Below are 70,778 nucleotides of genomic sequence, written 5' to 3'. Positions count from 1 at the left end.
TTTAGCAGCGGGCCCACGCCTTGTTTGAGTTATTCCCTCCGCTCCATCAAGAGGTTTCAGGATGAAGTCACTGGCACGGGGCAAAACAACTCACACTTTCTGTCTCAGCGGATCGCTCGTCTCTATATGGTGAGAGCAATCAAGTGGAGCGTTTTGTTTTTATCCGGGATTATCGGAGGAAGTGCTTCAATGTGATTTTCAAAAGTTATTCTGGTTTCATGTTCACTTTATTGTAACTTTTTATTTTAATCTCACCGACAGTGTTTTAGGAGGCATTTGGACTTTCAAAATAAATGCCTGTTGCTTCATTATTTTGAAATGTAACTTTTTTTTTGTAATTTATTGATTTCTTAACTGCAAATAAAAAAATAAAAAAATAAAACTTGTGTCAAAATGTCTGCATTTAATGGCTCAAAAATGAGAATCCATTTTTTGGATTTTTTTGGCAAACAAAATGTTTGTTTAGGACTGAAAAAAACTTTATTGAAACAAATTGGTGAAAGAACTAACAAGCCACGTGTGCGTTTTCTTTTTCTCTTTTATAGAATATTATTAGTGCATTTTCTTTCTTTACTAATTCAAAAGAGTACTAAACTCGGACACAATGTTTCTGTTCAGCAAATTTAATAAAGTCGCTTCACTATGACAGTTTAACCAGAGCAATGTATGACTGAAAAGCACAGACAGAGAGAGAAAAAAAGAGGACAAAGTAAGACTCATGTTGTTGCCTCCATGTGAAGAACCTTCATGGACTCTGAGATCATTGAACTGGTATCGATCTGTCCGTAGATTCCCACCAGAAAGGCCTTGTGGAGCAGGATGTTGGCGTGTTCTGCAGGGAAAAGCATTAGCATTTACTCATCTCTTTCTAGTGTTTTCATTACCGATTGTTATATTTTTTTAGCAGCTAAACTCGGAGGGTGTTTTCTTACCCTGGCAGAGAAGAACGTATTCTGGAAGGTTCCTCAAAGCAGTCTGCACCACGTCAAAGTTCCCGCTGCCCATGCAGTACATGAACGTTGGCAGGAAGTCTGTTGCTAGACTAAAGCAGAATGAGGAGAGATGTACGGTCAAAAAGGAGTGAACCCTTTCGTTACAGCTTGTCTTCAGGCTGAACTAACCAGGGGTTGTTCTGAATGCAGCGCAGGGCCAGACTGAAGGCCATGTTCCGACACAGCTCCTCCGACGAAGTCATGAGTCTCTGCAGCTCGCTCTGCAAACAGCAGCACCAGATGTTGACCATCCTGATAATCTACAACTTTGACCACGTGTCTGTAGTTTCTGACTCACAGTGAAGTACTGGATGATTTCAGGGTTTCTCCTGGATTTCTCATCCACTTCTGTCAACACCTCCAACACATCTGCAGCAGGGAGAGAAGCGGCCTGTTAGTCACTGCAGCAGAAAGCGGTTCAGACTCAGGTGAAGCTGCTGCAAGCACTGAATAGGGAAATGACATGTTTCTGTCTCTTAACAATGATCTGATCAAATAATTGGCCCATAAATATCCTGCAGGATTTTTTAAAGTTAACCTTTTGTGGTATAAAGAGATAAATGAATCATAAAAATATTCTCATGTAACTGTGCCACCTGGTGCTATAAAATGGGAACTACAACAATTAACCTTCAGCACCACTGACACATGATAAAGTTCCACTATGATCATCTTTTGATCTGTTGTAAAGGCGTTCCCAGTGGTTTTATAATTATGATTATGCCATTTTCGGCTATAATAAAAAATAAATAAAAAAGTGTTGAATTCTAGGACATAATTTCTGCAGAGTGGCATAAAAACCTCGCCTCTTACTTGTGAACAGGACTGTTGGATTCCCGATTTAAGTAAATAAATACTCAGAAATGTAAATTCAAGCTTATTTTTCTCTGTACATGTCCTCCATCATCAGAAAAGGCCACAAGAACACGTTAAAACACCAGGGAACACATTTGAGATTTATTTGTAAGCCTAAAAATATTGGGAAAAACTAATTATTAATCACTAATAACAGCATTTGTTTTGTTTTTGTTCCGTGTTGATTTATTGGAGTGACTGACAGAATCAATCAGATAAAAATTGATGAGAGTATCTTGTAAAAACTATTTTTTACCTATTTACTGTTTTTAAATAAGTTTTACTAAAACCAAAAGTCAATGTATTTAATTTACAAATTTTTATTGTTAATAAAACTTTGAACTCAATGAGTGTCCTCACATATTTATTATTTATTTACTAAAAACAGGAAGTTTTCCTTTGTGAGAAATTAACGCATTCGTTCATTTGCTGTTGTGTTTTCACTTGTAAGATGAAATAAAGTTTAAAGATTTTAGCTCCAGTTCAGAAATGATGTGTTCTGGCTCTCCTGTTTTTACCCTCCACTGCTTCTCCTTTAGACATCTTCTTCGTGTACATGGTCATGTCTGCAGCGCTCAGAGAAAACGCAGCCGAAATGCTGACCAGCGGCAGCGATCCAGTGGACAAGTCATCTGCAAAAAACACACCAAAGCTCCGTGTGAACGATTACTTTAAAAACAATCATGCTCCAAAGGTGTAGCTCTCAAACCCTAAAATGCATTTCGACTTTTAGTACTGAGAAACAGATTTATTTACTTCATTTGAAAAGTTAAGCATTTCCTGTGTTAAGATTTTGAAGCGTACCATCTCTGTCTTCTGCTGCAACCTCTGCAGAGGAGCTTTTCAATGGTAATGTCAGTCCAGCTAGCAGGGATTTCAGCTGCACAAGGTCTGGATTTTCTGCACACAAACTCCTGAAATGACAAAAATAAACCTTTAATTTAAAAAAAATGTTTTACTTTCTGGTATAAAAATATAAAAAACCTAATCCTGACTTACTGTAAGACAGCTGAGTGTTTCTGCAGGAAGGGAATGGCTGCTGCTGCGTCGTGGGTTATGTAGTTTTGTGTGAACTGAAGAAATTTGTTAATGAAGACCAAAGGAGAACGAGTCCTCTGAAAGTTCTAAAAAAACAAAAACATGAAACATGAGGAGCTTCTCTTTGAATGTGACAACAAATCATTTAGCAACTAAGTTTTAGAAATGTGGAGCTGCTTACCTGCAGGACCCTCATGAAAGACAGGAGACAGTCCTGAAGCGCCCTCTGGTGGTCACTGTGAAAAACAAGCGGCTGCAGCAGCTTCAGGATGTCGAGCACGTTGCAGAAGAACGTCATGTGGTTCTGCTGGCGAAACTCATGCACGTTCAGGTGAACACGCCCGTGCAAAAGTCCTGCGATCATGGGAAGGTGTCTGGGAATTGAGGGGGGGGGGTTGATAAGGATAAAAAATTTCTTTGTATTAGATGATCTTTAACTCGCGGAAGAAGAAAAAACATAAAATCCTTACCTGAGTAAAAGAACAGGGTGTGAAACAGCCAGTTTCCTGCAGGCAAGGTTAGCGTCAGACACACGGTTCTCTGCAGACTTGGAGTCTCCCACATCTGCCAGCAGTGAGACCAGGCGGTGGACCAGGACGTCAAGCTACGGAACATTAAATGACATTAGAAAGAACAAGTGTACCCAACAGAGTACCCACATCGAGTACGGAACACTTTCTTTCAATTAAATCCAATTTTATTTATATAGCCCAAAATTACAACACTAGTCTCTCAATGGGCTTCATATTGGTTATTGTGTAAGAACATCAAATCAGTCATAAAATACAATAGGTAATTGCTAAACTACATTACACAGACCACGCTGAACTGGGCATCCCGGCCCTTAGACCCTCCTCCTCTTTACCTTGCAGCTGCTGCCATCTGCAGCCCCCCCACTGCTGAAAGTGTCCTCGGGCAGGGAAACATGCTGGATGACCTCTGGAAAGTGCAGGTAGATCTGCAGCAGCAGGTTCTGGCAGCGTTTACTCATTGCGCTGTGGACACAAAAAGAAAAAATCAAGACACAAAGCGGCGTGTTCGGTGCAGTTTGGGGACAAATAAATGAGCCAGCTGCTCTTTAAAACTTTTCTGAGGACACTTGAGGCGTCCATCTTAAAGCCAGCAGCCAAATAAAATAATAATGCAGACCATAATCCCTGATGTTATTAAGTTGTGTAGCTGGAAGCCGTTTCATTGACACCGGCTGATTGAACAATTTCCTGTTGCCATGGAAACCATGCCAAGTCTGATAACTCAAGTGAGCTCTGCTATGTTTTTACACCGAAAAGTAGCTTTACGAATAAAAAAAAATTGTTTTGAAGGAGCTTTGGAACAGTGATCACAATAAAGCTGTTACTCGATTGTTTCTGTCGGCAAAGAAACAACACTTAACGTTCATCAAGGCAAACGGAAAACATGAGTAGCTTCATGTAATTCAGGCGCGTTTGCCTTCAAGTCACTGCAGCTTGATGAAATCCTCTTAGCGGCCGCGGCTTTTGTCAGACTCATGATTCACCCACTGCTAAATGAAGAGTCTTTTACAGCTCAGCTTCCAGTGAATCAAAGCGACCTTGAACAAGACTAAAGAGTTTGCTGGTTTTTTTTTTAGTAGTTTGTCTGTAATTGGAATAAAGCCCCTCTTATGACAGGCCGCTCTGAAGCCGATTACTTCATGTATAATCAAATGTTTACTCAACACGGGCCAAAACCCTTAACTCTAGCTTGTTTTCATGCCACCGCAGTTAGACTGGCAACACTTTCAAACAGAAAGCTTTAGCGCCGCTCAAACAGTCATTGTGAAGCTCCTCTTTCTTGACCTTGGCCAAAGTTTCCTCATTAGAGAGGTTTAATAAGCAGAGATGCTCAGGGAGGGAGGGGCTTGCCTCCACAAAGAGTTGCACCCTGATCTGCGACAGTCGAGTCAGAACCGGAATTCACAACACAGTCAAGTTTAGAGCTCCAGCCTTAATCCTCTTGCCTTCATTATAATACACTGAGCTTTTAAAGAGATCACAGCACAGACGACATCTGCTGCTATTAATTTCACACCAATAGATCTAATTATCGAGCTTTCCTTGCTCCGCGGCGTCGTGGCTGACAGGAGAAAAGAAAAGAAAAAAGTCTAAAAAGTTCATCTTCACTGAGAAGGAAAATCTTGGGTGAGTTAGCCAAAGCCTGCGAGCGCGGTAACAGGAGAAAATAAATGACTTTACACGTTTGGGCTAATTAGGAAGAAACTAGCAAACCTGGTGTAGCATCCTGTAAGCAGGCTTAATGGCCCTAATTTGTTGGCACGGCATGTTAAGGTTTTTTTTAATTTGTTCTATTGCATTTTTTGATCACCTTTTCTCCCGCTTCTTGCAGCAGCTGATGAGGTACTCGGACACTTTCTTGATGTTTTCTATTGCTCCGTTGCAGTAGGAGTGAAGGAGCGGCAGTCTGGACTGGATGAGGGAGCAGGACGTCAGGTCCAGAGGGCTTTTTCCGTGCTGGGGGGCGTCACAGGTGTCGAGGTCAGACTCAGACAAGATCAGGTCCACCAAGCTGATGAGCTCCTCTGAGCTGAGCTGAAGCACAAACTTTTCTGTTTTCTTCTGCACACACAAGCAGAAAATAAACATTAGTGTTAAGTCTCTTTAAAGACCCATTTGGATAAAAATTGTGTGTTTTGACATGTTGTTGTAGGATTTTTCTGTTTATGGAGGACATTTATAAAGAAAACTGCATTTCTGAGTATTTCTTTATTCAAATCGTTGTGAATTAGGGGCAGATCATTTAAAAAAAGGACGTAGGAAAATACACTGGGCAGGCCATAAGCTCCCTGCTCCAAGCTCTTGGCAACAGGGAGGGGAAAGGGGGCGGGATTGCTCCACGCTAAGACTCCTGTCCCCACCTTAGAGGCAAATTTTGAATGAACTACTTACTGCCAGAAACTATTTCCTGGAAAATGATTGTTAGGAATAGATCAAATGATTTTTAGGAAGCAAGAGGTTGGCTTTACCTGGGGGATCTTCTGGTCACGGCCTTGCCAGATGCGTGGAATGTGGCTGCACGCCCACAGAAAGTCCAGGGCTGAGGACGGATCCAGCCTGTGAGAAACAGCAGGAACTAAGGTTCTACATTCACTGACGGATGTATTAAATCTACACTAGAGCTGCAGCCGAGGTGTTCCAGCTGTGGCACAGCGATTGCTTACTCTTACTCTCACTTCTGTAGCTTATTTAGAATTTTGAACAGAAACACTGAGAAAACCTGCACATGCATGGCAAAATTAAACTATGTTTGCCTTAGATCACTAAAACTCATCCATAACAAGATATATTTGGAAGAAGTGGTGTACTTGTGGTCTCTGTGTTTGCTGAGAAGAGCACTGATGCACTGCAGCAGTGTGGACCAGTTTGACTGATGGGTTAGCAGAGCTAGCAGATAAGGTCTGTAGGCTGGAGAGCCTCGGGCCTGAAACAGATGAACAGTAAGAAGGGAGAATCAGAAATGCCACTCGCTGTGCGAGAAAACGATAAGAGGAAAAAGAAAAGCTTATCTTACCTTGTTGAGAGCAAACAGCAGTTTCTGCTGAAGGTCGGGGCACACGGAAGTAACCTCAGGGTCAAGGTGCTCGAGCCAATCAACCAGCAGCCCGGAGCTCAGTCCCGCCTTTATTACCTCAAGGCCACTGGCAAACGACAGACTCAAGTGTTACTGATGTGCAAATCTGTTGACTTCAAACTGCTTTCAGTAAGACTTCCTTTTGCTCTTTTTGATTTCCAATTTCTATAAAATTAATTGAAACTAGTGTCGCTGTGTTTCATCCAGGCTTCTTAAACTTTCTCAGATGTTGAAGGGGAAATGGAGCTGGAGTGCTCACCTCTTCAAATCCACTTCCTTTTTTACGGCTCGCTCCTCGCTTTCCTGTAGAAGCAAGGATATCACCATGGCAACAGGGCCAGCAGTCCCAGTCTGCGTACCGACAGTCATTAACAGGGACAGCAGCTCCTCCAGGTACGGGGACTTCACCTCCATCAGCCCCTGTAGCACTGAGAGAGAGCTAAATGTTACAACTTTCAAATCTTTAGATCAGCTTAAGGACATTTATAATGAAAAATTAAGCACAAAATTTCATTTCTTTATCCAAATTGTTGTGAATCAGAAAAAGACGAAAAAATATCTTTCCAAAAAGAGCCCATTTGTTAAATAGGGCTAGCCACAAGCTCCCTCCACAACGGGGAGGGCAAGGGGCGGGATTGCTCTGTACCAACAGTCAAGAGGCAGATTTCTAATGAACTACTACCACTTTGCAGAAACTATGTCCTAGAAAATGACACAGTGTTTTTGATTTTGGCTAAAAAATGGCCTAATCATAATTAAAAGACCACTGGAAATGCTTTTAGAATAGCTCCAAAGAGGATCAGAGTGGGTCTGTAACTCTTCAGAACGGCTTTAATACCTTTACCAACGAGCTCAGCTTCTGCGTTGCATCTCTCTCCTGCTTTCAGCATGACTATGACGGCTCTCAGAGGAACTTCGGCGTCTCTCCGATACGCAAGAGCTTCAGCCAGGTGGAGGAAACCTGTGCGCACTGCAGAGCAAATTCCTGTGTCTCAGCCAGAAACAAGCAATGATCCAAATATTAAAAGTCCGGGTGCTCACCATCGTTAAGCCTGTGTGTGTGAGAGCTCTGGCTGACAAAAGACTTGAGCAGACTCTTCAGAGGGCCTGGCTCTACTGTGGGATTGTCTAACCAGATCAACATCTCCACAGTGACTTTGAGGAACAGCGAAGAGAAAGCAATGTCCTGAGACACCAGGCGCTAAAATCCAAGCACAACCATAAGGTGACATTTAAGAAAGACCTATGAGGCAGCAGAGAGACTCGTGCTTCTAATATGCTTCACCTGGTAGAGGTGAAGTTGGCGCATCAGTGGGCAGGACAGGGCGTGGCTGTGGTGCATTGACATGACGATGGGTGCGGCGTGGGCGGACGTGAGCAGCGCCGCGATGGCCTGCAGCAGACGGAAAACCAGCCCACCCTGCTGGACATGGCCTTGCTTGGCTCGCATCAGCTCTTTCGCCAAAGCTTGCTGCAGAGCCAGGGAGAGCTGACTGGCAGGAGGGCCGAGCCAGCGAGGGTCCACCTTTATGGGGAAAATCTAGGGACGAAAAAAAAAAGACATTTTGACAGAAGCCTGAACTAGTAAAACCTTTTTGTAGGATTTTAACAAAGAGAAAAAGAAAAAAAAACACAAAAAATTACCTGAAGCAACAATCCAGTAAGATCATCATCAGGTCCGACTATAGGAAGCTGACTGGCAGCCCTCATCTTCACAGAGCTGTGGGGGGTTTCCACTGTAATTTTAGCCTTATTGGTGTCAGAGGAATCTGTATTTGAACAGAAATAGTTAATTAGGTGAATAAAAAAATCACAGTATTATGAGATTTTGGCTTAATAAAGGCTCAAACTGCAAATAAAAAGCATTTAATGGGCTGACCTCTGCGAGCAGGAAGAGAAGAACTCAGCAAATGATGGAAAGTGTGCCCCCCTGTGGCGCCTCGCTCATGTTGCACCTCAACCAAATGAGCCATATAATCTGTTAGGAGGAAAAACCCCGAACGGTCAAGAATAAAAATTTTAAATAGATTCCATAGAAAGTTTTTGCAGGGAAATTGTACGTTTGTCCATGATGTTCTGCTCCAGCGACTGTGGATCGTGAGAAACAGCCTGATCCAGGTACTGCAGGAGTTTACTCATGCTGGAGACCGGGATGCCAAACGACTGAACAAACAGAAGCAGCTGCTGAGGCTCCAGGTCTTGCAAAGCTACAAAACAAGACGATAAAAAGCATTAGGATTTGTTTTATTCTAGCTAATACTTTAATCTGAATGAAGCTGTACCGGCATCAACCAGACGAGAAACTTCTGAACGGATCATCCTCAGTTTCAACCAGTCAGGTAGAAGAAGGGCCTCTTCTGAGGTGTCGACCAGGAAAGCAGTGGGCAGCGGTTTTTTATCAGGAAACCAAATGTCCAAAAGAGAGTGGAAGTCACTTTCGCCTGTTAGAAAAGAAAAAAACCCTTAACATGTTTCTATGGCTCCTTTAATACTATCTGATGGTTAGTAGAGCTACCTTTAGGTGGTCCTAGAGTCAATAGGATGACCATGGCATGGACAACAAGAATGTGCATGGTGGCAGTCTCTCCTGTAGTCCAGCGCAGAAACACTTGGTCCTGAGACTCTGACTGAAAAAAGTTTAAAATACAGTAATTCATTGCTATGCAAAACAAAAACAGCCTCTGTTCTGTTCTGTGTCCAGTGCTCACCCAGCTGTACAGATCCTCGCCCTCTTTGGTTTTCCTCATCCTCCTGATGTAGGCAGAAAAGATGTTGAGGAACGCAGACAGGACGGCATCCGCCTCCGGTCTGCCTAAGTGTTTGGGAAACAGGCTGTTCATGATGGTGGATCGCTCCACTATGAGCCGAGCGATGTCCTACAGCCAGACAAGAAGATGAACACTGTGAACAAAGCTGGTTACACAAACAAAAACTGAAAAGATGAGCAAAATTACCAGCGCCAGGTCATTATGAGCAGCCTGCTCCTCCACTGGTGCATTCTGGGAGAGGTAGATGAGGTAGGCACTGATTGTCAGTGGATCTGTTTCCATGTGGATAGCCTTTAACAGAGCAAGCAGACATTTAATTATAGCAGCTTGAGATGCACATGTCACTGATGAGGTGAGCTAACCTGCTGCAGGGCAGTGGACGTCATGCCTCTGACGCTGTCAAATAAAGGCAGCTTTGGGAGGTCCTGCAGGAGCCACTGGTATCCTGGTAAAAGTTCTGCATCTGCGGAATCTTCCTCCATGGGCTGATCTCTCTCCTCGCCATCTTTCAAGCCACCTTCGCTCAAAACCAAAGCCAAACCCTACAGAAAAAAAAAAAAATAAAATAAAAAAAAAAAAAAAAAATCACAAAAACTTGTATGTGCCGCCAAAACAAAATGATTTTGCTGTTGCTTTTAATGCATTACCTTCATCGCAAGAACCCTTGAAGCCACCTGAGAAGAACTGAGGCGGCGCAGGAAGTAATCCAGAACTTCGCATGTCGTCTGCTCATCTGCCTTTGACCCCAACAGAAGATCCTGCAGCCGTCCAAGGAGCTGCCTTTGCTTCTGTTGTCTCTATCAGAAACGCACACGACAAAACAGGATTACATGTGGACATGAGCAACCTCCGGCTTGAACTCTGAACTTTTTTTAACACACCTGTCTTTTTTTGGCCTTTTGCTCCTTGCTCTCGCCTTCCTCATCGTCTTCTGGAAAGCCGTCGTCTGCGGCATCGTGGAGCAGAAACTCACACAGGCACTGCACTGGCAGCACATCCAGGGACCCCTCACTGGACTGCACCAAGTCAGCCAGCCACGGCATGGACTGAGAAGAGGCCTGTCAAAATAAAAGTAGGATTTCAGACAAACAGAGAAATGAACAGATTCTTTTTTAAGACTTGTAGCTTACAATGTGAGGATTCCTCAAGAATTTTAAAGTAAGCTCAGTAAATATATATTTTTTAAGTAGAAAAAAAACATGCAACAAACATGTACGTGTCCATTTTTATGACATTATGTTTTTAACAGAATTTTTCTGATGAAGGACATATATTAAGAATGTTTTAAAATGCCACAGAGATAAACGGAAACAGCCCTATTTCTATTTATAAATTTGAGTTTTTTTCATGTCATTTCATGTCTCTTTATGTGGGGTGAGTGGTGGGGGGTTGAGGCCATTCTGTGTATTTTATCATTTCATTTTAGAATTGTGTTAAGCCAGTGAAGCACTGTGCGTTACATTTGTATGAAAAGTGTTTCGTAAATAAAGTTTGATTTGATTGAAGCGTCTGTGAAACGGTGAAAGTGATGCGTTCAAGGCCATCACCTGTCTCTGAATGATGTTAAGGAGAAAGTCGGGGTTGCGACTGCGGCAAAGGAGGTGACCCAGACGCAAAGACTGGTTCAGGCTTTTGACCTGCTCCTGGATCTGAGGAGGAGGCCGACGAGGAGGACCCCTGGACGAAAACAAAACTTTAAATAAGCAAAACAAAACAGGGAGAGAGTGTATTTAGTTTTATCTTGTGTTTACGTCTCCCTGCGTCTTACTGTGGATCCAGACTGGTCAGCTGAGACAGCAGCAGACTGTTGCTCTCCGTGATGGTCTGTTTGGTAGAAGCAGCTGCCAAGTGGCTCTCAAAAGCCAAAATCTCTTGTTTCTCTCTCTGGGAAATCTGCAGCTCCCTGTTGATCATCTCTGTCTTGGTATCTTCATCAGTAATGGTGCAAGGAGGGTATGTATAGTTACTAAGAAGACAAGAAAACATCTGTTTCCGTAGGCGTTAACATTCTAAAACTACACTTCCCTTTCAATCATCAGCTTACTTTGTCATAACCATTTCCATCAGCATTTTTAAAGTAGGATAACCATCCCAGGCAGCCAAACCTTGAAGAAAAGAAGGTTAAAACATGACAAATAATAGATGATAAAGTTTCTGTGAGAACAAACGTGAAGTGTACCTATTTTCTGAGGATTAAAGGCAGCAACCACAAGCAAAAGGAGCCATGCTTTCCAGTAGAGGGTGGATATGGCCAAGTTAGGTGGTTGGTACCTTAAACAATATGAGCCATTTGTTATTTCTGTCTGTATGACCAATCAGCTTGTTTGAAAAGCAGGAAAGGCCGCTAACATACCCCACTGGAAGCTGAATGTTCTCTGGGTGGTGGTATGTACACAGATTAAGCACCGCATCAATGAGCTGGATCCTCTCCACTCTCAGGACCTCGAGATCTGTTTAATGGGAAACCAGACAAACCATATTTCATTTCCAACCACTTTCCCGGCATCGCTTCACTAGCATGCCCAGATAAAACGCTAATAAGCACCGTCTCTCGACAGATCATTACACTGAAGCGTGGATGTTTATGAAACGTCCAAACTATCAGAGGGTTGAATAAATATTTTGAAAGCTGCGATAGTGACCGGTAACAGCTAAAGGGGATCTGAATGCACCGTCAGAGTGGACTCCGGCGGCTCTCTTGACCAGGTGATCCGCCAGCTCCATGGCATCCGCCGGGCCCAGGGGCAAATCCCGAGAGAGCCCGATGACCAGGATGCGCATCAGCGTGTCCTCCAGCAGAGGAACCTCGGAGCAGAGGCGGAGGAAGAAACTGAAGCAGAAAAAGCTTTTGATCCACTAACAGAAATAAACAACAGGTAAATATTTGAAGGAGACTCACTTTCTGTCACTCTCTGGAGGCCAGTTGTCCCACTTATAGTACGTCTCAGGCTGCTCAGTGAAGAGGACTTTATGAAGGCTGTGAAAAAGAAGCTATTAAAATGACAAAGACTTGTGAGGGTAAATGCATAAGACACTGAGCACTCACCAGTGAATGTAGTCTTTAGGGCTGACTTTGCTGATGGTAGGAACCACCGTGTGAAGCCACCACACAGCATCTCTCTGGATGGCAGCAATCTGATTTTGGAAAGACCTCAGTACTTCCAGATCTGCGACAAACCACACACCTTTAACCAATCCAAAGAAACACGGAGAAAACTTTTATATTTGGAGTAAACACGTACTCTTTTTCTCTCCTTTGTCCCACGCAATGCCCGCTTCCTTGACTTGAGCAGTGATGCCCAACATCATGGAGACGGTGAGTAAATCTGTCACCTGGATCACAAAGCGCTCCTAAAAGAAAACGTAATGTAAAGCAGCTTAAACTAAAAACCCATTAAAGGTGTTAGGACTTAAGACGTTTCCCTGATTTACTTTAAATTCCATGTCAGCATAGCTGGGCTCTTTTCTCTCCTGCATCAAACCAAAACAGAACGACTGGAAGTTGATCTCATGCTTGGTCTGCTTGATGATCTCTCTCAACAAAGCTCTGGAAGCTCGGAGGTAATCATCCTTATTAGTCAGCAAATCCTGGAAAACCATGGCCAGGAACTGCAGATGCAACAATATAGAAGTAAAGATGTTATGTGGGGTAAAAAAGAAAGTGTAAACAACACATCAGCTACATTCAGGGTTGAGTCTGACCTTTGGTGCCTGCTCTGGGCTGTGCTGCAGCACGGTGTGCAGGACCTGCATGTTGTTGGGATTCCTGGCGTTAGACAGCTCATTAAATATCACCAGCTTCACCATGGTGGCCAGGTTGTCTCTGTGAGCATTCAGCAGCTCCCTGGAGAATAACATTAGAACACATGAGTCAGTGGCTGAACAAGACAGAGGAACAAACAAACAAACACAGAAAGCGGACTCCACAAACCTGACACACAGCATGTAGTGGTTGAGGAGGACTTTAGGTTTAAGTCTGATCTTGATTAGGTTAGAGATCACCTCCATGTCATCTGCTCCGTGGGTGTTGCAGTTCATGCACAAGGACATGAGGAGGTCCTGAGCAGGTCGAGTGAGCTGTGCGCACACAAAATGACAAAATCAGAAATTGTTTCAAAAATCGATTCATTTTTTATTTGTTGAGCCCATATAGACTATGTACACTTTATCTTCTACTTGCATGTTTTAGGTATAGATTATCAGTTACTATTGTTCGTATTAAATCAGATACAGTTTTATGTGCTGCTTTTATCCCGTTCTTCATCAAAACTCTCACCTTTGGGTTCTGGAGCCACATCTCCAGCCTCTGCACTGCCATGAGTCGGGTCTCTTTGTAGCCGCATGCGGCTGTGAGAAGCCGCAGCAGATTTCGGGAAACGTTGTCCATCGGCTGTCGGCGGTTCAACTGATCCCTCAGGACGTCAAGGACATAATCCTCCACACTTTCTGACAGTTCTTCATATCTACAAGGTTACAAAAAAAAACCACAAAATTTCCCACCAATTATTTTTAGTACAAAGAATCCTTTAACATAATTTACCCCAGTTAACGAAAGTAAAAATCTATCTACTCATACCTTGGCATAATTTGTCCCTCATCTTCAGGACTGAGCTTCTCTTCTGCTATTAGCAACTCAGTCTGACTGTCATCTTCGTCTGGGGTGGACGGATGAGGGCTGCTACCTAGAACAGCCACAATAAATCCATAAATAAAAATGTGCTTTTTGGCATCCAAACTCTCAAGGAATTAGCAACCTTTTCAACTCTACCTGCACTGAGATCCCCCGCTGTGCGGCCGGTATCAGCCTGCAGCAGCATACTCTTTGGAGGCATCTTGGTGCCAAAAGCAGTCTGGATGTTGTCGACAAAATTCTTACAGTGAGAGCTATCGACCCAGATTCGTTCCCCCAGTGAGTCCTCAATGTAAACCTAAAAAAAAAAAAAATCACATTTAAATTTAGAACAAAACAAAAAAAAAAATCATAAATGACAGAAAAAAAAGCTTGAAGAATGAAATATGAATAGTCAGGCTGCCCTGCATTAACATTCTCACTTTGACAAAGATCTCTGGCCAGTTTTCATCTTCCTCATATGCTGCCATGAGCAGATTGCAAGCTAACACAGAAACCAGGCTGTTGCCTTTTGCCTTGAAATTGATTGAAGCGTCCCGACGCAGGAGGCTGCACAAAGCCTAAAGCCGAAAGGAACAGGTTAGACAAAAGCATTTAATGACAACATTTGTGTAGGTGTTAAACATGCATCTGAGAGTCTTACCTCAATGATCCCTTCGGTGGCAAAGACATTTGGCTTGATTTTAGCCAGAAACATCAAACTGAGGTACAGCGTTGTGTCAGGTTTGGCTCTGTTCAACTTTAGCTGTTTCACTGCTCCACAAAGTAACCCCTCAATGCGATCGTCATTTCCTTCAGACTCTGAAGCTTCAATCTCATCCAGAAGAAGAGCTGGGGACACTGTCCAAACAAAGAGAGGTTATTATACTTTTACATCTGCCATTAACTGTTTTATTGACAGTTTGCATGTCATAAAGACCCACTCCGATCATCTTTTAAGCTATTTTAAAAGCGTTCCCAGGAGCTCAGGAGCTTATTAGAAATTCACCTATGAGTGGTGGGTGGGACCGTTGGCGTTAAGTAACCTGCCTCCTCTTCCCTTCTTCGTTACTGACAGCTCTCTGTTTACACGTTCGCTTGCTAGCTTACAGCCCCTCACACCCCCAACCTCACATTACTGGTGCAACAAAAATGATGAGCAATCTTGCAGCTATCCTGCTGCACAGTTTTGAGCCAGATGCCAGCTCAGAGGAGAAAAACGAACGTACGTGGATCTAGTTGTGTATGACTGGATAAGTCAGAATGGCAAGTGGCCAGTGTACCTTCTGTCAGAAATAAGCTCTCTTTCGAGCAGCATTTTTCATCTACTCTTGATTCACAACATTTTGAGTACAGAAATACTCAGAAATGCAATTTTGAGCTTTCTTTTTTAATATATGTCCTCCATCATCAGAAAATCACCACAAGATCATGATAAAAACAGCAAAAACATCATTGGAGTGGGTTTTCAAAACATCTTTCAGTACCATAAAGTAAATGGTTAATTTACCTTCAATTGGTACCACTGATGGCTCTTTTATTGAAGGCGATATAGCCCTCTTGTCTACCGCAGCCACATCAGCAAAGCGGCTAAGTGCACTCACAGGAGGGGTGGTGGACAATTTGGGTCGTTTGGTGAGGGTGGACAGACCCGAGGAAGAGGGTAAGGTGGAGGCGGCTTCTCTCTTCCGGTCTGTAGGTATTCCTGATGAAGCTGGCTTCAGGAGAACAGCGGGGGCTTTGGGCTCAACACCTTGGCTCTTTGAGCCCAAAGCAATAAAATCTCCAGGTGGAGGATGACCTGAGACAGTCAAATGTCACATTTTAGCTATATAGATGCTACGTTACAAAAACAATACTTCGTGTTTTCCCGCTGATCATACCCGATGATTTGGCAGCGCTTGGGCGCCGCAGAGTTGTTGGTTTTGGGCGATTCATCTTCTCTGATCAAAATCATCAAGTTATCCACGACAGGATGAACAGATTATCATTCTTTCTTTGGCAAAAAAAAAATAATCCTGCAAATAAAGCAAATTATGCATTGTTTGGCATATTAAATGTGGCAGTAGCATAGACATACTCCGTTTTTTTAGTTCAAAAAATGCTGCTTGTTACATCCGTACTACTAGTACACAGTACACCAAACGCGAGCGGCTAATCAAAACAAGGCTAGTAGAGTGTGTAGCTTATAACAGCTTTAGCTACATTTACCCGTTTAGAATGTGGCAAAAAACGTGACTGGTGTTAACTTTTGTCTTATCGAAAGGTTATATAAATATAATCCTGTTTATTGAAACGAATTATCACTAACCTGAACAAAGCTCTTTACATAAAACTTAACAATAATCGTCTCAACCGGAGACGGAATAAACTGGGGAGCGAGCAGCGGTAACTTCTTCTGCTTTCATTAAAGTCACCGTTCACCAATAAAAATGCAAGTAGCGCCATCTAGCGGCGGGAAGTTTGTACTGACTACCGACCATCAAACAAGTGTACTTCCAGTGGCACACAACATCAGAGCAGAGGCAGTTTATAAAAATGCTTTGAACAAATAATAAAAAATGATCAAACTTGTAATTCATGATATTCACCATAACAAAAAATTTGACCACATTTTAATAATAAATTAAATAGTCAGTTTTGTGACTTTTTGTCTATTGACTTATTGAGTTGTTAATGATGTTTATGCAGTCAATTTACAATAAAGTTATTTTTATAGTGATTATCTCCAATCATTTTTATAGCTATTTTTTCCCAGTAGTTATAGTTAATAAGAAATCCCCTTTATAAAATATTTGGCACATAAATTAGACATGATTTGAGCTTTGTTTCTTTCCCAAAGATCTTGCACCACAATTTTATTCTATTTTTAACATTTTTATCTTAATGCTGCTAATTCTCTTCACAACTGATGTATTTATTTTCTTAATGTTAATTTAAAATAGCCCAAAACTTTCTGTCTTCCTGTGTGAAACACTTCATTTATGAAAGGTACGGAAAACTGTCTTGTGCTGATTAGTCGGTTCCAGGAAGAAAATAAATATTTTACAGAGGGTACATTGCTAAAATAGAGGTACTGAACCATTGATGTGTTTTGACATTAGTCCTCTTTCCCTGGGTTAATATCAGTCAGAAAATGTCTCTTCGTATTTTTGCCCTAACAGGACACTGTAGAAAGCGGATACTGCTTAAACAACTGCGATTACCTCTTGTATGATGGTTGCACTTTGTTCATAAGCAGCTTTGTTTCATTTTCAGGCGTTGTGATGCTTGACTCACAACACTTCGTTTTAGGATAAATCTACACTGGGATTCATATCTTTTAGTACAATAAGTGTGTATATGTAGTTTTAATATCAGTCTGTCAATATTAGATTGTTCTTAGGAACACGGAGAGGCTTTTATAACCAGCACGATTGTATTTCAATCTTTTCAATGCAAACCTGGATGAAGATACAATGCCCATGTAATTACATGCAACAACCCCTAGAGGTAGATGGAGACTATTTTCCTTACTTCAACATCAACAAGTCTGTTGAAACTGTCAAGAAATCAATGATGCAGAAAAAGTCTTTGCAGACTAATTCTATTATCGTTATTCTAAAAATACTATAAAAATAAATCTGCCATCTCAGATCCATTTCTGAAGACAAAAACAGTCATTTTTTCATTTGGTGTGTCTGAAATATAACAGTGACTTCTCTCTTGTTTTATAAATTGACTTCAAACTTTAAATTACACGTTCTTGATCATCAGAATTTCAGGGCGTCTGTCAAATCAAATCCAAATTTGGTCAATGTGTTTTCTTTTTCAGAAATATTTGTGTAAGGATGTTTTAAGGAAGTAAAAGTAACATTAACATGTTTCTGAACCCATCAAAGCTTCACTTTTCTGAATAAAATCCAAGTTTAGTTCCGTTTTCGGTTAAAAAGTGACATGTTTATTGTAGAAGCATTGCTGAGCTGTGACTCTACAAAAGGAGGCAACATTCCCCAAAGCAGGGATCCCCATCATTTTTGTTATGTGTAAAGTATTTTCATTTTTGTGAAGTTGTTAGAGAGCGCTGGTGGAGCACGGAGAGCCGTCCAGCTGCAGCTGCCGTCTCCACTACTGTATCTTCTGGTTCCTTTACTCGCAGCTCTGGGATGCCAGCTGGTTACGTAAACTGTTCTCATATGAAACACATTTTGGTGAAGTCAGTGGAATGTCCAGCGAGCCCTCCAAATTCAATCTTTTGTTACGCTGGACATGTACCAATGGAAATGTATAAAAAGCAAGTCTTGTGATTTAAAAGGTGATGTAACCCACTGCAAACCAAACACTGATGCCTAATGCGTGTGGCACTTTTAGCAAGATAATAAACTGGGTTTAAATTAGACTGGTTCATTAATAGACAGCACAAGTGAAGACGTGGACCTATTACTTCAAAGTATCTAAGTCCATCTTATCTCTTTTTCTTACAAACCCTTTAAAGCGCATGCTGAAAAAAAAACGATCCACTTACAACAGGGGGCCTCTTTGAACCAGATCAGATTTCTGTGTTCAACTGTGTGAGTCACAAAGAAGTAAGATTAGTGACTCATTGCTACTTCCTGTAATCCAAAACGACCTGCAAGAACACAGACCCCAGAGCCGCAGAAACTCTGATGAGTCTGTTTCTCGTGGTCTGACATGTTCTCTGTTGTTTGGCTCAACAGAAACAGTTTAGATTTGCTGCACAGATGGAGAGTAATTGGATGGAATGGAACTAAGTGAGCAGCTAGACGTCCTAATTACGCAGAATATCAATAGCGATCGTGCCGAGTTTGCCTCATTTGTTTCTCTTCCACAATGTCTCTACAGTGCACCATTTTCTTATCTCATTCTTTTCTACCAGATCTTACTTGCTTTTATCTCTCATCTCATTTGAGCTCATCTCAGAAAAATGTGCTGCTTGTGTTCAATACAGTTTCAACTTCCAAAAAGGAAATAATTCCTTGATTTCATCAAATTTTGTTCCTAAAATACAATATTTCTTATGTCTTACCAAAAACTAGTCTTATCTTTTATTTAATAGTCCTACATTGTCTTACCCATAACATTTGCGCCAATTAACCCTTGTGCTATCTTAGATGACCCCACCTTTACTTTGACGTGTTCTTCCTACCAAGAAAAAAATGGATAAAGGTGGAAAGATTTCATGTAATCCATGGACACCAGTGAAGATCACAAATCATTGAAGAAAAAAGGTTCAGAGGACTGTCTTGTGGGTCTAGATGACCCAACTCCCAACGTTAAAGTGCCTAAGATGGCAAAAGGGTTAATTACCAATTCAATTATAACCAAACTGCACAAAAGAACACATTTCATGAGGTTGTTTAAGGTTATTATATTCTACAATTATCCATGCTAAGCAGTCTGCCCTATTAAGCAACAAATGGAGGGGATAAACTTTATTTTGGAAACAACGCAATGCCTCCTTTCATTTTCCAAACCCACTTAATCCCTTTTGGGATCTTGAGGTTGCTGGAGCCTATCCCAGCCACAGTTAGGCAAAGGCGAGGTACACCCTGGACAGTCTATCAAAGGACACAATGTAATAATATATTATTCAAATTTAAAAGCCTTATAATGACTCACTATTTCCCGAAAAATAAGAATTTATCCACTTCAAACAATGGTCAAGCCTGATATAAAACAATATTTCAAAATCTAAATTATGAGAAACCTGTTTTTTATATGTTTAAGCATGATCTTATTTATATTAATTAGTACCATTATCATTTCAACTTTAAATATCAATTTTCTTGTCAATTTACCTCATTTCTAAGCATTAATGTCAGTGAAATCTACTCCAACTGAGGTATGAAAATGTTGTTGTGAGATGCTGATTCAGACTGTTTCAGGCACATTTTTTTTTTTTTTTTTTTTTTTTAACTTGTCCTGTCCAACAGCTGGGCAGACAGATGAGAGCCGAGGGCCTCTTGTGTTGGACATATTTTACTTTAACAAGAGGGGTTATTAATCTTCAGACAAACCAAAGGTATGTCTGAATAAACCCCTTTTGTAATTGAGGCCAAACTTTATTAATTTCAATCATGTCTGAAAATCTTTGGTGTTGGACCGGACGGAAAAGGAAAGAGGGGAAGAAGAGAGAGCGACGTTAGAGAGAGGGGGGGTAGGGGGTGATAATAGGAGGGGAAGGGGGATAAGACCATGAAGCAGCATGAAGCAACAAGTTTACTGGTTGTTAATCATTATGGTAAGGTTCAAATGTAGAAAAAAAAAAAAAAAAAAAAAGGGGCGGAGCCTGTCCACACACACACTCAAATGTTATAAACACACCTGCTAGCTGCAAAAATGTCCACCTGTCGACATGTACACAAAACAGATAATGTTCACACGCATACTTATGCCTTAAAACCAACTAGTGTGAAATATTTCAGTCATTCAGTCATGCAAACTGTTAGTGCTTCAGTTGTTTCAGGCACATTTTTATGTTTCATTGAGCTCAGCATAACGTGACCTCCAGTTATCAGGTTAAATTGAACCTTTTTCGTTGAAAAAATAATCCTTTTCATTCTTCTGAAATCGACTCAGATGTTGGTCATCACCTAGGATTTTATATTGCAAAAATGAAAGCAAATGTGGATTGGTTAGCTAAATAGGTTCATGTACAACTTTGGTGCAAAAAGGAAACGGTGAGCTGTTGTTTGTGGTCAGTGTGTGAGGAACGAAAGCCAACATGAGCCCAGCAACTATTTCTCTTTTGGCATGTTTGCATTCAGCTTGGAAAGACAGGGCAGTGCACATGAGGCAATCACATCTTCCATCTTTGCAAGAATGTGATTGATGCTGATCCGATGAACCATTTGCCATAAACGATGATAAGAATTTTGTTCTTTGATTGGGGAGTCAAAAAAAGCCTTTACCATATTTTAAAAAAAAACAAGATTAGCACTTTGTGCTCTCCTTCCAAAACACACTAGAAACATCGCTCTCCATGTTAGCCTCAGTGGTAGTGATGACACAGTGAAGCTCAACATTTATACTCTGATCTGCCACAAGTCTCAACTTTGCTAGACATCAAGCTCACGTCATGTTTCTGACGCTGAGTGTGTGTTTCCTCTTTTGTTTCTTTACTGAGTAATTAGAGCACTATTAAACCTCTGCATCATGGAAAATATGATTCAATAACAGAGCCACTTTTGACCTAAAATGGCCAAAGGCAACATAGCAACATGCACTCAGATGCTGTGTAGACATATTTGGTGATAGAAAAAAGGAGAGAATGTTGCGTCTTTACATACATGGCTGGATCTTCTTTGTTTTCTTCGTCAGCAAATATAGACATTGATATGATTTTTTTCAGGTTTCACAAATGGGTGTTCAACAAACCCTAGTTTTATTTTTAGCTCTGGTTTAGTTAAAACTAAGTGTGCAGGCAGCTTAAAATGATTTTAGTTTGCAGTTTTCATGAGTATGAATAATGTTTGTTTTCCAATAAATTCATGATGCGCAAAAATATCAGAGGGATGTGCTATACTATACTTTACTATATTATACTATACTATACTGTACTGTACTGTGCCATTCTATGCTACACTTTCTTATTCTGTACTTTACTATATATTTTTATACTATGCTATACTACACCACACTGTGCCATGACATGCTACGCTTTATTATACTATACTTTGCTATACTATCACAAACTATACATTACTTTGCGTATTATACTATCCATTGCTTCATCATACTGTACTATAACATACCATCTTTTACATATTGTACCATGCCATACTATATTTTATTACATACTATGCTATATACTACTGTACTATTTTACTCTACTACACTGTATTGTTCTATATTATACTGTCAAAACTATACGTTTGTAATGTGTATTATATTTAATCTATTATACTGTACTTTATTGAAATATATTTTTATATTGTACTATGTCATTCTGCATTTTATTATACTATTCTATACTAAACTGTGCCTCAAAATAATATAGTGTACTTTGCTATTACATGATTTATAGTATTATAACAAACTATAGTCTGTTTTCCTATACTTTACTTTATACTTTCTTTTAATTTACTGAACAACACTATTCTATACTATGCCATCTTATAGTATACTATACTATGGTCTACTTTTTAAAAAAATTCTATACCACGCTCAGCTACACTTTATACATGTTCTATACCATCTTGTGCTATACTGTGTGTGTGTTTTTAACGTTTTTCTAGGAGGAAATGGTTCAATAATAGTATTTCTCCAACGCAATCTTTGTTTCCTAAAGTTAAAACTGTCCAACCAGCATAAACAGGCCTTTAAAGGTTTTTCCTCCAACACGTTTCAATTCACTTCTTAATTACCCAGAATAACTTGTGACGTTACTGGCTGGAATTAAAATAAGAGAAATCCTGTGACCGCCGGACTACTACACCACATTCTTTCCTCGGGAATGGAATGCAGCTGCTGCTGCTCCCAGAGTCCGTTTTCCTTCAGCCAAATCGCATGTCTGTCTGTCTGAGCACCTTAAGCGCAGACGTGGATATAGAGACTAGCTTCTCCAAAGGAGAAAAGGCGCAGCAGCGCGCAGAAGACCCGGACCTTCACTAGAAACGTCTCTGCTATCAGACCAGAGCAGAGTTGGATAAGTTTTGTAAAGTAAGCAAATGCAGTCTCAATCTATTTTCTATTTCTGGCCTCCAACCCCCCCCATCCCCACCTCGCAGACTGACGTCAGCAGAAAGTTATTTTCATGAATGGAGGGGGCGGTCACGAGGAATCAGTGACGTGAGTGCTTGCGGAAGCAGAGCGTGGAATGTGCTTCATTGTTGTTGTTTTGTAGTTAATTTAGTACGAGGATCCGCTGCTGCCCGGGCTCCGCCGGACGCTTTACACCAACCGGGTCAAGTTTCTACTTCGCCTCCTTTGGACGCAGATTCTGCGACTTTTACGCATTCCTGTTTACGGACGCGCGTCCACAGAGGTGAGGCTGTTTGATGATACTTCTTCTTTCGTTTTTTCATTTTATTTTATTTCTTATTTTGTTCTTTTTTTCTGGAAGATCTGTTGACAAATTGGCCAAGTTCTCATGGTGACATGTCAGAGCCAGGCGTAATGCGGGCCACGCAGCAGTTAGAAAGCCCTATTTGGGACCTGGATACGCGCGACACGTGCTATGTTGGAGTCTGAAAACAAAAAAATCGGAGGGCAAATATATAGATATAATATTCTGATTGTTATTTTTGTTTGTTTTGCCTGCTTAATCAAATTTATTATCATTTTTTAATTGAAAAAATAATGTTTTCCCGTTTGCTATAGGCTAAAAAGTTCGTTTTATTTTGTTAATCCAACACTGTAGTGATCAAAAAAATTTTCGCTCAATAAAAAGTAAAATAAAGTTATTTAGTAAAGGGCTGTAAAGTGCTTATGTAAAGATTACAAAACCCTTTGAGTCCATCATTACTCAACCACCTTTCACGTTTTTCTTTAGATGAACTTTTGGAGAAAATGGAAGTGAAACATTTCCCGCTTGAAATTCCCTCCAGATTTAGTTCTGACACTGGAAATAGGACGAGCGCTTTACAAGATGCCATGACATTAGATTCAACACGTGGTCTGAGTTTTAGACATGTGGGACAAAGGGCACCAAAGACCACCCGAGTTGAGTGGTCCCAAAAGGAGGAGAAAGCAAATATTTTTACAAACATGAATCACCCTGATGGATGAAAAGAGCTTTATCTTATCTGTGTGTTCGGTTCTAGTCAGCAGAAATCTTGTGCAAAGATAAGACAATGGGAGCAATGACCTCATGATTCCTGCTGCTTCCAAGTCTAAATTTTCCATTATCACTTTTTTCTTTCCTTTTTCAGTTTTAATTATAAATACTTGTGTTCCAATCAGACCTGTCACCGATCTCTTGATTGTTCCCCCCTTCAGGCAGTGAGAGCTCACGCCTCTTATCATGAGATGAATGTGTGCTTCAGTCACTAAAGTGATGAGGACTTTTTTGGATGGAGAAGTAGCAGCAGCTGACTGGTTTTCAGAGGATTCCCACTTCCTAAACACGGAAAGCTGAATTTATTCGCTCTGTTTTGACTATATCGCTGGTCACTCAGTGGACACAAACGGAGCGGAGAGTGAAATGTTTTTGTGGTAAGAGTGTTGTGAAAGTGAAATGTTTGAGGTTTCAGACAAGATGAGTCACAGGGAACACATTTTCTGTGATGGTTTTCGCTCTTTTTACTGGAAAGAAAGGGTCAACTGTTGATTATTGATTTTGGAAACCTGCGGTTTGACTGTGCCAAGCTTATAGATATATTTTAAGATGGGCGTGTGAAGAGGTCTGCCTTCAATCCAATCTGACGGCTTCACTGCCTTTGCAAGAAAATCTGTAGTGATCAGATCTCCAGCAGCTGCTGGTCCTGGACTCAGACATAGAGGATGGATTTGGAATAATTTTGTTCTCATTTGTGCATTTTGGCATCAATACAAATAGCTCCAAAATGTTATGCAACCCCCCCCCCAATTATAGCAAAATCTGAGCTGTAATGTCATTTTTTCCCCCCCTCCATGCATTCTTGACATTTCTTTGAATCCTTGCGTCTGGGAGAATATCTTTGGAGTCCTCCTCCCTTTTCCGCACCAAAGTTCCGGCTGCTGCTCCAGAACCACTTCCAAGGTTCTCTGTACTTTTCCTTCCTCCCTGTGAAACAGCGGGATTTTCCAGGAAACACCAGATCAGGAGGGTGTGATTCCCTGCTGCTGATCGTCGGTTTTACCAGTAAACAGCATGACTCACAATTCAAGCATGCACTCCATTTCCCTCATATAATATCCCACCAAATGTGCTGCGCTGGAGGAAGAGTAGAGGGTGGCACATCTTCAGCCAGGGCAGAAAAAAAAATCCATCTGCTTGGAAAAAAGCACACTCAGATTGCAGAAAGCAGCAACTCTGTAGTGAATACAAGTCAGCTTTGCATTTATCGCTGATGCATGAACACACAGCTCTTTGATATGCTGTTTATTTTTGGGAGAAGGCAGGGCCCCGGAGTTACTCACTGCAACTGGAGAGTCACTCCACCAGATCCTTGCATGTTCGGCAGAAATGCAACTGAAAGTAAATGCAGAACAAAAACCTTCACCCAGGTGGAAACGCAGCCAAATGTGAAGCTGACTTAAAATACAAGCATCGCATTTATCATCAACCAAAATGAGAAAAAGTTGTTAAAAGATTAGAAAATAACCCCCCCCCCCCGACACACCAACAATTCTAACAGCTGAAAATCCCATATGAACACTAAAATCAAAGTAAAATATCGGTCTTTAAATTCACTGTTTTAAAGATAATTGTGTGATTTTCATTACATTAAAACCCATTTTACACACGGCTTTCTGGTGTTTTGGTCATAGATTTACATTTGACACGGAAATGTATCTGCCAACGCAGTCTACAGTGAAGGAGCTGAGCTGTTGAATCCAACTGAACACGTTCTTGAAAGGAGTAAGGATAAATTTTAGGATGTACTGAATCGCACTGACACACCTTCCCTTAAGGAAGCAGAGGTTGGAAGTCTGGAAGTTGGGATGTGTTATTTGGTGACATTCCTGTGCAGCTACCCACAGTGGTGGGAACAGTGCGTCTGGACTGGCAGAGTGCGGTGATGGTCCCTCTGTTCAAAAAGAGGAACTTTGCACAGGGTGCTTGAGGGTTCATCTGAGTTCGCCCATCCAATCCACACATGCTTTGTGGAGTTTAAGACAGTGTTCAATCTTTTTCTTTGCTATGTTCTGTAGAAGGAGATCTGAAAATCTGGGTCTGGAGCTCACAAAGAAGTCTGGTCACTGTACAACTAAAGCAGGAGTTTGGTTTGTAATGCCAGTATTATGTGGAACCTATTTTCATGTTGGACATGTCCTTAGTCATGGTTCTAGGAACAGTCAGGGGCCAGAGACAGTCCAGTTTGAAGACCACATGATTTCATCTCTGCTTTTTTATTTTTATTTTGCAGATGATGTTATTCAGTTTACTTCATCCAACCTCCAGTGTGGACTGGGGCGGCTTGGAGTAAAGTGTGAGGCTGCCAGTATGAGTATTAGCATCTCCAAGGTGGATGTTGTGGTTCTCAGTTGCAAAAAGGTGGTTTGTCTTCCGTGGATAAGCAGGTAAAGGTGTCCGTGTGGAGGAGTTTGAGTATCTTGGTTACAAATGAGAGAAGGATGGAGTGTGAGATTGACAGGCAGAGAGGTGCAGCATTTGTTCAATGTGGTCGCTGTATCGATCTGTTGTACTGGATTAGGAACCGAGTCTAAATTCCTACTTTCACTCGTGGTCATAAGCTTTCGGTCATGACAAAAGGAAAAGATACGAGCGGACAAAATGAGTTGCCTCCGCAGGGGGGCTGGGCTCTCCCTTAGATGGATTAAGAGGAGGTTGGAGGAGACCTGCTGCTCCTCCACATCAAGAGGAGCCAGCTGATGAGGGCTCGGGCATCTCTTTCAGGTTGTCTCTCATGGTAGGTTTCACGGGCGTGTCCCATCCAGGACATGCGGGAGGACTTTGTTTCTCGGCTAGCTTGAGGATCCCTTGGGGTTCCCTCAACAAAAATTGAGGAAATTTGTAAAGTCTGGACATCTCTGCTTAGGCTGCAACCCAACTCTGAATAGGCAAAAAGGTGAATCTATTGTCATGTTTTGTAAACATGTTACAAAAATACAAAAAAATTTAAAAAAATATTTTCAGTTGAGACAACTTTGTCAGGGATTTACAATAACTCTGATGTTTTCTCGATTGTAAGTTTTTCATAGAAACTGTTTATTTTTTTTAAATCATATATCGTCTCCCGTTTTGCTCTGAAGCTTGCACTGACGATTCACTTGTAAAAGTCATCCGATATTTACCTTAAACAAGTGAAACGGCAATTGTAAACTTTGTGCTTTGGACTGTTGAACTTGCCTTCTGAGTAACACGCACTGAAATCCCAGGTCGCTCTCGATTTGTTGAGGCAGGCAGAGGATGCGAGACGCTAGTGAATTCTAGACATTTTGTAAATTTTGCAAGCAGTGTTTTACAAGTAGGGGGGTGTAGCCCCCCCCCCCCCCCCCTCCATTGCTGTGTAGGACATATTTCGAAAAGCACGCTCCCCCTCTCTTTTTGCATGCGTGTGTGAGGGCTTGCACATGTGCGCTCACTCAGGAATGTGCTTTTGTTCTTTACCCGCCATCTGTGGCTTTTCTTTGAGGTATTTTCCCAGACTCCTTTTCTTACTGTCAAAAAAAAAAAGAAGAAAAAAAACTCTGATCTGAGCTGTTTTCTTGACTCTGTAGCAGAACAGCAGTCATGGAGCTGCTTTTCTTTTGAGAAACTTTCATTTCTCGATCATAAAAGTCTTGTGCTTGCACAGGTTAGGATCAAACATGGGCACATGCCTGAAGAATTACAGGGAAACAACCAGACCTCTTGAATCTGGCTTGAGGCCCTCTGCATGAAGAAGGGAGGCCCCATCCCATATTTTCTTGATCATCTCAGAAAATATAAGAGGAGACTCTTGGTGTCAGTTTTTTGTTTTCTACTTTTTGATATAATTCTTTTTCCCTTTAAATGACACTGAGGAGTTTCCATGTTACAGCGAAACAAGGTTTACCTTCTCCTAATTTAGCTTTGCTTCTATTTATAGCCAAAAACCTGAAAGTATGACAAACATCACACAGCAGAGAGCCATACCAGGACAGCTTTCTTCCATCAAAGCTGCTGGAAGCAGCCCTACAGAGAATGTCTGCCCTCATACTGAGCTATCACTTATCGCGTACTCGCCTGAATTGTTTAGTTGGCAGAATTTTGAGTCAACACTGTGAGCTAAATATATCCAGCAGTTAGTAGAGTTAAATAAGGGCATGCAGCAGCTCAGGAAAGCCCACTGTAAGAAGATCTGAGCATAGAGGGGCAGCCCTGAACCGACGGACTACATTGTCTCACTGCAGAAAATACTTCACTGACGATAAAGGAAAGTATTTGTGTGACACTCCATCTCCTGGAATTTTCCACAGGTGGAAGGGCGGCCCTGTTCAGTTCTCCTGGTGTTTTGCGGGAGTCAGAAGCATCAGATCAAGACAGTCAAATTTCAGTTTCTATGTAACGACTTAAAGCCGTCAGCTCATTTTATTATTTTTTCATTTTTTCCATTATGCATGTGGCCATGTTGCGGTCATAAATGAGACTTGTTTACTCTTTGAGTGACCATGTGACTCATGCTCCCACGCCCATTTTGCAGGGCGTTGCCATGGTAGCTGTGGAGCATGGAAGAGTGCAGTTGCAGTCAGGCTGGTCTGCAGGTCCTCAAATTGAGCCCTGGAGGGATGTTCGCCTCTCCCAAAGGATCACAGCTCAGCACTCTCACTTTTTTTTTGGTCAACTTGGGAGGCATGTCCCTCACTGTAATGAAGGCTGAGAGGAATTAAAAAAAAATGCCCAGGAAGGAATTTAAACACAGTTACACAAGGAGCTAGATAGAAGTTGCCTGTTTGTAATTTTGCTTGGTCTGTTGCACTTGACTGGCAAGAACTTCCTCCCTCTGGTGGGTAAACAAAAGCTCTCCTTGGAGGGGCATTGTGATGGTGCCATGCTGCCATCTGCTGGCAGTTGGGATCAGCCAACTCTGGAAGGCTCATTTATGATGTTTTAGTATTTTACTGCCATGCTTTTTAAGCATTTGACTCAAATTCTTTAGTGGTACAACATCTCCTCAGGTACCAAAATGTTTGTGCAAAGCTGCCATTTTTGGAAATGCAGTTGCTAGGTTTAATTGATGCAACACTATATTAGATTTTAGATAGATTTTAATCAACTTTGAGACAAAGATTACATCTGATTGTTTTATCACTTAATAATAGTAGTAATTTTATTTTTTATAATTTAAAATGTTTTATTATAGTTTTCAAATGTATAACAAAAATGGTTGACTAAAACAAAGTACCTGTACTCCAAATTAAAATGATTAAATAGAAACATGCATTAAAATAATATTTCTTATTCAAAGACACAATCAAATCTTTTTTGTAAGTTTTGTACAAAAAGGCTCATAAAATCAGTTTTTTCCTGTTAGTAGTACAACTATTCAAATCATCCATTTAAAATTGATTTCAGATTATTTTTGTTAATTTATTAAGTTGGTATTTAGTAGTTTTTATCAGTTTTTACAAGTGAACCACGATTCTGTGGAAAGAGACAAACCTAATTGTTCAAATCCTTCTTTTTCCAGTTGGTTAATTTGGACAAAATATGACCCAATCACCAAACACCCAACTAGAAAATATATCAACTTCTTTTTTGCAATTTAGAATAATGCAAACTGCTTGATTTAAAAAAAAAAAATGAATGAAGCCCCCACTTTTTAGTTATTTTTGGTTGAAAGATGAGAATGAGCTAAAATCTCAACATGTAACTTTGTATTACTTTACATCCTTTTATATAAAGTTTTATTCTAGCCCCAAATTCCTTCATGTAGCTGTCATCAAAACTCAAACCCCTGTAAATAGTTTCTCCAGCTTCTCATTGTGCATTTTACATGACGCACACCAGCACCTTTGTTTGGATGAAAGTGTGCACATGTGGTTAAGCAGGTGTCCTGCTCGCTGCCTTGGGAAGTGTTCAGTGTTGTTGATAATTATCCTCTGTGTGCTTTTCAGGCTTCTCTTCATCAAAGATGGGCTGAGCTTTGTTTTTTGTCAGCTACACTGATGTGAGGGAATGCATTAGTAAAAAAAAAAAAAAAAACTCCTCAAATATCCACAAAGGGAACAGGATGCGAGCTTGACAAGCTGTTCCACCGTTAATGGAAGTTCCAGCACTTATGTTGATTCTGATGCTGCAACTTTTCAGATATACAAGTATCAAACTTAAAACAGCAAGGCCTTAATTGGTGTATTTTTTAAAGTAAAGGATTTCAAAAGGGGATTCATTAAGTTTTTAGTCCCAGGCCCAAAAAAATCTCTGTATTTTGTACTTTTTGGCCTGGATCTCCAATATGTTATTTACTTTAATCAAAAGATTAGATCAAATTGTGGAACTGATGCAAGAAAACGGATCCACCAAAAAGAAATCAGACACATTTTTGGAAGATATACTTCTTTTTTGGAGAAAAAAAATGGAAGTAAACAGAAAAGTATTTTAAAATACCGTATGCAGCCAAGTAAAAAAAAAATTCTTCTTGCCAAAGGCGTATAATTACCTAGCTCGACAAAAATGGTTGGACCAGTTGATCTAAAAACAGCCAACTGTCAAAGTGAGATCAGAGCAAAATAAAAAAAAATCTATATAATGGAAACTGAACCTGTCATTTAGCAGCAGTTTTTAGAAAATGCATCAGCAAGTTCCAGAATAACCAGAAAAGAAACATGCCATTAGTATCATGTCACATATGTGGAGGCGATGTGGCCGCTTGGGTTCACTGATTGAGAAAAACGAAGATTGTGTTTTTCACAAGTTAAGCCACTAGCTCCAAAGCTTGTTTAAGTATCTCTTGTTTTAAAATCCAGATGGATGTAAATTCTTTAATCCAGCTCTTAATTTGAAAATAAAAGTAGAAAATTATCTGCAGTAATGTTACATCACCATTACATTTAAGGCTTTTATTGACTGCAACCAGATTTTTAAACCTCAACATCATACTAGGATTCCATTCAATAACTTCTTTTTACTTTTCAGTGCATCTTCTGCGAGGTTCTGGTCAGCTTTCTGCATGCAGGGAATGACGACTCATTTTAAGACGAGCAAAGCTTTAAAGGTGAGAGTGACACATGGCAGGCTGATCACACCACATGCGACTGGCTTTCATCCATTTCCCTTTTGACCTTTTGGCAGGTGAAAAAGGAGGCGGGCGAGAATGCCCCCGTGCTCAGCGACGATGAGCTGGTGGCCATGTCTGTGCGCGAGCTCAACCAGCATCTGCGTGGGCTGACGAAGGAGGACGTTGTGCGGTTGAAGCAGCGGCGGCGGACCCTCAAGAACCGTGGCTACGCCGCCAGCTGTCGCATCAAACGCGTCACCCAGAAGGAGGAACTGGAGAGGCAGAAGATAGAGCTCCAGCAGGAGGTGGAAAAGCTGGCCCGCGAGAATGCCAGCATGAGGCTGGAGCTGGACGCGCTGCGGGCCAAGTACGAGGCCCTGCAGTGTTTCGCCAGAACTGTGACCCGGGGGCCAATGTCACCGGGGAAGGTGGCCACCACCAGCGTCATCACCATCGTCAAGTCCACCAACCACAACAACGCCAGTCCAACCCCATTCTACGCTCCGTCCTAGTCACAAGATCGGGCTCCTGCTGCCTCTGCCTGGATCTTCTGGGTTCTGACTTGAACCCACTCAGCTAGTTCTGAGAAGAGGCCTGGTAGTTTCCCCAAACTTGGGGTGGTGGGTGGAGCTTTGTCTGACATTATGCTGCAAACAGTTCACCTTCTCAAATAAGATCTGTGCATTATCACGCCCCTTCAATTCCCCGGCACTGGCAGGATATGGAGCCTCGCTGACCCAATCTCCGTGACTTTTACTTCAGTGTGAAGGGTCCAACAAGCCTTACGGGGCAGCGCCTGGCCCAGAACCTAGACCCCAAAGCAGAATGTGTAATCAAGAACTCACCAAATTACATTTATGTATGAATTAAGCCTTATAAGATGCTGTCTTGAATAGATCTGCAATTTGTCTACACTTTAAGTGCATCTTAATACAGTTTAATGTCTAGTTTCGAGGCATCTGTTTGTCACAGAGGCCAGAACAGTGTGGTTCAGCTGGATTTGTTGCCTTATCGACTCGCGTTGGTGCCTCCGATGCTGCATTTGGAAAGAAAAAGTTCTTGGCAAATGGTTTTAGTCTTTAGGAAAGCCTCAGAATGACAGAGCTCTATGCTGCTGATGCTCTAATCTAATCCAAATGAACCACTGAGTGTGAAAAGCTTCAAAGGATTTCACTTCTCAATTTTGGGATTTTGCGCCTCATTTTCTTTGAACCTGCAGAATGAACAGCGTTAGCTGGAAATCAGTTCATCAACTGTTGCATTTAATGCTTTTGAACATAATTGCAAGGGGGGTCCATGTAAAACAGGAGAGTGGCTCTGCAGCTCCTCCCAAATCTTTTTGGAGTTTGTGGTTAGTAGCACTTAGAACTGTAAAGTTACAGTATAAAGTCATATGGAGGTGGTTGATTCTGATGATAAGTTGTGGTCTGACCCTTAACTGTAGGTCGAGTTGAATGTAATTCTGGATGGTCAACTGACACGTATGTTGCAGCACTTACTTGGAGAGGTGTGGCGGGTCATCCATATTGGATGTGGTGATACGAAGAGCAGTCTTTTTGAGCGTGTTCCGGTTCAACGTACTTCCTGTATATTACAGATTTAAAAATGACGACGCTTCTCCCTTGGCTTCCCTTTTTCTGTTGCTCAACTCCGTCCAAACAGAGATCATTCCGTCTGCCGGGTCACGGGAAGCGCCGCTGTCGCCGGGGTTGGGAATTCACCACCCGCTTGCTTTTGACTCACTCTTCTACAAGAGAACTCCTGACACTTATCTCTAGAAAACGAGGTGTCACAAAAAACAAAACAAAAAAACAAACAATCGCAGTAACTGACTTGTAATATTTAAGTGTGATACAAACTTGAAATCAAGCTGTTCTTCCAAACGATCCATTCCCAATTTGGAGCGAAGTAAACAGAGATTGTTCATGTCGGGATCTTCTCTTGGTTAGGAGGACATGACTGTTCTTTCATTGTTCCTCTGCTGTAAAGAACAGTTTGGGGAACTTTGCTGCTGTACAACCTGCTGTGATTTTGTTTTTTCTCGTTAGCAGGGGGGCATTGCTGTGTTTTTACTCCTATTTTTTTTCCCCTTTTAATTTTCACCTGGTTTTTGTTACTATTTCTGATAGTTTTATACAGTATGCATACACAGTATATGAAATATATATATATATATATATAAATGTATATGACATATTTTTCTATATTTAAGTCTTGTACTATCCATGGAGTGGTGTGATTATGTAATCAGCCTGTTTTGTTTCAACTTTTCAAGGAAAAAAAAAGATTCTCACAACATTGGTTCCCTGCAAGTATTGAAATGGTATTTGGTATATTTTGACAAGAGCATTTAAAATGGATTTCAGCTGCAAACGGCCTCCATTGTGCTTCTAATGTAAACCTAGTTCATTATCTTGTGAAAGTGTACCTGAAAAACTTTTTTTGACAGTGTCAAAGATGACGGTAATGCTTCAGCACTTGTTACCTGAAAAAATGTTTCAACGCAGCTCCACATGCCCTCCTAATGTGAAGGTCTGTTTTTAATCCTGAGGAAAATGACATCTATTTATGGGTTCATTTAAGTGTTTTTCTTTTCTTTCTGGGCAACTTGACAGCCTTTTCAAAGCGTAACCGTGACCTCTTGTGGTTAACATCGAAATAGCAACAATGTAGAATGAGTGTAAGCACTTAGCTGGATAAAATGCTTACCGGTAAATGTTAAACGATTCTGCTGTGCCAAATTAAAGACAAACCTTTCTCTGGGTGATTTTGGTTAAGTGCCACCAAACATGTTGTCTTTTACGCCGACTTTTTGAATCGTATAAAAACAGGAATAACACATGAACATTTTCTGTTTACTAAACTGCAGACGACTTTTTTTAATCTTTACAGATAATAAAGCTTTTATATGCGAGGAGCTTAAGTGGACTTTCTTTAATTTGATCAGAAACCACAGAAATACTAATAAACATGAAGAAATGCTCCCTGGCATATTGTGAAGTTTATAAAGTTTTTGTTCCCAAAAAAAAATAAAGTTTACACTCAATAAGCTTTGAAAGTCCAGCAAGCTATGAAACCACAGAGTTTCAATATTGCAGAAAGGATTGTGTTAGACGTGAAGAGGCAAATTCAATGCAACCTTAATAGATGTGATAGAAATCTACGATCAGTGTAACATGCAGGTGGCCTTCGAAGAGCAGAAAAGAAGAGCATGTACCCTTTTACGCCTTCACATAACTCTTCTTCTCATTTCTATTTTGTATTTATTTAATGGAATTGTTTAATTTTATGAAGAAAAAAAAAACTAAATTATTTTTTTTGCATTCATTTACTTCCATGTTTTCTCAATGAAATATCTTCATGTACAAATTGTTTTTGCTCTCATTTAAAAGTACGGTAAATTATTACTGTCGACGGTTGTGTCTTTTTTTTTTCTACGCTCAAATAAAGCTCCTTTATGTTCCTCCCAAAAATGCTCCGTTTTCTCACACTTGCAGACACAAATCTGAGTTTTATTTTGCATAGAAACCAACCAATACGCATTCTGTCAAAACACAGCTAAAATTGGCAAAAGAGGGTAGAAAAATTTAACCACAGACATGAACTTCCTCTTTAAAAGGGTTGATTGACTTATCAATACACACTTCAAATTTAGTGCCTCTGGAGCTAAAGAAATAAATACAACAAGATTGAAACACTCGATAAGCCAAAATATTATTTACAGGAGTAAAACGGCACGACTGGCACTAATCAAATTTTGCACTCCCTTGATCAGTGTTGACATGTGGTTGACAGCATCAGCAGCTGCAGTCAAAACAGTGCAAAAGCTGTCAAATTCTAATCACTAGCATCTTTCCAACAGCCATTTCAACTGCATCGGGTCAGGCTGTTCAACATGCTGGGAAAATTCATATTCAAGCTTCCGCTCTGGATGAGAAAGGTTTATCCAATTTGTCCTTGCAGCGGCAGAAACAAATGATAGTGGAGTATCTCTTGCAGTTTGAATTACCTGCTCCAAATCTAATATCTGTCTGTCAGGAATCCGTGCAGAGAAGAGCTCAGTTAATACCAGACAAAAGGAATGGCGAGAAACGTTCCAGTCGTCGCTGGCTTCCCTGCATCTATCTTGGTGTTGCATATTAATCAGAGGCTCTTTGAAGCCGACGTGATTCAGTGGGAACACGCCGGACGGCCACTGAGAGGCAGCGCCATCGAGACGGTGGCAGGACCGGAAAGAAGGATGCAGCTGTGCATCCGACAGCTTGATTTAAAGGAAACGCCAAAGCTCCAGACCGGTTTGATGAAGTGAAGGGGACATGTCATTTTCCTGATTATCACTGCAAGACGGGCACGGATCAGATCTCTGACGATCCAGTCATCGTTTCTGAATCTGTTAAAACTCCATCCTTCTCTTGGTTCTTAAATTACCTTTGAAGCAGGACAGAACCGGGCAGTCCACCTTAAATACTCGGATGATGAAAATTAAACACCTGGGTTCAATCCAGCTCTGTGAGATATGTGCCACAGCCGTTTCCTCAGATTGGGGATGGGGGGGTCAAAGATAAGAGCGGGAAGGGCACAGACACTTGGATGTTGTTGGAAAATCGCCTAGAGCTCATCATCAGATGTAATCAGCATGATTTTGTCGGACTTGCAGGAGCCCTTCAGGTCTGTGGGGACTTTCCCGTTCACGCCGTGCTGCTGGGTGACGTCCTGCGTGGATTGCTGGGTGTACTGCTGATAGGCTGGTGAGAAGTTGTGGATGGCATCCTGAACCATGTCTCCGGGGTTGATGGTCTCCTTCAGGCCGCTGGAGATGCTTTGCATCGGGGGGCCGCCCTCTGCAGGAACGAGAGGGAAAGAGGCACTTTGATGGCTGCACACAGATGCGCTGCACGGATGTTTCAGCTTTAATCCCAGAACAAAAGACATCCGGTTGAGCATCAGAATGCAAATAAAGAAAAAGGAGCATGAAGGTGATAAATGCCCGGTTTCAAAGCTCATTTCAGTGCAGAATCATCTGAGTGAAAAAAGAGCCATTTGCTTTTTTTTGCTCTGGGAGCTTGCCAGTTTCATGACATGATGACAGACAAAATAACTTTTGCAAAGTTTTGTCAAAGTATAATAGCTGAATTCATTGGTGAGTTTTTTTAATAAGCTAAAAGCAGGTCAGCTCAGGGGATTTTAACAAGTCAATCATCTTTTGACCCATTTTAAAAGCATTCCCAGTGGTCTTATAATTATAATTAGACAATTTTTAGCCAAAATAATAAAATAAAAATAAAAAGTTATTTTACTAGCACATAGTTTGTTCCCACAATAAGTTGTGGGAAGGACCGCCAGCATTTCTGATATCCCTCTGTTCATGTGCTCTCCTGATGAGTCAGAATGGAGCGGAGCAGAGAACTTGTTGCTCGCCCAGCGTAGTTTTAAGTCACAAATGAGCTCTTTTTCTAAACACATTTTTCTTGATTCGCAACAGTTTGACTGAAGAAATACTCAGCAATGCTATTTCGATCTTAAATCTTTTACTACATCATCAGATGACACAAAAGCCTGTTAAAAATGAAAAAAAAAAAACAACTCTCATCAAAGTTGGACTTAAAACTAAATACAAATTTTCCCTTTTCACTCATATAAAAAAAGGAAATTTAAATTTCCAGCATTTTCATTTGATTACTCTGTATTACATAAGCTAAAAGTTTATTTCACCTCCTATCCCATCTACATTTTCTTTGCAAGCAGCAAGGTTGCCAAAGCTGGGACACATCCTTGGTGCTTTTTTTTTTAGGACACCATGACCTTGAATCCTTTTCTTTCCTTCTCCTCCAAACGTTAAAAGCACCTGCTGCCTGGGCCTTTCATATCATGCATGTCCTTCAGCTTTGGCTATGTTTTGCACATTGTAGCTCTTATGAAGTCATTTCAACAGAAACTGTAGAAATGTGGGCATTTCTTATGTCAGCTAAAGTAGCAGAACAAAAGAACAAAAAGGCAAGTTATAACCCTTTATGGGATTTCTGAAAAATTCCTAGCAAACTAAGGAAATGAGGTTAAAGGCTTCTATTACACTTAAAGTCTTATGATGCCTCTAAGAAACCTGCACAACTGGTTTATTTGAAACATTAGTTTAGCAGGAGGCGAGCTGCTTCCCTCAAGAGGAGGAAGGGATTTTGGTTAGAAAAGAAACTTTCCTCTCACTATAGATAAAAAAAAAGCTTTTCTTACACAGCGTCTTTATAACATTTGCCAAATCATTTGAGATCTGCTTTTTTTTTTTAAATGCCCTATTCTCCTTTGTGATCTCTGCTTCTATCCAATAATTTCACACTCTTTCTTTCTGAGGTAAACCAAATGTTGGAGTTTTAAGTCTCAATCTGTCTGACCCTCCACCAGCTGGTTCTTGTCCGGTACTTTTAGCTGAGGGCCCATCCAGCCCACTCCATTCTGGTTTTCTTTTTTGAAAAATATCTCCAAACTTCCTGCTAAAATCCCTCTTTATCTGGGAAGATCTCAGTTTTATTGCAATGCCAGCTTATTCAGAGATCAAAGAAAAGCAATAAGTAACAATAAAATAATTTGATATTTTAAAACTATTTAAATATTTCGATTCTGAGATTTTTGCAGGGTTTTTTTTTCACTTCATGCTAATTACGTTAAAAAACAAAAACATTTCTAAGGTTTTAGCTTTGGATTATAATATATTAAGCATTAGCTGTTTTGCAAAAACATCTTTGTAGGTCAAGTTGAAAAACAGACTCCAGCAGGTCCATCGTCTGCCCTGAGGCCTCGGTTTAGTGGGACATGTTCAGGACATTTCTGCTGGAGGGCTTCTGGAAGGCATCCTGACCAGATGGCCAAACCACCTCAAATGGCTCCTTTCAAAAATGGCGGAGCTCTTGGGTACCCTATCCCAACAGGTGAGCACTGGAGCGCTCTAGAGGAATCTCGCCATTGTACTCACAGCCTCATTCTTTCAGGAGCTGCTTGTAACTTAACTAACCACAGGCGAGGGTTTGTGTGTAAACAGATCGGTTGACCAACAGCTTTCATCTCAGCTTCTCTTCGCTGCAACAGAGCAGTAGCTCCACCCATGTGAGGCTGTAACTATCACGCTGTCATCCACCACCTTTTGGGTTCCAAGACCCAAGAGCAGCAGAAAAGAGATTTTTCATCTCTGCTCATTTAATGCAGATTAAAAAAAAGTAGTTTATTTAAAGGTTTCATATGGAAAATTTCTAACAATTTTGTATTTAAAATATTGCATTTTATTCTATTGAGATAATAAAAAAAGTTAAAGACCTCCTCCTATTAAAATTGTGTTTTTGGTGTTTTAAACATGCTCTTGTGGGATTTTTCTGATGATGGAGGACATGTATAAAGGCAATTAAGCTTAAAATTGCATTTTTTTTAGTATTTATTTATTCAAATTGTGAGTCAGGAGCAGGCACAAAAATGTTGGAAAAAGCTTGTAGGTGTGACATAGAAGCTCCTACGGCAAGCCACAAGCTCCCAGCTCCGGCAGGTTTTTGAATTTTGGCTAAAAAAACGTCATAATCATAATTAAAAGACCACAGGGAAAGCTTTGGATTGAAAAATGATCGGAGTGAGATTTTAATTTGAATTTCTTGGCACTTCAACCTCAAAAGTCTGTGCTCACCTGGCACATCGTTCTTCTTCTCCTGGTAGACGGTGCAGGTGAAGGCATATTTGAGGGCGATGGCTGCAAAGAACATTTCTATGCAGATGATGAAGTTCTGCCAGCCCGCGGCCACAGTGCCGGCGCCCACCTCATGCCCGTCGATGAACAGCGCATTGGGAATGACGCTGCAGCGCTCCAGGATGGCAAGGACCATTCCTAATGAAAACATTTTTACTTTCTATTGTGTTTGAAAAAAAGGAAAAATGAGGGGGAACGACGACTCACCTTGCCAGAAGGATAAGAAAATGACTGATTTGATGGTGAGGAATTTAAGCACCGGTTCATACGGTCTCAGTAGGTCGCTTGTGGCGAAAAAGAAGAGGAAGAGAGCGTAGAGGGCCAGACTGACCGAGAAGTTGTAGATGATAGTGATGTACAGGTACCCTCCATTTACACTGTGAAAGAAAAATGCTTAAAAAATCATTTCAACATTTTTGCATTCGTGAGAGGCTCTCCAAGGATTCAACTGTGACGACATTAATTACTCCGGTGCAGACAGAGTGCACGGATGGCTGAAAGCCTCTAAGTAAACAATCGGTGGAGCTTCAAATAATGCAGTTCTTCCCTGATTTATCATTTAGCTGTTGAAGTACATGCAGAAGCAAGTGCAAGAATCGAGCCAAGATTATCTTTCAGCTTTTAATAAAAGGCTGATGATAAAAAGCGGCTTGAAAACTTTTATTTTAAGAAATCTGCTTGATCTAAGTAGCTTTGAAGCTTGTGTTGTCACAGCTGACTCTTCAGACAGAGACGGTGAGGAGACGTACCCCAAAAATAAGTCAAGCGGAGTCACAAGCCTTAGCTTTCCAGAACTTTGATTACACGCTAATTATCATTTTAGTGAGCGCATTACTCTTTTCGTTATGCAGCCGGGTCCCTTTGTGGTTCAGCAGGAGTTGCCAACCACACTTGCATCAAAATTGTCAGTCTGCAATTTATCCCCGACCCTTGAATCTTGGAGTCGAGGGAAAATGTGAAACGAAGCTGCGCCTCTCGCCCCTTTTCCCCCCAAACAAATGAGTTTGATTAAGAGGCTCCATTTTAAAACCATTTTTAGAAGATAGAACAAAGATGGCTGCAGTAGTTGTTCAGGGTGTGCCATCTGCAAAACTTCATTTCAGACCCTCTAATCTGACAACAACAACTTTTCATTCTTTTTATCGTGCCTCCTGTGAAGCGGCGATATGACTATCTTCACTTGCACATTGTTGCCGAGTGCACATAAATGGCGGAGAAGTCCTCCTGGCGCTAACGTGCGTGAGTGGGAGACGTGAAAAAGAAGAGAGGTGCTGCTCACTTAAAATCTCCGTCGTGATATTTGCCAAAGGCCTGCAGGATGATGGTGATGACTGCCATGATGGGTTTGACAACGCAGAACTGGAGAGTTGCCTGGAGGACACATGACAGCAGAGAATGAAACATCGAGAGACAACAAGGCAAGATGTCACGCTGAAAGACGGGAACAGTGGAAGGAGACGGGAGGATTTGGAAATGTTTGCTGACAACAAGGTGTCCCTCTTTTTTAATTCCTTCATTTTCACCCACGGCTGTTTTTTGGCATCGGTATACATTTTTATCTGTCTTTATTCATTCAAATCCATGAAATATTATAGAAATAAATTGTTTCTGTTGATATTCAGTGCACTGATTTGTCATTTTGCTTCGTCTTGATAAAAATAAATTCCATGAAAGCTGAGCTTAATATGACAATTTACAAAATCAAGAAATCCTTTGGCTAAGAGGATAAAATTAGACATTAATCCTTCCTGATTATTAATATCAATGTTTTTTTTTCTTCAAAATATTGTCATGTCAGCATATCAAAGCACATTCTGTGTAACATCTTTCCTCATTTTGTTACAGCCTGACATCCATCTTAAAAAGTTAACGCATTATAAAACAAGAAAGTTAAACGCTTATTAACTGTATATAAGAATTGGAGCGAGTGAGTGTGACATCACTCATGAGAAACGGCTATCTTCCGGCTCAGACGACATGAAGTCGATTCGGTCGCCATTTTTTTTAAGCAGCACCATGTCGGAGCCGGACGTTTGTCAATAAGCTGCAATTGGTCCAAGTCGCTCCGAGTCAACGTTTCTATGGCAACCACGCTCACCAATCAGAGGTGAGCTTGTTCGAAGCCCACACCACTTAAAAGGGGTCTACACAAAATCTACCAAACATTCTGAATGTTCAACGTGGAGCCAGAAGGCACCACATACTTTCATTGAGGCATCTTATTGGCCACTTGAATAACTACTACAGAATTTATTTTTGTAAAAAATAGGATTATCAAAGCAAAAATTGTCACTCTGACAAATATAATGACTGTGTAATAGGTCTTTATTTCTCTATAGAAGTTAATGGGATTTTGGCTTCTTGGAGCCAGCGGAGGGGAGGAGCCATTTAGCCCAATTCTCATATACAGTCAACGGAAACCCCTTACAAAGATTTTTTACCCTTTCTGCTCATGAATATACTTTCATAACAGGATGCACTAGTTTGTTACTTTAAGTTTAAGTCATTTTTCCATTAAAGACCAAACAATTAAAGCTGAAATGAGGGCAAAATGAACACACTGATAAAACACAGGAAAAGTCATCACCCTGAGACAAAACTAAAACAAATAAAAATACTTTGATTAAGGATGACACCTCCTCAACCAAGATCTTTCTAAACAGAAGTCGTCCCAGTTGGAAAACTGATGTGATGTTGATGCATGACAGAGAACGATGGGCTAAACTCTATCCAAACTGCAGGACAGGTGTCCTGTATGCTGAGCACTGAAGCCTGAACTAACCGATTTGACAGACGCTGCCAAACATGAACAGACCAGAAGTGTTCAGCTTGATTAGCCAGGAGGATACTTTTTCGGAAACAACTGGAGTTGCTGATATGCTCGGCAAACTATTTATAAGCATTTATAATACAGTATAACTCATGTACTTTGAAGCATGGAGTACTGACAGTGTTCCCCCAGAGCTGCTCTAGTGCCAGCATATATAAATATCTTCTCAAATGAGCACACTTGCTGACATGCTGGATATTTAGACCACAGTGCATGTTTGTAATGACAGTGGATTAGAAGTCAAATTAAGTTTTCTTCTCTAGTTGCTTAGTAAGACTTGCCATCATTACTGATTTTGTGTAAAACTTTAAAAAATAAATAAATTTGCAAATCAATCTGAAATAATGATTTTAAATATGTCAATTTTTCTTTAACTGATATAAAAATTGGTCCTGAATATTTAGGATTTTGCACTAAAGCATCAATCCTATTTATTTTGTCCAATTCCCAATGCAAATATATGAAATGCTTTACAGAAGGTTGTGAAATGTCGTGCATTTTTTTTCATTTGTTACAAAAAACTGATTTATAAAAACATCCTTTGGTAAATACGAGCCTCTTTTACTGTCAGCTTTGAGCACCAGGTCCTCAAATGATTTGTATGGTTGTTGTTGAGAGCTGCAATTGACCGCAAGTTAGCATGAAGTCACTTTTTTGGAGCTTTTATAATTTTAAACAAGAGAGCGCTGTCAGAAAATACAACTGCGTAAAGCCAGGAATGTTGCAGAACCATTTTATGATTCATTTTTTAATTTTACAAAAATGCTGTTCTGTCACGTCAAAAAATAAATAAAAGAAGAAAATAAATCACTGCAATATTTTAGATGCAAACGCTGTTTATCTGTTAGAGGCATCTCCAAAAAGCACTTTAATGCCAAGCTGCTTTGCTGTATCAGTGATTGATTTTTTAAGCTTTCTTCTAATGTCGCGCTAATTCTATCCCATAATGAGCGAAGAATGCTAATGCTTTTAATCCTCCAAAAAGGGAAAAAAAAGGAAAAAGTACACCATCCTATTCCATACTTTGCAATCACAATTATGAAAGAACCTGAGCAGCAAAGTTCAAATTAAATATAACCTAAAAGTGACAGAACTTGTTTTTTTTTTTCTTTCTTTATGGTCTTCACTCAAAAAAAAAAGAAATCTTTTGATCCCTGAAGTTAGTTTATTTAATGTAAGAAATAAAAGATTTCAGAGAGACAAGACAAGTCTGCAACTTAACAAAAACCCCAAACTTCTCAAAATAGAAGCAAAACACTGGAAGAAATTCTAAGTTTATTGCAAAAAAAAAACTGTCAATAAAAACCTTTAATTGTTCCATGACAGAAGTTCTTTCCTCTTTTTTATGTCCCACCTGAGGGTTTCTTCTGAAACCCCTCCCAGTAGGGCTGTCACTAACGATTATTTCAGTAGTCGAAATAATTGATTAGTCAACGATTATTTTTTTCAATTAGTCAACAATCATTGTTTATGTAAAGCGATGGGGATTTTTTTTTAAACAAAAGGTGGTGGTGCTGTGGAGGTTTGCATCATGTATGGTATCGCTGATGCTCAGCGTATGGTCCGGTCAAAGAAATGTACAATTTTACATATATAGTTCATGAATTTGAATTTCTCATAAAAGAGATTTTTTTTATGAAATTTTGCTAGATGGCTATATGCTAGCACAAAAAAAGGCCTATCTGGCTCGCAAGCTACAGAGTTCCTGTTCCCTGCACTAAATCATTGTCTAAACTTCCCATAGAAATAGTAAGCAAAACATATTTAATGAACATGGGTTTTACTGTATTGCCATTACAGAACAGTACAATATTCTACAATAATTTTCCCCCCATTAGTTTGCAAAAGTGACCTAGGTAGTAGCCAAGGTGCAGCACCCCAATCTCTTTAAACCCATCCTCTTCAACCATCGACAGAGTTCTCGTTCCTTTTAGAAACACGTTAAGGATCCCCTGCTGAAGTGTTGCAGCCATCTCTGAAGTGCACTGGCTCCTCCCCAGTCTACAGTCAATAGCGCAGACCAGAATTTCAGGCTTCCGCGTCCAGAACGCCTGTGATTGCATGTCGCTATGCAAGATTTTAAGTCTGATTGGGAGCTCTAGAAACAAATTGGGCGTAAGTTTATTGTTCGCCGACAGTTCAACCGGTTGAACTTTTTCCACGCTGAATCGCAGCAACGCAGCACTGTGACCAGTCGGGGACTCAGATGAAGTAGTGACGTGTGGGTGGCTTCTGCTTCTAAACACGGACGTACCAGCCGTTGTACACATTGGTTTGTGTACATTCAGATTAATCCGACTCCAAGACGGATATTTATAGGAACAAAGCTGTGAAAACAAAAGGTCTGGAGCAAATTTTGCGGGATTTGCACCACTCAACTTTGCGCACCGAGCCTCTTCTTGTTGTAGGAGGCGGACGAGCGCTAATAAACAGTAAATACACAAAAGAAGAAGAATCCTCTCCCTGTTGCTACCTGCGTGTCTGGCGTTAGTCTGATGTGAACACAACCGGCTGGATGTGCGTTCATAAGCCCGTAAGGACCAAAAAACAGATAAATAAATAAAAAGACGTGTCGACAATACCAAATTAGCGTCGACGATTTTTAATAGTTGATGTCGCTGACTAATAGTTGACAGCCCTACTTCACACAGAGGGGATGTCAGAGCAAAGTGTTTAGTATCCACTCCTTGGGAGAGGAAAAAAGAAAATCTTTTCCACTTTTATTTTGTTTGGAAGACATTAAAATCAGTTCCAATATCCATCAGTGTTACAGTGGAATATGGAGCAGAATCCCCAGACACCAGGAGGGAACTGTGCTGACACTTCACATCATCTTTCTGTTTATTAAGCTGCTTTCAAACTCAGCTGCTGCTTTTTGTTTTTGGTTTATAAGCAGCGGATGTTATCAGTTGAAAAGGGCAGAGCCAATTATAATAACTGTCATTTTAAAGCTGTCTGGAGATTTGAAAAGTAATTTGTATTTTTTTTTTTCTTTTTTAAATAATAGAAAGTTTTTTTTTTCTTGGAAGGCTTTAACCTTGCAGCAGAGAAATAATAGGGATAACCAAAGCTCACCTGTTTGCAGAATCTTAAGAAGCCAATGGAGTAGCTCATACCAACGAGACAACACGTCCCGTACAGACAGCTGGACCTGCGATGACACAAAGATATGGACTCAAAAAAGATATCTTTTCCTTGATATTATAGTTCAAAATCACAGAGTTGTCCAACAGTAACGTTAGGCCAGCAGCTATTTGTGATCTTAAAGTTTGAAATGGATTTATTTCTTCTGTAAATAAAAAGCTTCCTGCTCTGCTCCATTCTGAGGCATCCACTTGTAGATCCATGAACCGTACATCTTATTTTTCCTCGTCTGAGCTGGCATCTTGCTCAAACCTGTGCGGCTGGATAGCTCCAATATTGCCCGTGTTTTTATTGCTAATGTTTGGTTGGGGGTGAGAGGGGCTTTAAGCTAGTGAGGGAGCGCTCAAACAGGTGGATGTCGGGAAGAGGGGCAGGCCTAATTTATGCCAGAAGTCCCGCCCACAACTCAGAGGTGAATTTCTAATGAGCTACTGTTGCTCTGTATAAACTATGTCCTGGACAATGACAGTTTTTTTTAAATAATTATTTTAGCTAAAAATGGCGTAGACCCTTTTACAATAGATCAAAAGACGATCGGAGTGCTAGAGTTAAGATCTTGGACGTGAGTTAATGTCCTCCGGGTGGTCACAAAACAGAATGTCTTTGTATTTGCTTTGCAGATTCAAGAGTGTGGTAGAAAATCTATAAAAAGAGAACTAATAAATCAGTTGTTAAACTTGTGGATAAAATGAATGCAACAAATAACTAGAAGGAGCTGCATTTCCAGAAGAAAATGCAGGGTTGAATGCTGTACTGCTGAATGAAAGCTGAATTAGCTGAAGAAATGGCTGAACTGTACTGGAAGATCCATGAAAAGTTAAAGGTGCAAAAGTCCTAGCAGGAATAAGCTGAAAAAGTTGAACATTGTAATAGTAGAATGGCTGAAATAGGTCAAAATTTGTAGGACTTAAGCATGAAAGGTGAAATTGTTGAAAAAATGGCTGAATTGTTGAAAATTTGAAGATGTTGCTAAAATGGCTAAAAGTACTAGCATTGGAATCAGCATCATCAACTGACTCCAAAAAACACGTTGTTTGAGAGTATTATATTGGTCAAAGCTACATGTTCTAAGTTGATAGAAAATCCACTCTTTTCAAAATGGCGGCTTTTCTATTGATTTTATCTCCATAGCAACCATTTTATGTTTGGGTCACTTGGAGATGAGTAACAAATCAACGTCGGTTTCAGACAAATCGGAAAAAGTAAACCTTTGGACGTCGTTAGCAACGAGCTTTGTTTGCTAACCACGCCCACATTCCTTATATGTCCAGATCCAGTGAATTTCAATATGTTCAGTTCCAGCCATGGATGAAGTTTATTGCAACATTTGCTTCAGATTTTGTCAAAAAATGCCCACCATACAGTAGGTTGTGTTGCCATCCCATAATAATTTCAAAACGTATGTTGAAGTCCAAAGCCTTGTGAGCATTTCAATGTTTGAACGGTGCCTCTAGCTGAAAGCATGTTAGTTATAATGCTTGAAAGCAACAAATGTTTTCAAGGATTCTCCATGTATTTAAATGAAGCAAATCTTGGAAATCTTGGAAAATCCTGGAAAATCTTGGAATATCTTGAAAAGTTCAAAAATTTGAAAGACTAAAAGTCGTAGCTGAAAGGAATAAGCTGAAAAGGTTGAACATTGTAATAGTAGAAGGATTAAAATACGTGAAAGTTTGAAGAAGTTTAAAATTGCCTCACATTTTGGCACAAAATGGCCGCCAAACTGTAGGTGGTGTTGCCATCCCATAATAATTTTGAGCCTTATGTTGAAGTCCAAAACCTTGTGAACATTTCAATATTTGAACGGTGTCTCTAGCCAAAAGAATGTTAAAGTTACAATTGTTTAAAGAAGCAAAGGTGTGGCCAATGGAGCAAAAACATTGGAAAATCTGGGAATATCCGGGAATATCTGGAAAAGTTCAAGGATTTGAAGGACCAAAAGTCATAGCTGAAAGGAATAAGCTGAAAGGGTTGAACATTGTAATAGTAGAATGGTAAAAATAGGTGAAAGTTTGAAGAAGTTTAAAATTGCCTCACATTTTGGCACAAAATGGCCGCCAAACTGTAGGTGGTGTTGCCATCCCATAATAATTTTGAACCTTATGTTGAAGTCCAAAACCTTGTGAACATTTCAATATTTGAACGGTGTCTCTAGCCAAAAGAATGTTAAAGTTACAATTGTTTAAAGAAGCAAAGGTGTGGCCAATGGAGCAAAAACATTGGAAAATCTGGGAATATCCGGGAATATCTGGAAAAGTTCAAGGATTTGAAGGACCAAAAGTCATAGCTGAATGGAATAAGATGAAAGGGTTGAACATTGTAATAGTAGAATGGTAAAAATAGGTGAAAGTTTGAAGAAGTTTAAAATTGCCTCACATTTTGGCACAAAATGATAGCCAAACTGTAGGTGGTGTTGCCATCCCATAATAATTTTGAACCTTATGTTGAAGTCCAAAACCTTGTGAACATTTCAATATTTGAACGGTGTCTCTAGCCAAAAGAATGTTAAAGTTACAATTGTTTAAAGAAGCAAAGGTGTGGCCAATGGAGCAAAAAGATTGGAAAATCTGGGAATATCCAGGAATATCTGGAAAAGTTCAAGGATTTGAAGGACCAAAAGTCATAGCTGAAAGGAATAAGATGAAAGGGTTGAACATTGTAATAGTAGAATGGTAAAAATAGGTGAAAGTTTGAAGAAGTTTAAAATTGCCTCACATTTTGGCACAAAATGGCCGCCAAACTGTAGGTGGTGTTGCCATCCCATAATAATTTTGAACCTTATGTTGAAGTCCAAAACCTTGTGAACATTTCAATATTTGAACTGTGTCTCTAGCCAAAAGAATGTTAAAGTTACAATTGTTTAAAGAAGCAAAGGTGTGGCCAATGGAGCAAAAAGATTGGAAAATCTGGGAATATCCGGGAATATCTGGAAAAGTTCAAGGATTTGAAGGACCAAAAGTCATAGCTGAAAGGAATAAGATGAAAGGGTTGAACATTGTAATAGTAGAATGGTAAAAATAGGTGAAAGTTTGAAGAAGTTTAAAATTGCCTCACATTTTGGCACAAAATGGCCGCCAAACTGTAGGTGGTGTTGCCATCCCATAATAATTTTGAACCTTATGTTGAAGTCCAAAACCTTGTGAACATTTCAATATTTGAACGGTGTCTCTAGCCAAAAGAATGTTAAAGTTACAATTGTTTAAAGAAGCAAAGGTGTGGCCAATGGAGCAAAAAGATTGGAAAATCTGGGAATATCCAGGAATATCTGGAAAAGTTCAAGGATTTGAAGGACCAAAAGTCATAGCTGAAAGGAATAAGATGAAAGGGTTGAACATTGTAATAGTAGAATGGTAAAAATAGGTGAAAGTTTGAAGAAGTTTAAAATTGCCTCACATTTTGGCACAAAATGGCCGCCAAACTGTAGGTGGTGTTGCCATCCCATAATAATTTTGAACCTTATGTTGAAGTCCAAAACCTTGTGAACATTTCAATATTTGAACTGTGTCTCTAGCCAAAAGAATGTTAAAGTTACAATTGTTTAAAGAAGCAAAGGTGTGGCCAATGGAGCAAAAAGATTGGAAAATCTGGGAATATCCGGGAATATCTGGAAAAGTTCAAAGATTTGAAGGACCAAAATGTCATAGCTAGAATAATATGAAAGAGCTGAACATTTTCATAGTGGAACGGTTAAAATAGGTGAAAAATTGTAGAAGGAGTTTAACTGTGAACTTCTGAACGAAAAATTCTCCATGTATTTCAATGGAGCAAAAATTCCCGGAAAACCTGGAATATCTTAAAAAGTAAAAGGATTTGAAAAACCAAAAGTCATAGCAGAAATAAGATGAAAGAGATGAACATTTTAATAGTAGAATGGTTAAAATAGGTTAAAAATTGTAGAAGTAGTTAAACGCCAAAAAACGGCGGAAGATACTATAAGAATAAATAAAGAGAAACAGGAAAACAAAGGGTTGAATGCTTTACAGCATTCAACCAATAAAAAACCTTTACAACAGCAGCAGTCTGAAGCAGAAGCAATAAAGTAAAAAAGTAAGTTGGGAACTACAATGGCTGTTCAGAGATCAGCAGTCTGATGGTCAGTGGGAGGAAACTGTTTAATAGACCAGAGGGGTTTCACACTGAAGGCTTTGAAACCTCTTTCCAGAGGCTAGCAGGGAGGACAGACCATGGTGGGGGTGGGAAGCATCATCAATGATGTATTTGGACCAGCACAGACAGTGCTTTAGTGCTGCAGGGAGGAGAGAGAAGTCCTAATCATCTTCTCTGCTAACCCCACTATTTGTTCAAATAATTCATTCTCATTCATCTTTGTCTGTCAGCTGCTCCCTTTAAGAGTCCAAACAGCAAATCTTCCTCAAGGCCTCCTGTAGGTGATGTTGATGGCTCCGATATCATCAATTTACCAACACCATTTCTGTCTCTCTTCTACATGTTCCCAAATCATCTCAATTTGCCTCCCTGGATTTATCTCCCAAAAATCTACATGAGCTGTTTTCTTCTCAGTCCACCCCCAGCTCTGCCTCTCATCTCTAAACAGACTGCTCTCCCCACAGTCTTTTATTCTTGTTGACACACTTTTTGCCTTCACATCACACGTGAAAACCTTCCTCCACCCATTCCAACCTGCTTGCACACGCCTCTTCACCTCGTTCCCACACTCTCTGTTGATCTGGATTGTTGTTCACCTTTCAGGATATCCCTTCAGGCGTCGCCACAGCAAATCAGCTTCCACTGATTCACACAGGTGGTTTGGCAGAGAGTTTTCCTGCCGGATGCCCTTCTTGACACAACCCTGAACTTTATACAGACTGGGGACCAGCACAGACTTAGCCCCCCTTGTGGCCACATGGTTAGGCTTTAGCACAAAGGGTCTTGCCCAAGGACCCACACTGGATGAAGCTCATCGCGCCCCCTGTTGATCGAACACTGGTTTCCCAGGTTCCAGTCCTGAGCTATTCAGCTGCTCCCTCTGTTGATCTGGACTACTGAGTTCTCCTCCTTCTTCACCTCTGCTCCTGTAACCTCACAGCTCTAATCGAGTTCTTCTCATTTACACAAAATTAGTCTGTCTTGCTGCTTTCCTGCAGCATTTCTCTAAAATCCCCTTTGTGCTTTTCTGTCATCCATAGGACTTGTTATAAAGACAAACTTGCCTTTTTTTAAATAGTATTTAATTACTTATACAACTATTTGCTGTCCTTAACCATTGATAAGGATATGAACACTCGGGGTGGGCGGATGGATATGAGTATCAATAGTATCGATACCAAGGTGAAGTTTTGATGAGATCGACATTTTCGATCCTTTCGTCGCAGTTTTTCTTGAATACGTAGTGAGGAGCTTTTCTTGTTTTAACTAAGGACTTTGTTAATTTATTACTGCCTTTACTTTAAATATATATGTTGGTAGTGCTGTTTTTTTATACATTGCAGTAGCTTTATTTTTCTTTTTTAATTTTGCACTAGTTACTGTTTCCTTAATATTATAATTGTAGTATGTTATTAATAATATACATGTTCTTTATTTGATGTATGTTCAGTATAGATTGATGTAATTTTTGGTTTGCAGAAAGTCTCTGTCCTGTGTTTCATTGTACACTTAATGAGCTAAAGATTTCCAACATTATTATATAAATCCAACATTTCAAGAAAAAAGTATTGGTATCAGTGATACAGTGATACCAGCCCTGTAATTCCTTGGTTGTTCAATGCCCAAATTCCTAGTATCGCCCACCCTTAATGAATACCCAAGCACATCACCAACAAATGAGGGCGAACACGTTCAGAAAATGTATCAAACCAGGAAGAACCAAACTTGTGTGAGGAGAGAAAGAGAGGAACTATTCTGTCACAACACTTGTCTTTGCATTTACATGCAAATTCACAAACCAGTGCATTTCAGAGAGTTAAGCAAAAAGAAAAAAAAACGACAATCCACAACTAAGTATTATTCAGAGATTTCTAAGCACAAACACTGACATGTTTTATCCATAGTTTTTTTAAACTTTTCTAAATGAAGCAAAACTTTAGCCTAATGGGAAAATTTGAACTCCACCAAAAGACAAAACATTAAAGTGTGGAAGATTGAGTCCAATGAAGTCAATGTGTTAAAACATACTAATAGAAAACAAAAAACTTTTCAGATGATTGTTTTATTTTAGTTAAAACAATGGGATTTAAGGGGCAAAAAGTCCCAAAAACCCAACATTACATGTTCAAGTCCCACCCCAATCATCTTTTGATCTACATTAAAACGCATTCCCAGTGGTCTTTTAAGTGGGCAGAATTTCATTAGAAATTCAAATTGAGTTGTAGGCCGGACTGTTGGCCCGCCCCAACTTCCCATCACCACTCTCCCACTAGCTTACAGCTCCTCTCACCTCTAAGATAACATTACAGTTGCAACACAAATAGCAAGCACGATTGGAACTTACCAGCAGTACAATTTTGGGCCAGAAACCAGCTCAGACAAAGAAAACAAAGACGTACATGAATCTATCAGTCTGCAAGTGGATGCATCAGAATTTAGCAGCCTTTTTTCTACGTAAAAAATGTATCTCTATTTCTAACAGAATTATTTGGTCTGCTCCTGATGCACAATGATTTGAGCAAAGAAATACTCAGTAATGCTATTTTGAGCTTAATTTTTTGAATACACGTGCCCCATCAGACAAATGCCACAAGATGTTAAAAACACCCAAAATATGATTTTTATCGGACTGAAACATAAATTAAGTCTATATTTCAAAATGCTTGTTTTAGAATGCTTGCATCTTTTATAAAGTTCTGTTTGTTTGATACTTTTATGTGCAGCACTTTGAGCTGCCAAATCTGTAGTGAAGAGCGCTCCTATAAACAAAATTTGATTTGAATTTGCAGCCACAAAAAGCTTCTGCAGCCACAAACGCAGCCCACAAAGGCTTATCACAGGTTCAGAAATAAGGAAACATGCACTTTTGGCCGTTTGAACCAAGTCAATCAAGTGAACCTCTAACCTGTGAATGAGCATAAAAAGCATTGTGTGCGTGTGTAACAGTAGACTTGGTGCACTCACTGTATGGGTTTCCCTCGGATCTCCAACATGATTCCGCTTTCCCCTCCGAGGTACTCGAAGGACAGGCTCAGGAAATTGTAAATGACAAACGCTGTAACACAAAGAGACGTCATTTCTCTCCGGCTGACATCAAACACGCCACCCTGCACAACTTACATCAACTTCATGTCACCTTCAAACACAACTTCAGTGAGAAGGTTAAATCGTTTCCATATGAGGACTTTTGTCACGACTCAAAATAATTAGTCCCACATTGTGGAACAATGAAATGTTTCAATTCTCACATTAAGAAGCTTCCAGGGATTCAGTGTCGTGGAAATCCCTTCCTAATCCTTTGTTGCTATTTAAGGAGGGATTAAATGAAGCTAATGCAGATGGTGTCCAGTCAAGAGAAGGAGTGCTTTAGCCAGAGAAGCTGGGGGTGCTCCAGTTTCACCGCCTTTCTGATCAATCACCCAAAAAGTTATTTTATCAGGCAGTGATTAAGGATCCACACCTTTTCCCATTTCCAATGTTGCATCCAACTAATCGAAATTCTATCATTTTATATTTTACCTTAAGAATGTTGTCCTTAACCACTTAGAAATATAGTTACTTCTTTGCTTTATAGATCTGTGAATTACTTTTATGATAAACTATTTAAAATACAAGCTGAGAATACAGAATAGGTCATCACGGGAAAGCAGATAATACAGTAGAAAGAGGAATTTCACACCACAGACAAATGTGAGAGGGTGTAGTCACCTACATAAGAACAAAGGTTGTTGAGAAAAAACTAGTTTGGTTGCTTTGTTGTTGTTGTTCTCCTGGCAACTGCATGAAACATGAGGACAGCCGTGTACAAGCACAGCGCTAACGGTGTGCAACACAAACCTTCGTAGCAGTCCCGGATTGAGTCAAAGTAGACGTAGTACTGGTCGTTGCTGATGAACAGAAGGCTGAGCCACGAGTCAAAGGCATAGACGGGCACAATGAAGAGGATGCGAATGATGTAGCGCTGCTCATTAGGAACCGTGTAGGATCGAAGGTGGGTATAGATCTGGAGCAAAGCACAGAACATAAATCATCAAGAGCACAGAAAACAATCTGTGGAAGGAGGGCTGTACAATAAAGTATTAGGGCCACCATCATAGAACAATCAATTAATACATGGGAGAAATGTTGTAAAATTTTGAGAAAAAACTCAGAATGTTATGAAAAAAAAAAAATGAAATCAACAAAATGAATATGATTTATGATTTTAAAAGTCAGAATTTTTCAAAATATAGTTGTCATTTCATGAAAATAAAGCTGTACATTTATTTAAAAGAAAGAGAAAGGATATTCAACGAGATTATTGAACAGTGTGATGTTCATCCTATTTCTCTGTAACATCTGCGGCATACACTAACAAGTTACGTTCAATTTAGTTTTGAGGGTTTATTATAACATAATAAAAAAACATGACCCTTTCATTGTAAAATTGTGACTTTTGAAGCATAAAATTTACTAATTTATCCTTGTAAAATTTGGACTGTTTTCTCAGGATTTTACAGCCTTGTTCTCGTTCTGTTTTTTTTTTGCAAAGATTTTACGAATTTATTGTCATTTATTTGTCTAGTTTTCTCTTTTATGGTAGCTCTGATACTTTGTCGTCGGGCTACACAAACAGTGCGTTCATAAAACGTATAACATGCGACCTTTGTTTCCACCTAGAACAGGCGGATGTGATAAGAAGTGACGTACGATAGGTCACATGTAGAGCCTGCTGTCATATGTACACTCTACTAACGGAAAAAGGATCTCACCATGTCATAAAATAGTAAAAAAATGAATCATGGGTAAGGCTGAAACTTCAATATTTTTTAATAATTAACAGACATTTTAATAGAAGTTTAATACATTTTTAACTTCCTAACATTGATGCTTCCTCACTGCACTGTCAACCTGAACAATTGAGCAATTTAAAAAAAATATTCACATAAAAAATACAAACACTGAACTACATTACAAAAGATTGAGTTGAATTAACTCTACTGTAAATATCCAGTCAGCTTTAACCATGAGGTGCACTGAAAGTGAATTTATGATCAAAGATTAAAAAGAATAGCAAAAAAAAAAAAAAGCTGTGTGCAGGTTAAAACCATGTCACACAGCCACTACCTACATTTTGTGCATATTGCATGGATGAATATTGGTTATACGTGAATATACGTGGTAAAAGTGAGAAAGGTTGTGGTCTTTATGTGAAATTTTCACAGATGTCTCATAAAATAAACCCCACTACCCAAAGAACACTGTAAACAATGTAGAACATGAACTATGTGTGATTATTACGCTGTATAATTGATCTAAAAGTTATACATTTGTGGCAGATGTGTCTGTTAGACGTACATGGAACAGTCGTGGAAAGCCACAAATTTGTGAATACATTTAAGCAAAAATCACACTCGATTGTGTAAGATTTAAGTAATAATTACCTATAAACTAAATTAAATACACGTAAACTGGGTAATTCTCAACCGATCAAAAGTTTTGAACAACTCAAAACCAAATTCACATAAAGACCCGTCAGTGACCTTATAACTTTTCCGCCATGCTTGTGTGTCGTGCACCTTCAGTTCTGACATCAGTGTGGAAGCTGGAGAAAGTCTATGGGGCCATTCGATTGGCTGAAAGCGAGCACGCCTGCTTTGGTGATGAGTTTGATTGACAGATTTATTAGCCAATGGTGACATTAGTTGACCTGCAGCGTGAAGGGAGTCTCAATATTCACCGTAGAAAAACCTCCCACACATGTGGGAAGATTCACAAATGAGAGCGGGTTTGTGAAGGCACATTCTAAAATTTGTACGAACTGTGAGTTCATATACAAGTGTATCTAAAAATGATGTTTGTGAAGCATCTATTGTGCATTTCTGAAAAATTTATTGTGTTTTTGTGAAACACAGCATGCACATTGCGAGAAACACTTATTGTGCATGTGTGAAACATTTACCGGTAGTGTGCATGTGTGAAACACAACGTGTGTGTTTGTGAAACACAGGTTGTGCATTTGTGAAACACAACGTGTGCATTTCCAAATTAGCATTGCAGGTTTGTGTAAATTTACAGTTGTGAATCAGAGTGTGTGTATGTGTGAAACCGGTTGTGTGCATTTCTGATTATTGAGACTGAATTAACTCCATATGAAACATAATTAGTATTTTTTTTAGCAGCTGAAAAATTGTTCTTACACACAAAATTAAGAGTCTTTTTTTTTATAAAACCTTTGCAATAATTAAAAAAAAAATACGGATTAAAAAAAATAAAATCCTTCATCATCTTATTAGAAGAGAGTAGGATTTGTCCCTTAGTGAAAAACACACTAAAGAATGGTGTGAATACCAGGGTTTTATCTCATCACAACTGTTCTGTCTGCGATTACATAACATTAACAGAATTGTTCTAAAAAAGAGAGATTACGCAACTCCCAGTTTAATGACCCTTCCAGATTATTCCCATTTCAAACCCACAAACCACACCTCAGATTGCACAGCTCTGACTAACAGAAACCAAAAAAGCAGCAGTAACACATTATTTTCTCTTATTTAACTGAATCCTGATATATATACATATAAAATGAACCTTAACCTCAAACATGCTCCCATGTGGCCCCATATGGCCTCCTAAAATGAGACATGGTGCATCTGATAACAGTTTGGGGAATGCACAAAGCATATGGCAGACAAACGTGTCATCCGTCTTTACACTGACCTTTAGCTTTACGGGAGTAACTACACAAGCAACTCTTTTTAGAACACTTTCAAACCCAAAAACAGCATGTTTTCTCCTTTAAAAAAACATGCATTATAGTTAATTTTCTATATTGTAAATGCAATCCGATTTTAACTGAACTTACCCTCTATATGTCACGAGTTTTCCTAACTAGACACATAAAAAACGGTCACATAACAGAATATTTACTAAGATCGACATGGTAATAAAAAATTAATCCTAGAATTACAAACCATTTTGAAAATCAGAGCAACTACCGGTAGAGGAAATGTATTTAAACTTTACCCACAAGGAAAATGCCTCATTTCAGATCCGTAAAAGCCTTGGCTCCATCAAAATGCTGACCACTTGTCAGTCAACTAAGTGTGCCTAAAGAGCAAAGTAAGTAATTGGGTCAACTTGAGTTACTTTAAGCCTATAGCTGTTTGCCCCTTGAACAATTAGAAGCTCAATTATCTACTTTTCGTGTATTTTTGGAGAAACCAGCTTGAAAAATGATTATTTTCTGATCTTTGAGGAGTGTGAATGTCCACCGAGACAAGGTCCCAGTTAAAGAAACGTGTTCATTTATGGCTAAACTGTACGTTGCAGTTCTTTATCCAATATACACAGCTTGATTAAAACGTCCGCTGGTGGTTCCACATTTCACCCGAATCACTGTCTAGATAACAGTGTGGCGCACCCAAACATGTGAGTGGAGGCGTTTTGACGTTCCGACAATAAAATGAAAGATAAAACATGACCTCAGCAAGTAAACTGACAGAGCAAATCAAAGATATTTCTTGGATTAAAAAAAAAAAAACATTGCAGGAAATAATCTAGAATATAGGAGCTAAAGCTGCATGCAGTTTGCAAAAATAAGTTAGACGAGAGCGACTCCAACAAAAAAAACCTCCCAAGTTGCTATAGGAGCACCATGAAAAATGCGCGCACCCCGATGAGAGCTGGAATCCATTACAACAAAAAGATCTAAGGTCATTGTCTGTTTAGTATTCAAAAAGTGCATTTAAGAGTCTATAGCAATTCCGTGGAGTCGAGTCAAATGAAACCCAACCAGCATTACAACTCCTGCAGCCCAGACCCTTTTATTCCCCTTGTGTGACAAAATATGCCGCCTGCTAACTCGCTCCATTTTCCCAACGGAACGTTTACTATTTATTCCTTCAATTAAAACGTCTTGCTGACAAGAGTTTGGCCAAACACGTGCAATATTAAAAAGGTGGAAACCAATTTGGTGGATATTGAGTTACAAATCCCCAAACAAGTTTTTTTCTGTTGTTGTTGTTTTCACTGAATGCTGTGCATTTGTTTTAACGCCTCCTGTGTGCAGATTACTCCTTCAATAATTACAGCATATAAATGGATGTGAGCATGAATATTTTACAGGACGAAAGGAGCATTTAGGATTCAGCCGGCAACAGTCTTAAATAAATGCAACGCCCATATAAAGCATGAGAATTAAGAGAATATTAAACAAGATCCACTCCGATGCAAATTGTGTTTTTGGTGTTTTTATCATGTTCTTGTGACATTTTTCTGATGATGGAGAGCATATATTTAAAAAAAAAAGAAAAAAGAAAAGAGCTCAAATTTGCTCTTCCGGATGCTTTATTTTTTCAAATCATTGTGAATCAGGAGCAGATGTAAAAAAGCAGTTTGAAAAAGGACAAATGTGTTATGTAAATAAAATAATGCAACCATTTGTAGACGACTAAAACCATGCATGTCTTTGTTTTCCTTATCCGAGCTGGGATCTGGCTAGAAACGGGACGGCTGGATATCTCCAATAATGCTCGCAATTTTGGTTGCACCAGTATTGTTAGGATGGGGGTGTCAGGTGCTGTAAGCATTAACGGTACAGGAGAACAACTAAGCGATTCTTGACGTCACCCTTGAAAATGGCTAGCTTTCGGTTCTAACGAAATGAAGTCATTTCAGTTGCCATTTTTTCACAGTATGGACGTCGCCATGTTGGAACCAAAAATCATCTGTAGGCAGTGATTGATACAGGAAGGTCTGAGTCAAGTAGGTACTTTCCATTAAGACTGCAAGGGGGGGAGGGGTCACTCAGTCCAGACCTTGTTTACAGTCAATGGCTCTAAGGTAGCAGGACAGCTTGAAAACAGAGAGCTCTCAGTTATGGGCAAATTTCGAATGAACTACCGCCACTCTGCAGAAATTGTCCAGCGACACCTTTTTTTTTTTCTTTTTTTTTTTTACTTTAGCTAAAAAAGGCATAATCATAATTAAAAGCTTTTATTAGAAGCTTTTACAAAAAAATAATCAGAGTGGGTCTATGAATGTTATCTGAGACTCCATTGATTTTGCTGCTGATAAAACGCAGCACTCCTTTGTTATCTCGCCATTTAAAAATAAAACTGTAATGATAAGCTATCATCTCACCACAGTAAGCAAACTCCTGCACTCAAAGATGAAACACTCATTTACAACAATGATCAAATGTTTGCAGGGAAAGGTGCTCTGTGTTGAGCCATTTGTTGTTCCCCTTTGGCCATCCGCTTCCCACACACAGGACGGGCTTGATGCTTTTGCTTTCTACTGTAATCAGAAGACTTGTTCTTTTAGAATCTGTGCAAGCATAGATAGAGCAGGAAAAAAACAAGTAAGATGAGCCCAAACCTTAAAACCTCACACTTATAGATGATGTCAATCTGAAAGAATATTTTGGCCCCAGGTAAAAAGGTAGGGCCTTTGGTTGCAGCTCCTCTTTGACAACATCATGTACCTAAAAGCAGCATGTCTGCTGTTAGCAGAAGGACAGATTTCGTTTTCAGTCCTCTGCGCTCACCTGGTGACATGTTATGAGCAGGGCGGACCACACGAAGATCCCTGACAGGGCCTGAGCAGCCGCGGTGTTCAGGAACATGCCGTCGCTCTCGATGATGGAGCCGTTGCTGGTCTGGATGATCGTCAGGTTGGACATGTCGGACTTCTCGGGGAGGATCGGCGCGTCCAGGTGGACCATCGAGACGTTTTCGTTAGAAAGATCCATGATCTCCAGGGAGGTATTCATCTGAAACCAGACACAGAAAAGCAGGATCTGCTTGAGAACAGTTCAAATTGTATTATTGTCCTCTAGCTTTACTGTCAACAAGCAGCTCACCTTGTCCTGGCATCAGGGGGAAGCAGCTTTATCCTGCTTAGATGTCTCCAAAGAGCCAAAGGATTGTCACAAGCCAGCGTTATTGGATCAACATGGAGAATAAAACTTAGCGCGTTTCAAATCTCCCCACCGGCCGCATTTGTTGAATATTGAACCGGCGACGCTCTCAGCATGACAGACTTCCTTCCTTGTTGTTTGAGTGAGACAGGTGCCGCTGCGAGGTCGAAGTCCACGAGCTCGTTAAGGAAAAAACAACAACAAAAAAAACACAAATATTTCCCCGATAAAAAACAAACAAAACACTCAGCCGTTAAATTGGCTCGACAGAACTTGTGGAAACTTCACTTCCTGTATGGACACCTACGCTTTCAGTCTGCTCCTAACAAACGAGCGAAGTTGGCCGGAGATCAACAGGTAGTGTTAGTCACGTGGTCTCACATCCGCCAATGACGTCGCTTCTTCTTGGTGAACAGAGAGCATTGACAGTAATGGTTTTACTTGACTCCAGCAACTGTTTCTACAATGTGTTCACAAAATACCTGAACCCAACATGTTTTATCACATCTCATTTTTAAACTGACATAGGTAATCATCAAAGTAAAAAAAAACTTCTAACTTGTAGTAACTTAATTATAAAAATTAAGTTACATTCAAAAACATTACTTGAAATCATACTAAAATGTTGTTTGTATTTTTGTTGTAAATACTGTGTGGTACAGCTCTCTAGTGTCGACAGAAAGACATTCAGATTTTTTTTTTAATTAATTGTTGAGAAATAAATTTATTTAAAAAATCTGCATTCTTGGTAATTCTTTAAAACAATAAATTTCACCTTTTTGAGGAAACATTTTTTTAATTAGTTCAGTTGAGCATCAAATCTAAAATTCTGCTGAGATGAGCATCCATTTAAAAAAATGTACAGATGATTAGTACCAGTACTGTGAACATAAATGGCAATCATGATTGATAAACTGCTGCCTATCGGAAAAAAAAGAAAAACTGACAATTTTCAGAAAACCCTAAACTAGAACATGATTTTTTAAATCAAAACCAAACAGTAAATTGTAATTTATATATAAAACCCACCTTTATAAAAAGAATAGGCATAAAAGCATTAAAAAAATAATCTGACTTGAATTAAAAACTGAACTTCTAAATATCGGTCTCCACTCAAAACATTCAGTTTAGTTACTTTTGCATTATGCAATTAAAAAAAATATTCAACACTTTACTTTTATTTAAAAAGACATTTTTAAATTATCAACATTATCATTTTAAAAAGATTTAAACATCTGCTTTTACTTGCCAATAAACAGAAGCAATTCATTAAAAAACACAATGAACACAAGTTAGGTTATCTTAGCGTGACGTCTTACTCTTCTTTTACAACAGTTTTCTGGTATTAATTGACTTCAATATATATGAAAATTGAAATTCAAAGTAGGAACAATATGAGCATAATTCATTTCCTCCTCACCTTCTGACATGCAGTCTAAAATTAAAATATCAACACTGCATTTAAAAAAAGGTTAGCTATCAAGATGTTGGCAAAGCCTCTAACCTTCAACTTTGGAATTCAATTCAAAATGTTACTCTCCTTTTACAAAACTGCAAACTTCTGATAACTTATAAGGCAATATTCCACAAAAGCCTCTGTTGGGCATAAAACGTGGATATGGGAGTGCAGCTGACCTTTTAGTGCGTTTGCTGACAAAATGACAAAAGAGTTGCGATAAAAAAACACATGGGCAAACAAAGCACAGCTCCACTGCGAGTCATAGGAAGTGCTGACTACAATTAGTGCTTTTGTTTCAGAGCTGTAACAGATCATAGAAAAAAAAAAGAATAATACAAAAGTATATTTAAAGAGGCCTCTTGAAAGTGTTTATCAGGAATTTTATTTTGAAATTCTCTGCATGAAACAAGTTTGGCTATAAAAGAAACAATATCAAACACAATAATGCATCCATACAGCAGTAACACAAAAACATTTGTAAATATACACACTTCTTTTTAAAAAAAAAAAAAAAAAAATCAAAATAGCAGCCTTATATCTTTAAATTTGTACTAGACTATATCCCCAAAAACTTTGAGCCTCATGTTTGCCGTCTACCACACTTGACAGCTTTTGATGACTTCTTTCATTTCCTTTATTGTCTCGATGGAGGAGTCCTTCAGGGCCAAACCCAGTAAGACCGACCTGTTCCCAGCTTCCTGTGATACGAACATGGCCAGATTCTTGGCACAGACATGCGTCATTGGCTGGAAGAAGACACAACTTTGTTACAAAAGGATTTTTAAATCCACATCAGACAGATATTGCTCTTAAAGAAGCAGAACCAAAAATTGTAAACATCATTTTCAACAACAGAAAAGCTTCATTAACATCTGAATCATGTTCCTTTTCTGTAAATACAAATTTCCCCCTTTTCAAATTAGTTATGTTTCTTTATTTTCATGTAAATCCAATCAAAATATTAATTATTTTTTCTCCAGAAAGTATTTATAGCATTTTGGTTCAATTTGAAACTAAACAGGATTGTAGAATATTCTCTTAAAAAAACTGACTTCTATTTGAAAGTAATTAAAGATCCACTCAGATGAAAGCTGTGTTCTTAACATGTTTTTGTGGCATTTTCTGATGATGGAGGACATATATAGCGTGAATTAAGCTCAAAATTGCCTTTCTGAGTATTTCTGTATTCAGATCGTTGTAAATCAAGAGCAAACGAAATGTGCTAAGATTCCTGCACTGCTCCACTCTGATGCATCTGAGCTGCCATCTGGCTCAAAACTGTACGGCTGGATAGCTCCAAGACTGCACATCATTTTTGTTGCATCAGTAATGTTGGGTAGGGGTGTAAAGGGCTGTAAGCTAGAGGGAGAGCATGTAAACATAGAGCTCTCAGCAAATGGGAAGGGAAGAGGGGATAGGCTTACTCCAAACCAAAGGTCCTGCCAACAACTTGGAGGCAAATTTCTAATCAACTGCCTCTCAACACATGCTGTCTCCTAAAAAAAAATAGTTTTTTGTATTTTATCATAAAAACAATGATAGGAATGGTTTAAAAAATGGATAAAAAAATATTTAAAGTGGGTCCTTAAAATACTTGATAATTATAACTAATATGTATGTGATTATGGATCTTTTTGCAACTTTTAAAAACACTACTATATAATTAAACTTTGGAATCTTAACTTTTCTATTAGTGACATACTCCCTGCAGTGTGGCGATTAAAGTGACAAGTTCATACAGCGATGAAATTAGTTTCCTTGTGTAAATTTTAAAAGACCACTGAACTCCACACTGGCACACATTTCTCTTCAGTCTGCCAGAGGAGCTCAGAATCCATCTTTCCTGCCCTTTCACCTCCTGAAATGAGTTACCCCATGTGACAAAAAGGCTATCTGACATTATGTGAACACGTCTGTAATCGCACTGATGCAATATTCATGTGAGCGTACCTCGTCTTTGCCCAGCAGTACTTTAGTGGAGAACGGCGGGGTGCTGATGTCATTGGATCTGGAGTCAGGTGTGACGGAAACCAACGTGCCAATTTTGCCAAACTGAGTTAGAACTACAAATATGTAATTGCTGAACTCTGTGCAGACAACTTCAGTAGGAATCCCATTGATTTCTCTCTGCGTCTTCTTTGACCTGATGATCGGTTCAGACATTTTGAAAATCCTAGAAAAGAAATCCAAAGCGATGCATGAACTAAGATTACTTTCAGAGGATCCACTTTGCAGTTTTAACCATTTTGTAAGATATTAACAACATGAAGAAAACTTGTCATCTAAGATATAACTACCAATAATAAAGTTGTTACTTAAAGACCCACTCCAACCATATTTTGATCTCTTCAGTGTTCTCAATTGTCTTTTAATTATGATTATGCCGTTTTTAAGCAAAAAAAAAAAAAAAAAAAAAAAGGTCATTTTTTTGGACATAGTTCCTGCAGAGCAGCAGTAGTTGATCAGAAATTAATCTGTGAGTTGTGGGTGGGACCGTTAGTGCAGAGTAAGGCTACACTAATTTCCCCTTTCCCCTTTTGTTTGCACTCTCCCTTTAGCTTACAGCCCCTCACACCCAAACCTAATATTACCAGTGCAACAAAAATGACGAGCAATAATGGGGCTATCCAGCTACAGTTTTGTGCCAGATCAGATGAGGAAAACAAACACATACGTGTTTCTAGTCAGTGGATGCATCAGAATCATGAAGCAGAGCAGGAACTTGTGGCTTGGCGTAGTAGTTTCTACCTCACACCTACAAGCTTTTTGTAGTGGCATTTTTGCTGATTTACAACAATTTGATATAATAAACACTCAAAAATGCAATTAAAGCCTAATTTTCTTCTTGTTCTCCATTATCAGAAAAATGCTACAAGAACGCGTTAAAACACCAAAACAAAACAACATTTCCATTGCAGTCGGTCTTTAACGTGCTTATAAACCAATTCAACAAGTAATCAAATCACTGAGAAAAAAAATCACTGACAAGAAGGGAAAATTGATTAAAATATCAGTCACAAAGAAAAATACATGCAATTGCAAGAGTAACATTTATTTAACAGTGATGAAAGTCAGGTAAGGAAAAAATCCCTGAACTTTTCTTTGAGCGATATGGCGGGCACAGAGCGAAATTTTGGAAAAATACGTGGTCTTAGATGCATTCTGGTGCATTCTGGCAGCTTGTTATTCACTTCTTTATCAAGAAACTAAGACTAATTGGAGCATCATGATTTGTCATTCAAACCCCTAGTTTGACTCTCCATTAAGGACTTGCTGGTCCTAAAAAAGAATTTGGAAAATTGCTCAAAGTAACACAATCCTACAATCTACGCTTTTCCTTAAAGCTGCAAAACATACAATTGCTAAAATATAGTAACATCAAAGCCCCAAATGGCAAAAAGAACACCAGTAACTATGATATTCTATGAAAATACCTCAGTTATTTATACATTATTTCTGCTTTAGAAATGACTGATGTACAACATCCACTTGCACTGTTTTCTCAAACTATAATTACATCAAAATATGGGATCTGCTTTAAACTATAATTCTATAACATAATACATCAATTCTTTAACACCAATACTAAGTAATCTGGGAAATATCAAAACAAACATACAAACTAAGCTAAACATTGTAAACATTATTTTTTAAGGGAGTGCGGGTCCAAACCATCAAATACTTATAATTAATGTCAACTATACTGAACTAAATCATGGTAATTAGGAAATACAAATAAATTAGATAAAGAAATGTATTCAAAATAAAAACTGAAACTCAAAACTAAAATTGAAATTATTTCAAAATGTGGTTTTGAGATTATTTTACACAAAAAAGTATTTGACCTACACTACCTTAAAAATCTTTTTTTTTTCCAGCCAAGACCACTTCAATTTGTTTTTTATCGTCTTCTCACAACTGAGGTCGTGACCACGCTCAATAATGACGATGCCTGCCATTATTTTAACACAAATTTGATCGCAAACTCTTCAGATGTGTTTGTGAAAGTTTAGCGTGGGTCCGCCAGTTTTGGTCTCTAGGGAAGCAAGTCACGCTGACCACGTGGTGCAGACAGAGCCAATCAGACCCGTCGACGCATCCGAAAGCAACTAAAACGTCCCGTCATTGGTCAATTAGGCCGGGAAGACGAGAGATGGCCACAACCATAGAGGAAGCGATCTGCGGAGAAATATAGAAAATAAAGCTAAAATTAGCTGATTTCAGACCATTTTTTAATCCGGAAAGCGATTTGTCCGTAGAGATCAGGTCTTTATTTCCCGGAAAGTACGTTCGGTTTGCTCAAAAACCCGGATTTCCGGGAATTCCCGGAAGACTTTCATCACTGTTTAAAAAAGAAAAGTAAAAAAAAACAACGCAAAGATAAAATATGAAAATAAATCAAATGAAGATATTCATTGTTTTGTAATCATTATGCCACCTACCACTTAGCCTAGGCATATGATGAACGCATGACGAGCGCTAATGCTGAAGAAGCTAACGTTAGCTATCCTGCTTCGATGAACCTCTACATGCAAAACCCTCAGTGAAAATGCGACTTTGAAAGGTCCGTGTAAAATTATCTTACCAGTCGGGTCCAATTTTCTACAGTTTCTTTTGTTTATACGCGCGGAATGGTAACACTTTTGGCAAGTTTAGCAGAGCGGCGTCACGCTTCTTCCGCCATGAAAACAAACCGAGAGGACGTAGCGTGCGTGATGACGTCAAGGGGTCGAAATTAAATACTTGTTCCCAATGCCACCATAACTCATTGCTTGTTCTAATCTTTAAAAAAATCAAGTTTGATTATGTACTTTGAAAATACTTTTCATTTTCAAATCTAAAAATTGAAATTATATGAAACTGAAATGACATTTATTTGGTTCCTTCATATTTTTTCTATTAAGTAAATTCTGCTCAAATTTCTATTCATTTAATTAAAAAAAAAGAAAAATTAAAATGAAAGAAGCTTTAGAAGACTTATTTTCAGGTAAGAAAAAAAAAAACTAGTAGCAGATAATTTAAACAAGAGTAAACCTTTCACAAGTGTCTCAAGTACAAATTTGACTCACGGGTAATGTTTTCTTCTGTTGCTTCTGTTTGTTATTGATTGTTTTTTTACAGACCTATTTCACACAGAGAAATCTTTAATCTTGTGATGCTTTCATGATGAACTCAATTTAAGTTCAGTCTTAGAGTAGTCTACCTCTGCAGTGTTCATTTTCCCAGGAAAGACTGTGACGAAGAGAGGATTATGAGGCCGGATTTTAATAAAGTATTTTCAAGAGTGACTTAGTTTAATTTTCAATTTAGCCTTTTCTCTGGCCCGCTACATTTCAATCAGAATTGGGAAACAGGAAACATCTGTTCCATTGCAACGCAACTATAAGGAAGGGTGGTTTATTTTAATTAACTGTCAATGAAGCTTTAAAGTATAGCAGATAAAGTCTTAATTTTAATTTCATACTTTTGCTGTGACTTTAATTTGAAAAAATAATTAAAAATAGGAAGGTAAAGAGTGGTTCTGTCATTTGCAGGCTGAATGAATCTGTCCAAAGTCCACAGGGAGCTACGAGTAATGAAGATGACTTGTCATTGTAAGTCACACATTTCATCATTTTGTTTAAAATAATCCCTTAAAATGATAATTAAAAGGTCTCATTTGAAGGAAAGACATGATTAATGACTTTTATTAATTAACACCTTTTTTAATTTTAATGTTACTCTCAAGTAAATCATGCAGATGGATAGTTTCTAAACATGTAAAAATGAATACTGATGTTTTAGTTGGCCATTTACAATTATTGAACTCCAAATGACTGCTGCTGAGTTTGATTTTTCTGCTCTTGAAGAGGTCAACAGTTGAGGAAATGTCGCTCTTAGCAAAAGTGCTTGCGCAGCACTTTCTTTGAGTGGATATGAAGCTTCATTGAAGTCTCGCAAAACAGCATCAGGCTGGAGAACATCCCTACACGAGCATGACACTTTCACAATGTCAAGTACAACAGTCTCAGCTGAATTGTTAGTCACGCAGAATAGGCAGCGGCAAGTATGAAATTGATTGGTCCACTCTCTTTGCTGTCTGGCCATCCAAGTATGTCCTTGAATGACCATACAGAAAATATCAATAGGTATTGTAAAAAGACAATATTCTTTTAAAGAATTCTATGAGCAAAAATTGATTTCACCCCTCATAGTTCCACTTCAAAATCAAATATTTTTGACAGAGAGAGTTGTTAAACATTTTACAATCAAAAAGGTAGAATTTGCTTTATAGCTCATAAACAGTGGTTTTCTGCCATAATGAAATAGTACATTCCATGAAATCAAAATCAATCAAGGGATTTTGCAAATCAATACATACTCAAGTCATTGGAAATGAAATAAATCTAAAAACGATGCTTTTTGCTCTTAAAATCCAACTTGAAGTTTGAACTTTATAAGATTTAATGTAAAATTTTAGACAGGTTCTGTTTTTTTTAAATTATGCTTTTAACATTTCAGGCAGATTTTATTTTAGCCCCCAACATCTTTTGTAATTCTTACCTTTCAATGTAAAACCTTTTTACTTGAGTTGAAGGTCAGTTTACATGGTTGAACTTCAGGAGTGGTATTTAAAAGTAAAAAAAAAACACCAAGAGAAGGGCAGAGGAGAATCTGAAGAAAACACTCTGCATTTGTGTTTGGACTTTCTATTTAGTCTAATACTCTGGAAAGATGCTAATATTGACAGCTACGTGCTCCACTTCACACTTTTGTTTTTCAACTCCTTTATTTTGGACTCAAGCAGACAAAAAAAAAAAAAGTTTGGACTCTTGGCACACCAGTTGTCGCTCAGCACTCTTGCATCTAATTTGAACAGTCAGTATTATCACTTATGTCCCCCTACTGTGCTTAGTGAGTTACAGTTTTTCAATCCTTAAATAGTTTTGAAAAATGGCATGAGAACGTGCATTGGGTGTTATTTAGTTGTTAAAAGTGTAAAAAAAAAAAATGGTTTTGGAAACTGTCTCAAAATTTTACAATTTTGCTCAGAGGACTTTTAGAAATGTTCCTTTTAAAAGCTAAATGCAAAGATAGACACATTAATGATGGCAATAGCTGAGCTTTAACCCTTTATGGGACAAGTGAGGATTACCATATTTCAACGCTTTGTTGTATTTTTTAAAAGAAAACAGCAGGGGAATGTGAAGTTTGCTTTTTTCCCCCCTGATACCTTTTGCATCCTATGGTTTTGTTTGTGTGGCCTTGTGATGGACAGGTGGTCTGTCAAGGTGTGCCTTGCCTCCTTAATGACAGTTGGGACAGGCTGCAAAGGAGATGCATAGGTGGAAGGCACCTTCCAGCTGAAATACAGACTTTTTGTCCATAAACAAGGACAATTGGTGTTTCTCATCTAGTTTTATTTTTTAGGAAAGGGTAAATACTTTAGCAGCAACAAATCTTTTAGACATTTTTCTTCAAGCCATAAAACATATATAATTTATTACATTTTCCTCTTACTTACTCAATAAAGTTGGCACAGGTAACCCCAGATCAACCCCTACAGTCAAACAGACTTTTGAAAACATTTGTACTCAAACCGGCCCCCTTACAGACACAGCCACACACCACACAAACACACGACTAATACCCTTGTGGCCACTAGAGTGCTGTGCTGCATTACAGATAGAGCTCAAAAACAAATTTACCATGACATTTATGATTGAGCTCATGCCAACTGAGATTGACTACTGTTGATTGTTTCCAGAAAGTGTTTCTATAACACAGACGGAGGACAAACCAATGGAGTAGGGAGAAGAAGAAAAAAAAGCTCTTTTTAAGGAGGGTCTCACACAGCTAATGCCTGCAATTTACCTTTTCTATCCCCGGGGGACACAATGATTATAGCGTTAGTGTTTGTGAGTTTATTCAATAAGGCCACAGTGTGAAAGTTTTTTAAGTTTTGTGTGAGCAGCAGATGATGACCACATTCTGAACGAATAAGACTCCCCGCTAGCAATCCCATGCTTGACCAGTCTCCCATCCACTTTCCATTTATTTTCAAGTTTTCAGTAATGGAGGGGCAATACAACACCCAATTGTTCAGCAATGCAAGACATTTCTTTTTTTTAAGATAAAAGCAACACGACAAAGCCAAAGCTCCATACTGGAATCCCAGGAGTTTGCTTATTTTTTTTTAGGTTACACACTTCCTTGCCAGAGCCACTTTGTGACTGACAGAAGGGATATTCAAATATTTTGGAGAGGAGAGCTGAAATCTGAAAGGCATTTCTTACACCTCCTACTCTCTTATCAGCTCCTGACTGTGCTCCAAAAAAAAAACAACCAAAAGAAATCCACACATTAAATTTTGATTGGAAATCCTTTTTACCCAGTAAATAATTCTGGCTCAGAGTTTAAACTCTTCTAAATTACTCTGTGCTACTTAAATTACATGACATGTAAACAGGTATAAAATAAGAACAAGTCAAACGTGATCAACATTAAATGCAAATCTTTATATCACATAAGACTGGGAACATGCTAAAGGGAACAAACATTTTGCACCGTCTAGATTGACCAAATTAAGGGGAAAAAGGAGAAAAAAAATCATTTAAAGCGATGAAAATCTTAGAATAAAATAGCAATAAGGACCCAGAGATTATATAGAACCAGTAAAATTGCAAGAAGATTGCTCATCTTTTTCGATTTTAAATTTAACAATTTAAGTCGAACAATATAATATTAATAACAAACAACATGGCTAGACTTTATTTAAGAAGCATTTCCCGATTTTCTATGGTAAATGGAGATTAATTTGAAAGAAGAATAAAAAGAAAGTTTTAGAATCTATAAAAACTGTTTTTTTCTATTAATATAAACCAAAGTTATCACGAGGCACTGCAAAATTTAACTGATCCGATCACAACCTGAATGACCCTTTAGTTCTGGACATTAGTCTTAAATATTTCTTGGAACTGCATCAAAAAAACATTTTCACGTTTTTTTTAAGATCCCCTTTTCTCTCAAGAATTATCTACAAATGCTTTAAATAGACATATGCTATAAAACAGATCTTTTTACATCAAAAATGTATTGATGAAACATCAGAATAACTTAGCAAAACAATATTAATTTAAAAATTCAGTTCTGTCATGAACACAAATATTAATAAGGTATTCAAGTGCTTACATGTAATTTTGGCAACTATTTAGAAAAAAAGAAAGTTTAATTTTCTCTGGATTATCTCAAATAAAAAAAAAACTCATAAAGTCAAATTATTTTCTAAAGGAATTGTATAAAACTATGACATTTTAGGACTTCACATAATGCAACATTTAGATTGCACATTAAATACACGCAACTGAGCTGAACGGCATGTTATAATTAAACCATTTTGACATTAGAATGGGCTTAAACATTCATTTTTCATTACAAAGATAACGCATACAGCAATTACTATTTACCTAACCACCAACGTTCAATCAGCTAAGCTGGAAGCTTTCTTAAAGATGTAGTTTTAATACAAAATGTCCCATTTGTGTTATCATAGAAACGCTGTGTGTCTATAGGGCAGCACCTAAAACCATTGTCATGTAGAAACAACATGGGGATAATAAGAAGATCAGCTCTGTGACGCCCATGTTTTATTAAAATAGACAGAAAAGCATTATAAATAAATAAATAAATAAAAATTGGCAGTTAATATTTGATTCACGACTAACAGCTTTAAATAGAGGGCAGGATGACTCCTTGGGGTGGAGGCGGAAAGTTCAGAGAGAAACTTTATCTGTTGGATTACAGCCCCAAGGTGTTATGTACAGTAAGAGCAGGCTTCAGTAGCCTCAGATTGCTCAGTATTCACATCACCGAGGCGCTCTGCTCGTCCTTGTCTGCAGATCAATCTCACAAACATACTTATCTCTGCATTATTTTGTGAAGTGCCTGGTTACGTTCAAAGTGGAAAGAGCCAAACTTCACTTCTGAACATGATTATTAGAACAATTAGCAGCATCGAAGCTCCCCTTTAACAAATTGCTTTCATCTCCGGCGCACTTACCGCATTAAGCTCTTCACAATTTCTTTGTTCTCACACATTAAGCCTCAGTATTTGGTCTCCAGTCTTGCGCTTGTGATCATTAATCATTACTAATGACCTTCATTACGTCTTAACTTAGTTTATCTATGTCCTTGTATGTTTGTTGTGCCAGCTGAGAGCCAGACTGGCCTAATTAAGAAAATATAATGGTTAATAGAAGACGAAATTAATGCCATTGAAGTCTGTAGATATTAATGGGTTTCAGCCGGGCTTTCTGAATAGTTGAGCACATTTGGGTGATGAATCCATTAGCGGTAATCAGTTTCTTCTGGTTTTTGACACGTGTATCAAGATGAAGCAGAGCTAGCTTGGCCCTTTAGTGTTGTTTAAGTTTTCAGCCAAACGTATCACCTGATTAATTCAAATAACTCTGTTCATTTGTGGTACTGATTATCAGCGCAGTCTGTGATGCAGCACCTCATTAGACTTGAATGACCAGCAGGCGTTTATAGCCCCCCTGACTGAAAAATTGAATGTTCTAAACAATTAATGTTAATATTTAGAAGCATGACTCGCTTTGGTATAATTAAATATACAATAATTGAATGTTCACTGGAACACATTTGATTATTTCTTGCCTAAAAATGATGAAGACAGATGCACATTCCAGTTGTGAAAGCTGAACTGCAAAAAATAAATTGCCGTTTGTAAAAAATGACATAAAGTGAAAAAGTATATCCTGTTTGTTTCAGAGAGTGATGGAAAAGAGTTTTTTTTTCCTGTTTGCCCCAGGAACGGAAGTCGGATCACATCCATTAGTTTTCCACAGTTGCTGAGTAGTCCCGTGGGGAAACCACCTGCACCTTCAAATCCCAGTGATACCAGAAAACCAAAGACAAGACAATGTTATTTTTGTTTTTCAAACAAGGACACAGTCTGTGTTCTTC

The 70,778-nt window shown here is 39.1% G+C and overlaps 4 protein-coding genes across 6 annotated transcripts; 1 reads left to right on the top strand and 3 right to left on the bottom strand.

Moving 5' to 3' along the window:
* Window positions 1–607: 607 nt before the first annotated feature.
* On the bottom strand, window positions 608–16,294 carry ints1 (integrator complex subunit 1). 2 transcript variants are annotated; one of them, XM_023957149.1, is made up of 48 exons: window positions 16,180–16,294; window positions 15,752–15,886; window positions 15,379–15,669; window positions 14,533–14,729; window positions 14,312–14,449; window positions 14,028–14,187; window positions 13,836–13,941; window positions 13,536–13,722; window positions 13,191–13,336; window positions 12,962–13,103; window positions 12,692–12,868; window positions 12,502–12,610; window positions 12,306–12,426; window positions 12,159–12,236; window positions 11,932–12,089; window positions 11,613–11,709; window positions 11,439–11,530; window positions 11,304–11,364; window positions 11,028–11,225; window positions 10,807–10,936; window positions 10,141–10,317; window positions 9,907–10,056; window positions 9,622–9,801; window positions 9,446–9,550; window positions 9,200–9,367; window positions 9,007–9,118; window positions 8,774–8,932; window positions 8,552–8,698; window positions 8,371–8,469; window positions 8,136–8,260; window positions 7,777–8,031; window positions 7,533–7,692; window positions 7,330–7,461; window positions 6,751–6,919; window positions 6,432–6,558; window positions 6,226–6,341; window positions 5,887–5,974; window positions 5,229–5,479; window positions 3,751–3,880; window positions 3,356–3,489; window positions 3,067–3,259; window positions 2,847–2,971; window positions 2,652–2,761; window positions 2,366–2,479; window positions 1,291–1,361; window positions 1,122–1,213; window positions 933–1,042; window positions 608–832 (listed from the first exon to the last, which is right to left on the bottom strand). In XM_023957149.1, the coding sequence occupies exons 2-48, from the start codon at window positions 15,804–15,806 to the stop codon at window positions 717–719; spliced, it is 6,558 nt and encodes a 2,185-aa protein (XP_023812917.1). In that variant the 5' UTR covers window positions 15,807–15,886; window positions 16,180–16,294; the 3' UTR covers window positions 608–716.
* Window positions 16,295–22,622: 6,328 nt separating this feature from the next.
* Window positions 22,623–33,686, top strand: mafk (MAF bZIP transcription factor K). 2 transcript variants are annotated; one of them, XM_004071324.4, is made up of 3 exons: window positions 22,623–22,854; window positions 30,571–30,649; window positions 30,727–33,686. In XM_004071324.4, exons 2-3 carry the CDS (start codon window positions 30,605–30,607, stop codon window positions 31,162–31,164), a joined length of 483 nt encoding a protein of 160 aa, XP_004071372.1. In that variant the 5' UTR covers window positions 22,623–22,854; window positions 30,571–30,604; the 3' UTR covers window positions 31,165–33,686. The 2 variants fall into 2 exon arrangements, with proteins under 2 accessions (XP_004071372.1, XP_020560842.1); XM_020705183.2 differs by lacking the exon at window positions 22,623–22,854 and adding an exon at window positions 23,174–24,023.
* A 457-nt stretch (window positions 33,687–34,143) lies between these two features.
* On the bottom strand, window positions 34,144–58,833 carry tmem184a (transmembrane protein 184A). Its single transcript, XM_004071584.4, has 9 exons — window positions 58,298–58,833; window positions 57,983–58,207; window positions 52,291–52,456; window positions 51,418–51,508; window positions 44,278–44,353; window positions 39,652–39,743; window positions 38,580–38,749; window positions 38,313–38,510; window positions 34,144–35,493 (listed from the first exon to the last, which is right to left on the bottom strand). Exons 2-9 carry the CDS (start codon window positions 58,205–58,207, stop codon window positions 35,261–35,263), a joined length of 1,251 nt encoding a protein of 416 aa, XP_004071632.1. The 5' UTR covers window positions 58,298–58,833; the 3' UTR covers window positions 34,144–35,260.
* A 1,352-nt stretch (window positions 58,834–60,185) lies between these two features.
* psmg3 (proteasome assembly chaperone 3) lies at window positions 60,186–64,532 on the bottom strand. Its single transcript, XM_004071323.4, has 3 exons — window positions 64,399–64,532; window positions 61,764–61,986; window positions 60,186–60,559 (listed from the first exon to the last, which is right to left on the bottom strand). Exons 2-3 carry the CDS (start codon window positions 61,974–61,976, stop codon window positions 60,407–60,409), a joined length of 366 nt encoding a protein of 121 aa, XP_004071371.1. The 5' UTR covers window positions 61,977–61,986; window positions 64,399–64,532; the 3' UTR covers window positions 60,186–60,406.
* Between the last annotated feature and the right edge of the window lie 6,246 nt (window positions 64,533–70,778).

The sequence above is a fragment of the Oryzias latipes genome, chromosome 8 (genome assembly GCF_002234675.1).
Source record: "Oryzias latipes chromosome 8, ASM223467v1".
Classification (NCBI taxonomy): Eukaryota; Metazoa; Chordata; class Actinopteri; order Beloniformes; family Adrianichthyidae; genus Oryzias; species Oryzias latipes.
Note: the sequence above shows the minus strand (reverse complement) of the source record. Positions and strands in the feature narration are given on the sequence as shown.

What these genes read in the sequence shown, in the direction of transcription:
- ints1 (XM_023957149.1), bottom strand. Translation starts at nt 15,806, where the DNA reads ATGAATCGCCCAAAACCAACAACTCTGCGGCGCCCAAGCGCTGCCAAA. An exon ending in GAGGGACAAATTATGCCAAG is followed by an intron (nt 13,723 to 13,835) that starts GTATGAGTAGAT and finishes GTAACCTTGTAG; the next exon opens with ATATGAAGAACTGTCAGAAA. An exon ending in AAAAGGCCAAAAAAAGACAG is followed by an intron (nt 10,057 to 10,140) that starts GTGTGTTAAAAA and finishes CGTTTCTGATAG; the next exon opens with AGACAACAGAAGCAAAGGCA.
- mafk (XM_020705183.2), top strand. An exon ending in AGACGAGCAAAGCTTTAAAG is followed by an intron (nt 30,650 to 30,726) that starts GTGAGAGTGACA and finishes ACCTTTTGGCAG; the next exon opens with GTGAAAAAGGAGGCGGGCGA.
- tmem184a (XM_004071584.4), bottom strand. Translation starts at nt 58,207, where the DNA reads ATGAATACCTCCCTGGAGATCATGGATCTTTCTAACGAAAACGTCTCG. An exon ending in ATCCGAGGGAAACCCATACA is followed by an intron (nt 44,354 to 51,417) that starts GTGAGTGCACCA and finishes GTGTCATCGCAG; the next exon opens with GTCCAGCTGTCTGTACGGGA. An exon ending in TTTCTTATCCTTCTGGCAAG is followed by an intron (nt 38,511 to 38,579) that starts GTGAGTCGTCGT and finishes TGTTTTCATTAG; the next exon opens with GAATGGTCCTTGCCATCCTG.
- psmg3 (XM_004071323.4), bottom strand. Translation starts at nt 61,976, where the DNA reads ATGTCTGAACCGATCATCAGGTCAAAGAAGACGCAGAGAGAAATCAAT. An exon ending in TACTGCTGGGCAAAGACGAG is followed by an intron (nt 60,560 to 61,763) that starts GTACGCTCACAT and finishes GTCTTCTTCCAG; the next exon opens with CCAATGACGCATGTCTGTGC.